Here is a 57,440-nt window from a genome sequence, read left to right as displayed (position 1 = left end):
TTCTAGTATTTAGATTTTAAGGGCAAAGACAATTGGCTTAAGACAATTAAAAAACTGTTCAGTTTCCGGAATTAGTTTCCTTCTGGTGGCAATAATTGTAAACTACAGAATAAACTGTTTAGGGTGTCTCCTCTCTAGATTACTTATGAGCAGCAAAAAGCCAAACCCATTTTTGTCATAATTCACATCAGTTCGGCTCTGTTAAAAATACAAATTATACCAAAAATATATTTGAGTTAATCAAACCAAAAGAGATACATTGAAAAACTGCTGGGTATTAGATACGACCTGTATGTTGCTATGTATGTGTATATGAACATGGTATTTAAGTCATTTCTCCCCCTTCAGTTTTAGGATTCAAGCGTCAGAAAATAGTGATTTGTAGATGAAAGCAAAAAGAGCGACAACAACGACTACTACTATGACAAACAACAACAGCTTCTAACTACAAAACAACAAAAAAGAAAAACCAAAGCTTAATGGAATATTTGTATAGAGGAGTTTAGTGTAACGCCTCTTGTTCACAGGGTATAAAGAAATACTTAAACCAAAAACAAAATGCACATGTTGTATTGTATGAACGCTTTTTTATTTGTAAGTAGGTATGTAGTACAAAAATATTCTATACATACGTATGTATATGTGTGATTTAATTACGGTGGTCCAAAAGCCAAAAACTTAAAATTTTCGAGGTTCAGTTCTAGTTCAGATCTAGTTCAGTTCTAGTTCAGTTCTAGTTCAGTTCTAGTTCAGTTCTAGTTCAGTTCTAGTTCAGTTCTAGTTCAGTTCTAGTTCAGTTCTAGTTCAGTTCAAGTTCAGTTCTAGTTCAGTTCTAGTTCAGTTCTAGTTCAGTTCTAGTTCAGTTCTAGTTCAGTTCTAGTTCAGTTCTAGTTCAGTTCTAGTTCAGTTCTAGTTCAGTTCTAGTTCAGTTCTAGTTCAGTTCTAGTTCAGTTCTAGTTCAGTTCTAGTTCAGTTCTAGTTCAGTTCTAGTTCAGTTCTAGTTCAGTTCTAGTTCAGTTCTAGTTCAGTTCTAGTTCAGTTCTAGTTCAGTTCTAGTTCAGTTCTAGTTCAGTTCTAGTTCAGTTCTAGTTCAGTTCTAGTTCAGTTCTAGTTCAGTTCTAGTTCAGTTCTAGTTCAGTTCTAGTTCAGTTCTAGTTCAGTTCTAGTTCAGTTCTAGTTCAGTTCTAGTTCAGTTCTAGTTCAGTTCTAGTTCAGTTCTAGTTCAGTTCTAGTTCAGTTCTAGTTCAGTTCTAGTTCAGTTCTAGTTCAGTTCTAGTTCAGTTCTAGTTCAGTTCTAGTTCAGTTCTAGTTCAGTTCTAGTTCAGTTCTAGTTCAGTTCTAGTTCAGTTCTAGTTCAGTTCTAGTTCAGTTCTAGTTCAGTTCTAGTTCAGTTCTAGTTCAGTTCTAGTTCAGTTCTAGTTCAGTTCTAGTTCAGTTCTAGTTCAGTTCTAGTTCAGTTCTAGTTCAGTTCTAGTTCAGTTCTAGTTCAGTTCTAGTTCAGTTCTAGTAGTTCAGTTCTTCTAGTTCAGTTCTAGTTCAGTTCTAGTTCAGTTCTAGTTCAGTTCTAGTTCAGTTCTAGTTCAGTTCTAGTTCAGTTCTAGTTCAGTTCTAGTTCAGTTCTAGTTCAGTTCTAGTTCAGTTCTAGTTCAGTTCTAGTTCAGTTCTAGTTCAGTTCTAGTTCAGTTCTAGTTCAGTTCTAGTTCAGTTCTAGTTCAGTTCTAGTTCTGTTCTAGTTCAGTTCTAGTTCAGTTCTAGTTCAGTTCTAGTTCAGTTCTAGTTCAGTTCTAGTTCAGTTCTAGTTCAGTCTAGTTCAGTTCTAGTTCAGTTCTAGTTCAGTTCTAGTTCAGTTCTAGTTCAGTTCTAGTTCAGTTCTAGTTCAGTTCTAGTTCAGTTCTAGTTCAGTTCTAGTTCAGTTCTAGTTCAGTTCTAGTTCAGTTCTAGTTCAGTTCTAGTTCAGTTCTAGTTCAGTTCTAGTTCAGTTCTAGTTCAGTTCTAGTTCAGTTCTAGTTCAGTTCTAGTTCAGTTCTAGTCCAGTTCTAGTTCAGTTCTAGTTCAGTTCTAGTTCAGTTCTAGTTCAGTTCTAGTTCAATTCTAGTTCAATTCTAGTTCAGTTAGTTCAGTTCAGTTCTAGTTTTAGTTCTGTTTTAGTAACGTCTTATTGAAAACAAACATCAATCGCAATAAACTACTCAAACTTTGGTATTTCTTTAAAAAAAATATATAATTTGTAAGGCCCTAATCTTCAACAGAACATGAGCATATCTACTTATTTGCAATGTATTTTATGGCGAGCGAAAAAATTGTGTGTCGGTACGTGTTTGTAAAACCCTGCGCGGATACAAAAATTACACATAATACGTTCAACAATAACATCAAAGTTAAGCCGGAAGTGTAAAATTGTACAAAAGTGTCGTTTACACTTTCTGAGCCAATGGTTACTTCAACTCTTTTTTGTTATTGCTACTATTCCTGTTATTATCCTGGTGTGTGTGTTTTGTTTTTTTTTTTTTTTTTGTATTGTTAATGTTGGTTGCTATTTAACTAGTTAGTAGTTAAATTTTTGTTATTCTTTTCTATTATTTAGTTTCTATTTTATCTTAGTTTTTCTTTTGGTATATGCTACAGCTCATTGCCGTTATTAGATGTTGTTAGAAAGTGATATGCATTATCCCTACGAGGCAAAAATTTGTGTCAATTGTTTTAAACATAATGAATGTTTCTGTAAAGAAACTATAGAAAGTGTTAAAAACTAGAATATATTCGCGGGAATGTTGATATGACACTAGTTGGGTATCTTTATACATATGTACGTATATATCTTATCTCAGGACCTACTTTCTGCTCGATATTTTGAAATCCTAGGTTAAAATACTTAAGAAAATTTTTAGCTGCTTTAGCTGGTAGTCTGTTGCAAATATACCTATTGTAGTGTAACTATTTAACTTTATTTTATTAATTTGGAATGTTTTTATTTCATTTCTATTCTTAAGTAACATGTTGGACATCAAAGTCCCACCGAAATAACAACCAATTAAGTTTTATGTTCGGCGAATGCTTCGTAAGATCATATGGTTTAATTACCAAATTATCTCAGATATCGGAAAGAAAGTTGTTCTAAAATTGGCCCAAAGTAAGGGAATTCGGAATTCGCCGAATTAATATCTGTAAACTTCAACTTATAACAAGAACTAGTTCTCGTACTCGTCTAATATCATTGTGTCAAAATTGTACTCAAGGATATCACAATACTAGATAACGATTTCAAGAAGCGCAATCTTGTCTGAATAATGATATAAAGTTCCTAACATTTTACACCAATTTATTGAAATCAAAAACTGATCTCAAACAAAAACTAATCGTAAAATAGAAATATAATCCTATTGCTACTAAATATTCGTTAGGGAACTGCTATGGAGCAGACTCTCATTCGATGTAGAACAAATATACATTTTTCAGTCTTGGATGTAACTTGGGAAGGATATTGGAAGGAACAAAAACTGATAAAAACAACAAAAGTTTATTTCATTGCAACAAGTGTATTCGAAATAATACCATCTACAGAGACCTTTTATCTGGGTCATTGCAAACAAATATAATTCCATGTTTAGTATATTTCTGAAAAGCTTAACATGATAACCTGTTTCCGGGTAAGATATCGGATGAAAGTCGTTAACTAATGAACTAGTTCCAGAAACTTTCTAAATAAGTTCAGAAATAGTTTTAGTGCCAACTACTACAAAAACACATTATTATGACTCCGATTTTAAGAAGCACAACTTCTACGGAATGAGTATACCAATTTCCACGTTTTAACGATTTATTGAAAACAGAAAAGGATCGCAAGTGAGGCATTGCAAACAAACAAGCCATCTACATTTGATGAACATGAATTCGGTTCTAGGAACTATGTGAGCCATTTTTCCAAAAAAGTAAATTTTACTTAAAAACTTCGGTTCAAATGTTAAAAAGTACGGCCTTAAGAAAATTGTTTAGAAAACAATAATAACAATATTATAGTGGCTAGAAGTTCAGCTTCATTTACTTAAACAAACACCTGGAGAAGCTAATAACACGTTTATACACATACTACACCTTTAAATTATGTTTGCATTTGATGTAATTGCTACCACCCATATTACAGCCTGAATTCAATCATAGACCAACAGCAGCAAACTATTCAGTTTTAAGTTGTTTATTCAACTCTTGCAAATTTGCACAAACACGTAAACATATAGTAAATACAAACATGTATAATATCATCATTATGGCAGGAACCGACCCATACCAATACAATTACAAAACTTTACCGGATGTTGTGGTATTTTAGTGTTGCATTTTTTATTCTTGTAGTTGTTTCGTTTTGCCATTTTTTTTTTTTTTTTTTGTATTTTGTTTCCTGTTCAACATGAGACCTGTCTACTATGAAGTCGTGTTGAGGTTGCAGCTCATTCTTGTTGTTTTTGCTGGGTTGTTTTTTTTTTTCATCACCTACAAACATTATAATTTTTTTCTACTTGCCGCTTTACTGGCTAATGACAACAATTGCAGCAACAATAACATTGTATACGCAAATAAAAATGTAAATGTTGCGTATTTTTACAATTTTATAAACTGAATGTGGAAAAAAACAGATACAGTCAGACGGACAAGCTTATAGTTGTATACAATGAGAGAAGTAGGTACTACTAGTTATTGTCAAAGGAAAAGAGCAGGGGGGGGAGGAAAGTGGTAGTCAGACAGACGTAAACAATATCATATTTTATAATGCAAAACTGTGGTGCTTGCGGTTTTCATATTACATCGTTGTGTAAATACAATTGCAGCGTGTAGAAGGTGGGATGCGGTGTAAATGTTAGTGGTAAGTGGCAATATCATTAATAACTCATTTAATTAACAACGCGCATTTAGAACAATAGAACGAGAGTGTTGTTAATTAAGATTTTTAATTTTAAAATTTATTTAAAACCAATTTATGTTAACATACAGACACACATGCAACAAACGAACTCATAATTTATTTCAAACCATGATGGTTGTTTGCGTTACAAATGCAAACAAAAAAACACTCGGAAATGTTAGTAATAAATTTAAATTGTTTAAATTAATTTAATATTTAAATATTGTATTGAAAATTTATGGACAATGTTTTTAAGTTAGAAAAAGTATAAAACTCGATCGGGAATTCCGATTGCCTATTGAATACTTTAATACTTCTAACAAAAGAATATTCGGCCATGCCAAAACTTCTATTCCTACCATCAAATTTTGTGCCGTAAAATAAAAGTAAATTTTTTAAGGTCTTTATTTGATATATACTGAATTTTACTATTCGAAATTAATATAGACATCAGAGTAATTTTGGAATAAGGCCTTAAGAGAGATTTTTGTAGCTATAAAACTTTTTTATGATAAATTTCTCCACTTTCACTGCTATTATTAATATAGATTTTCACCGCTATATATGATTTTTCTAGACAGTTATGAGCGTTAAAGTAATTTTCTGAAGGGGGCCTTATACGGGGGCGAAATCGTGGACCAATATTGCCCATTTTCAATAACCAAACAACCTGTTATTAACTAAAAATATATGTGCGAAATTTCAACTCTCTAGCTTCCCGTTTGGACTCTATCGTGTTTTCAACAGACGACAGACGGACGGATATGGCTAGATCGTCTTAGGATCTAATAAGGACCCAGAACTTTATGGGTCTTAGACGAATATTTCGGATGTGTTACAAAGTGATTTAGGTTCCTATAAAACATGTTTATGCCGAATTTCACGCCATATATGCTTCCTTTAGCCAGTTATGAGCGTTAAAAGTAATTTTCTGTAGGAGACCTTATATGGAGGGTAGGGTCAATTATGGACCTATCCATATAAAATGTTAAAAAGAGATTTACTTTCCTATAAAAAAAAATTTATATAGATTTTCACCGCTAGTATATGATTTTTCTAGACAGTTATGAGCGTTAAAGTAATTTTCTGAAGGGGACCTTATATGGGGGCGAAATCGTGGACCAATATTGCCCATTTTCAATACCAAACAACCTGTATTAACTAAAAATATATGTTCGAAATTTCAGCCCTCTAGCATCCCGTTTGGACTCTATCGTGTTTTTCAACAGACAGACGGACGGACATGGCTAGATCGTCTTAGAATCTAATAAGGACCCAGAACCAATATTGCCCATTTTCAATACCAAACAACCTGTATTGACTAAAAATATATGTGCGAAATTTCAGCTCTCTAGCTTCCCGTTTGGACTCTTTCGTGTTTTCATCGTCTAAGATCGTCTTAGAATCTAATAAGAACCCAGAACTTATGGGTCTTAGACGAATATTTCAATGTGTTACAAAGGGAATGACAAAAACAATATACATACTCCCCATCTCTATACAGATACACATATGTATAATGACTGATTTTTCAATTTCTAGGCTTTTTTTACAAAATTTAATATTTTGGAAACATTTTAATTTTCTTACCATGGATATGAAAGATCTTGGGCAAATTTGAGTATTTTAACTCTATAGTTTTCCAGATATGCAAATTTTTGTATTAATTGTGGCAGGTATCGCAACCCCCTATTACTAGTCCCGCCAATTTATTACCCAAATGTTCACCTGAATGTCATTTTATTGAAGATTTGGATCCCGAAGATATCTGGGGTCTTCAGAAATTGATTTCAAAAGACAGACGGACATAACTTAATCGCTTAACCGCTATCTATAAGGATCCAGATAATATTACTTTATATGGGTCGGAATTTATATTGTGGAAAATTACAAAGGGAATAACAAACTTATACATATATATTGTTCTCACGAAGATGGTAAATTTTTTAGTGGAACCGGTACATTTTTTTAGTATACCGGTGAATTTGGCATGTACAATCACGACTTATTGAAAACAAAAACTGATCGCAAATTATTAAATAACACAATAAAAAACGAGATATAATTTCACAGTACTTTTAGCAAATTATAACTCGAAATCAAGACTTTCAAATTTTAAACCCAGAGACGAAAGAACACTTTTCTACAGGATTCAGAGAAGAATGTGGCATTTTTGTTTTGCATTGACACGAAATCTCGAAAACCTGTTGTGATGGAGAAATTCGTATTAAACGCAAATCAATCCTTTAAATAAGTATAATATAGCCTTTTCCTGACTCTTATTATATACATACGAAGAATTTGAATAGATATCAATCAATATATAGATCAATATTTTTACTTGTCTTCTAATTTAGGTTCGCGATTATGCTCCAGTAGACAATTAAAGATATGTATTCATATTGGTCCAAAAAAATTTCGATGAGTATGAAACTTTCATGTCTTCATATATCCACTAAAAATCTTTGAAATCTCTGGATAACTTCTCACCACATCGATTAACTTTGTTTCTTACAGAAAGAAACCATTATATCGATGGATATAATCATGAACTTTTCAGGTTTCTCATCTGGCTATTCTACATATCCTTATTTTCCTCCATATAATGTATGTATGTTCTCCTCGCTGAGAAAGAAAATCGAATGAGACATCACACGAGGAACTTTCTAATGCTACCTGCTGTCAGCTTTTAATATTTTCCAATGGTTCCTAGTAGGAGCACAGGTCCTTAACAAATTCTATTCATTTTATTTTCTTTTATCTAGAGCAAGTATTAATTTCTCTTGCCTAGACTGCTTCTAGTGCTCGTGCTCCTACATGTCGCCTTTACGTATTAGACGGTCTACCTTTTCTACGACTACACTAAGGATTCAAATAGAATGTTTAAGATCTTGGGGCTTTCTTAGGGTATAAACAACCCACATTCTCTAGAAGCGTCCGATTTCTAATAATATTCCCTCCTGGTGAGTGGGTGACCATAAAGCTGCTTTGATGGTGATGTTCAGCCAAAAGATGCTCATGATTTTCGGCTTGTAAAGCCTGCAATTATTCGTTGGCTGTATTTCGCAGCAGTAAAAACTATAGATTCGGCATCTAATAACAAGAAAATGAATCCATATTATCAAAGGATTGTCACCTACGGAAAATCCTTGAGTGTTATTTGAGTTTATGCGCATTACTTTGGTTTTAGACATATTTATTGACAACCACACTAGCACAGCATACTGTTTAATATCGGTCTGTGAGGAGGCAGATGTCATCTCCAAAATTGCCTTATAATTCCTACGTAGTAAATGGAGAAGTCAATAAAGATAAGGAACCATACTCATTCCATTAAGCTACTTAGCAGACTGTTCAATCCACTATTATTAGAAGCAGGGATTGTTATAAACATTAATTAATTCGATCATCTTTGATGTAACACAAACGAACTGAACAAATTTTTCTAAGTAAGCCCAAGAATTTAGAAAATGTTCCATTACAAATTCTCAATATCTAGTTAATATTTAACACTTCTTATAGTAAATAAAAACCACCAGACACTAAAGAAATAAAAGCAAACTAGCAAACTTCTTAAACTTAAAGTAAAATTACAATAATTTTTGTATTAAATAAACGAACAAAAAGTGTTTTGTTTTTTACACAAAAAAGTCTTTATTACAAAAAAAATTCAATATGTTTCAATTTTCTTAAGGATGATTAAGTTGGACAAGTTATAATGATATTCATAATGAAAGAAATAAAAAAAGTAGAAAGCAAGAGGAGTATGAAAATGAATGGAAAGAAAATTACTCAAGCATACTAAAAATATTTTGTCTGTTTTTATCACTAACAACAATTCCATCCATACAAATTCAAACACACGCAGTCAGACACACACAGAAGTACACCCACACATGCGAACATATAAAAGCACATTCATACCATTAACATGAGCAACATCATCATCATCAACATCTTCGACATCGGTAGCATCAGTAGTAGACCAAGCAACAACTACTATGTCTCTATATCTACATACTCATTTTTACACAATCAGTCTTCTATGACACACATAATGTTAATACCACTCTTGCCAAGATTAACACCCTCCAAGCTACTCTCTTGATGGGAACGCATATAAATCAGGAATTGTATGATAACATAGAAAAGATTATTGCGGTCATAGGCACAATTGTGTATTTCTCCATCACTAATAAAATTGAATTTGGGCTTCAAAGGATTAGTACACAATATGGCACAATGAGCCTTGTTCTGTACCAAGGCCACTGTATCCTTTGCCGAACGTTTCTCTTCACCAATAATAACGTAGCGACTATAAAAAGGACGACCACCGCCTTGAGGTAAGGGCATTAGTTGAGTATCCAAATAAACACAAAACAAATGGAAAAGTATCTGGAGAATAGAAAAACAGGGATAGAAGGAAAATAAAAAAAATTATTTTCCCCAGAAGAAAAGGAACGATAAAAATAGTTGTTATTTATTTATTCATTTTTGTATACATACTGCAGAGTCAGTGGGCAAATGTTCGTCCCATTTAAGGCCATGATATTCCGAACCAGAATTCCAACGATAATCTGCTATACAAGAGCCTTTAGCCAAATCTGGTAGAAGGTGTAGTAAATACAAATATTTATTAATACACTGTAGTGTTATCAATTTATGTTTTTTTGGTATTTAAACAGCAGCAGCCGCCCATCACTTACCCTTGATGCGTTGCACCAAATATTCTTGATTACTTGACATTTCCAAAAATGGCACTATCATTGGCAGCATTGGCATATAGAGCGTAACAAATTGTTGGCTCTCTACCGTTTTCTTTAGTCTTTCCAAGCCAATACCACCAATTGCATGTCGTGAAAACCGCGTTGTTTAAATGATTCATCAATATTTCCAATTTCTTTTGTTAAACGTTGCAATACGGTGAAGGAAATCCACTGTTTGTTTAACAAAAAAAAAAATATAAACATTACCCGGGACAACAACGATAACCGAACCAAGGATGAGATGGAAAATTGTAAACAAAAAAATATGATTGTACAAGGAATTATTTTAATGATGATTTTAAATCATACCGTCCTTAAATTGCCCACATATTGTGCGAGTCTTTCCGATGAAATGCGTTTTATAACTTCAGAGTTACTATCAATTATATTTAAACCTCCCTCCTCTTTCGATGTTGTTTATTTTGTGTGGCCGGAGCTAAAGTAAAGCAAGAAATTATAGTGAAAAATATTTGCGTATAATTTATACAACAGTGATGACAAAATGACACCCAGTAAGCAGTAATAGGGATGCAATGGAATATTTTCTTAAGGTGAAAATTGTAGGTGGTACAAGTGGGGATCACTTGTTAAATGAAGTAAATGTTTATCGAAAAATAATAAATGACAAAATTAATGTTGAGAACTTTAAATCACATATTAAATTTAATGGTAAAATTTGTTAAGAATATAATGAATATGCTGTGTATTGACAATTTAGAAGCATAATTAGCATTTTACAAGTTCTAGTTTATTTCTAGCTCAGTTCCAGATCAGTTCTTGTTCTACTTCAGCTCTAGTTCTGTTCAAGTTCAGTTCTAGTTTAGTTCTAGTTCAGTTCTAGTTCAGTTCTAGTTCAGTTCTAGTTCAGTTCTAGTTCAGTTCTAGTTCAGTTCTAGTTCAGTTCTAGTTCAGTTCTAGTTCAGTTCTAGTTCAGTTCTAGTTCAGTTCTAGTTCAGTTCTAGTTCAGTTCTAGTTCAGTTCTAGTTCAGTTCTAGTTCAGTTCTAGTTCAGTTCTAGTTCAGTTCTAGTTCAGTTCTAGTTCAGTTCTAGTTCAGTTCTAGTTCAGTTCTAGTTCAGTTCTAGTTCAGTTCTAGTTCAGTTCTAGTTCAGTTCTAGTTCAGTTCTAGTTCAGTTCTAGTTCAGTTCTAGTTCAGTTCTAGTTCAGTTCTAGTTCAGTTCTAGTTCAGTTCTAGTTCAGTTCTAGTTCAGTTCTAGTTCAGTTCTAGTTCAGTTCTAGTTCAGTTCTAGTTCAGTTCTAGTTCAGTTCTAGTTCAGTTCTAGTTCATTCTATTCAGTTCTAGGTTCAGTTCTAGTTCAGTTCTAGTTCAGTTCTAGTTCAGTTCTAGTTCATTCAGTTCAGTTCTAGTTCAGTTTCTAGTTCAGTTCTAGTTCAGTTCTAGTTCAGTCTAGTTCAGTTCTAGTTCATTTCTAGTTCAGTTCTAGTTCAGTTCTAGTTTCAGTTCTAGTTCATTCTAGTTCAGTTCTAGTGCAGTTCTAGTTCAGTTCTAGTTTCAGTTCTAGTTCAGTTCTAGTTCAGTTCTAGTTCGTTAGTTCAGTTCTAGTTCAGTTCTAGTTCAAGTTAGTTCTAGTTCAGTTCTAGTTCAGTTCTATTCAGTTTCTAGTTCAGTTCTAGTTCAGTTCTAGTTCAGTTCTAGTTTCAGTTCCTAGTTCAGTTCTAGTTCATTCTAGTTCAGTTCTAGTTCAGTTCTAGTTCAGTTCTAGTTCATTCTAGTTCAGTTTCTAGTTCATTCTAGTTCAGTTTCTAGTTCAGTTCTAGTTCAGTTCTATTCAGTTCTATTCATTCTAGTTCAGTTCTAGTTCAGTTCTAGTTCAGTTCTAGTTCAGTTCTAGTTCAGTTCTAGTTCAGTTCTAGTTCAGTTCTAGTTCAGTTCTAGTTCAGTTCTAGTTCAGTTCTAGTTCAGTTCTAGTTCAGTTCTAGTTCAGTTCTAGTTCAGTTCTAGTTCAGTTCTAGTTCAGTTCTAGTTCAGTTCTAGTTCAGTTCTAGTTAGTTCAGTTCTAGTTCAGTTCTAGTTCAGTTTTAGTTCAGTTCTAGTTCAGTTCTAGTTCAGTTCTAGTTCAGTTCTAGTTCAGTTCTAGTTCAGTTCTAGTTCAGTTCTAGTTCAGTTCTAGTACAGTTCTAGTACAGTTCTAGTTCAGTTCTAGTTCAGGAACAAAATCCCCGATGAATGAACGAATCGCAACCCTAGTTTTCGAAGACGACTATGTATTTGATGAAAGAACTGTTTTCCACAACTGTTCTGTAAAACGAATATCGATTCCATATAACTTCAACGCACGCATTCTCTTACAATTTATATATAAGTTACCCTATATTAGAAACTTAAGTAAACAAATATTTTGATTGTCTTAAGTTTTTTTTACTTTATTATTAATCGAGGTTAAAAGTTGGTTTTATTAAAGACGTTGCATTCGTAGCCTGCGATTGCTATTCCTACGATGCCTTGCTACTCTTTGGCGGTGACTACGATTTGTTCTGTGCAACCGCATCCGCTGCATACGATTTATGTTGCTTTGGCGACGCAAATGTGATGCACGGCGATTAAATTTAACGTTATCATTGAAATTGTTAAAATTATTCCGGTTATATATTGGCCTGTTGTTGCGACCTAATGATCTGGGGACTGGTGTTGCAGTTGCTGTTCCTGTAGGAGTTGTTGGTGTTCCTGTTGGAGTTGTCGCCGTTCCTGTTGGAGTTGTTGCCGTTCCTGTTGGTGGTGTTGCCGTTCCTGTGGGTGCTGTTGTTATCGTTGGAGTTGTTCCCGTTGGTGTTGTACCAGTTCCCGTTGGTGTTGTTGTTGTTCCAGTTGGTGGTGGTGTTATCGGTGGCATTATTATGGGCTTAGGAGTAGTTGTTGTCGTTGTGGTTGTTTGTTTCCAATAAGCTGGAACAAATCTACTTTCTCTATTATCCGAACGCCCTCGTTGACGATACAATCTATATCTCATTCCATTTCCTCCACTAGAACGACCATCTACCAACAAATTGCAAACATTATCCCTCTAAATAAATTTAAATGCATTTATGAACTTACAAGCTGATTGAATTAAGATTGCGGTCAGCACCAGCATCCCCAGACTCCAGCGCATTATTCCAAATCTTTATTTACTCCGTATTCTAATATTCACAAAATCACGTTTATTCCCTTAACAAATCTTTGTTTGTGGATGTTAAACGCTAACAGATGACTGATAGTTCTTATTGCAAATTCACATAATATTTATACGCTTCTAGGTGTCTAGAGTTTTTAATTTCTAATTTAATTAATATCACTAACCCATATATATAAACTATGTTGCAAAAAAAAGAAAAGAAAAGCTGTTTTGAAGACTCTTGTTGTATTATTAAAAAAACGTGAACAATTTCTTTACTACAACACACACAGCGCTAAAACAGTTTTAATCCGAAAGTGAACTCTATTGACCTGGTCAAAATCTTTATTTTCTCATGTTTGTACACATGTATCTACTCATGTTGGTATTTAGAATAGAAGATTTAACAATAGCAGAAAAACGCCAAAAAAATAATAAAATTTTACATAAAACATAATAAAAAAAATCAATCACAATCAAAGTAATCAATCAATCTTGTTAACAGCATGTGAGAGTTTATGATAATTAATATTTAATGCTACCAGAGTTGCCATTTCGTTGCTTTTAGGTATTTTTGGGGGATTTTTAATAGATGTAAAATTTAATAATCATTACATTCTTTTGTTTTTATGATACGAAATTTACATAACAATCTATCTATGTCCGTACGTTTGTATATTCTGGGTCCTTGTAAAACTCTATGACGATCTGGACATATCCGTCCGTCTGTTGAAGGCACTATTGTGATCAGGGGAACGAAACCAAAATATTTGAATAAGTTAGTTTTAAGTAGACTAAAACTATTCTGTTAAGTATCTCTTATCTAATTTTATAAGAATCGGTCTATAATTAACCCTTATAAGGTCCACCTCCAAAAATTACTCTAAAGCTCATAACTAAAATTTATGTAACAGTATTGCAACAAAATTTTAAGGGAACATGTTTTATAGAACATTTCGCATAATTTTGCATCCCTTTAGAAAATACCATATCTTTATCAAATTTCTTGAGTCTTTTGCCATTAAAAACTTTAGATTAAGCGAAGTTCCTTAAATACAATTTACACTAGACCTCCTTTTATGCGATTTATATGTTTCGAAAGAATCGTTTAATCCACATTCGCATTCTCACTAGTTTGCATTTTATATAAAATCGCATAAATTCTAATTAAAGCCCCAAAAAAGGCAAACAAAATTATATATAAAAATCAAACCAACAACAAAATAATACGTATTCCAAATAAAGAAAAAATTTTCAAAAATAATATAAATAATTTAGTTACAAGCCTATCTAAATCAACTTTAAATTTATGAAAAAAAAAAAAACTTTTGTATCGGGTATATGTAAATGTATGATCGACATTGTGGAGGGTTAAAGGACGTAATAAGTTGTCGCTTTTAGTGTATATTTATATAATGATTAGTACCTATTACCGAACTTTCATATATGAAGTCATATTTAATAAGTCTTTCATAATTTTCACTTACCTGGTGATGGAGACAATTGATACAACGATGTTTTTAGTAGATTAGCTGCATTATTACATAAGACCAGAAGGAGTTAATAGAACCTCCTGTAGAGAAAGTTGGATTTATATCAGTGATTCAGTCATGCTGTATTCTTTACGAGAAACATCTCTAAAATAAGAAAATAAAGAAAATGATTGGTATATCATTTTTATTTGAAATTAAGTTGGTGTCTAAAAATCTAAATCGAATTGTAGACTCTATATTTTTCATTGTACGTATTTCTGTTTAATCATTATTATGTCTAAAGAAAAAGTGATTTAAACATTAGGAGGAAGTAGAATTGCTTAAGCAATCTTCTGTACACAATAACATTTATTCACAAGTCTCTAAAAAGTACACTGCTGCGAAAACTTCAGAACATTTCATCTAAAATGTTTTTGTTCAGCTCAAGTTCAATTCTAAGTAGTTCAGTTCCAGTTCTAGTTCAGTTCTAGTTCAGTTTCTAGTTCAGTTCTAGTTCAGTTCTAGTTCAGTTCTAGTTCAGTTCTAGTTCAGTTCTAGTTTCAGTTCTAGTTCAGTTCTAGTTCAGTTCTAGTTCAGTTCTAGTTCAGTTCTAGTTCAGTTCTAGTTCAGTCTAGTTCAGTTTAGTCAGTTCTAGTTCAGTTCTAGTTCAGTTCTAGTTCAGTTCTAGTTCAGTTCTAGTTCAGTTCTAGTTCAGTTCTAGTTCAGTTCTAGTTCAGTTCTAGTTCAGTTCTAGTTCAGTTCTAGTTCAGTTCTAGTTCAGTTCTAGTTCAGTTCTAGTTCAGTTCTAGTTCAGTTCTAGTTCAGTTCTAGTTCAGTTCTAGTTCAGTTCTAGTTCAGTTCTAGTTCAGTTCTAGTTCAGTTCTAGTTCAGTTCTAGTTCAGTTCTAGTTCAGTTCTAGTTCAGTTCTAGTTCAGTTCTAGTTCAGTTCTAGTTCAGTTCTAGTTCAGTTCTAGTTCAGTTCTAGTTCAGTTCTAGTTCAGTTCTAGTTCAGTTCTAGTTCAGTTCTAGTTCAGTTCTAGTTCAGTTCTAGTTCAGTTCTTTCAGTTCTAGTTCAGTTCTAGTTCAGTTCTAGTTCAGTTCTAGTTCAGTTCTAGTTCAGTTCTAGTTCAGTTCTAGTTCAGTTCTAGATCAGTTCTTTCAGTTCTAGTTCAGTTCTAGTTCAGTTCTAGTTCAGTTCTAGTTCAGTTCTAGTTCAGTTCTAGGTCAGTTCTAGTTCAGTTCTAGTTCAGTTCTAGTTCAGTTCTAGTTCAGTTCTAGTTCAGTTCTAGTTCAGTTCTAGTTCAGTTCTAGTTCAGTTCTAGTTCAGTTCTAGTTCAGTTCTAGTTCAGTTCTAGTTCAATTCTAGTTCAGTTCTAGTTCAGTTCTAGTTCAGTTCTAGTTCAGTTCTAGTTCAGTTCTAGTTCAGTTCTAGTTCAGTTCTAGTTAGTTCTAGTTCAGTTCTAGTTCAGTTCTAGTTCAGTTCTAGTTCAGTTCTAGTTCAGTTCTAGTTCAGTTCTAGTTCAGTTCTAGTTCAGTTCTAGTTCAGTTCTAGTTCAGTTCTAGTTCAGTTCTAGTTCAGTTCTAGTTCAGTTCTAGTTCAGTTCTAGTTCAGTTCTAGTTCAGTTCTAGTTCAGTTCTAGTTCAGTTCTAGTTCAGTTCTAGATCAGTTCTACTTCAGTTCTAGTTCAGTTCTAGTTCAGTTCTAGTTCAGTTCTAGTTCAGTTCTAGTTCAGTTCTAGTTCAGTTCTAGTTCAGTTCTAGTTCAGTTCTAGTTCAGTTCTAGTTCAGTTCTAGTTCAGTTCTAGTTCAGTTCTAGTTCAGTTCTAGATCAGTTCTAGTTCAGTTCTAGTTCAGTTCTAGTTCAGTTCTAGTTCAGTTCTAGTTCAGTTCTAGTTCAGTTCTAGTTCAGTTCTAGTTCAGTTCTAGTTCAGTAGTTCAGTTCTAGTTCAGTTCTAGTTCAGTTCTAGTTCAGTTCTAGTTCAGTTCTAGTTCAGTTCTAGTTCAGTTCTAGTTCAGTTCTTTCAGTTCTAGTTCAGTTCTAGTTCAGTTCTAGTTCAGTTCTAGTTCAGTTCTAGTTCAGTTCTAGTTCAGTTCTAGTTCAGTTCTAGTTCAGTTCTAGTTCAGTTCTAGTTCAGTTCTAGTTCAGTTCTAGTTCAGTTCTAGTTCAATTCTAGTTCAGTTCTAGTTCAGTTCTAGTTCAGTTCTAGTTCAGTTCTAGTTCAGTTCTAGTTCAGTTCAAGTTCAGTTCTTGTTCAGTTCTAGTTCAGTTCAGTTCTAGTTCAGTTCAGTTCTAGTTCAGTTCTAGTTCAGTTCTAGTTCAGTTCTAGTTCAGTTCTAGTTCAGTTCTAGTTCAGTTCTAGTTCAGTTCTAGTTCAGTTCTAGTTCAGTTCTAGTTCAGTTCTAGTTCAGTTCTAGTTCAGTTCTAGTTCAGTTCTAGTTCAGTTCTAGTTCAGTTCTAGTTCAGTTCTAGTTCAGTTCTAGTTCAGTTCTAGTTCAGTTCTAGTTCAGTTCTAGTTCAGTTCTAGTTCAGTTCTAGTTCAGTTCTAGTTCAGTTCTAGTTCAGTTCTAGTTCAGTTCTAGTTCAGTTCTAGTTCAGTTCTAGTTCAGTTCTAGTTCAGTTCTAGTTCAGTTCTAGTTCAGTTCTAGTTCAGTTCTAGTTCAGTTCTAGTTCAGTTCTAGTTCAGTTCTAGTTCAGTTCTAGTTCAGTTCTAGTTCAGTTCTAGTTCAGTTCTAGTTCAGTTCTAGTTCAGTTCTAGTTCAGTTCTAGTTCAGTTTCTAGTTCAGTTCTAGTTCAGTTCTAGTTCAGTTCTAGTTCAGTTCTAGTTCAGTTCTAGTTCAGTTCTAGTTCAGTTCTAGTTTCAGTTCTAGTTCAGTTCTAGTTCAGTTCTAGTTCAGTTCTAGTTCAGTTCTAGTTCAGTTCTAGTTCAGTTCTAGTTCAGTTCTAGTTCAGTTCTAGTTCAGTTCTAGTTCCGTTCTAGTTTCAGTTCTAGTTCAGTTCTAGTTCAGTTCTAGTTTCAGTTTCTAGTTCAGTTCTAGTTCAGTTCTAGTTCAGTTCTAGTTTCAGTTCTAGTTCAGTTCTAGTTCAGTTCTTAGTTCCGTTTCTAGTTCAGTCTAGTTCAGTTCTAGTTCAAGTTCTAGTTCAGTTCTAGTTCAGTTCTATTCAGTTCTAGTTCAGTTCTAGTTCAGTTCTAGTTCAGTTCTAGTTCAGTTTCCTAGTTCAGTTCTAGTTCAGTTTCTAGTTCAGTTCTAGTTCAGTTCTAGTTCAGTTCTAGTTCAGTTCTAGTTCAGTTCTAGTTCAGTCTATCGTAGTTCAGTTCTAGTTCAGTTCTAGTTCAGTTCTAGTTCAGTTCTAGGTTAGTTCTAGTGCAGTTCTAGTTCAGTTCTAGTTCAGTTCTAGTTCAGTTCTAGTTCAGTTCTAGTTCAGTTCTAGTTCAGTTCTAGTTCAGTTCTAGTTCAGTTCTAGTTCAGTCTAGTTCATCTAGTTCAGTCTAGTTCAGTTCTAGTTCAGTTCTAGTTCAGTTCTAGTTCAGTTCTAGTTCAGTTCTAGTTCTAGTTTAGTTCAGTTCTAGTTCAGTTCTAGTTCAGTTCTAGTTCAGTTCTAGTTCAGTTCTAGTTCAGTTCTAGTTCAGTTCTAGTTCAGTTCTAGTTCAGTTCTAGTTCAGTTCTAGTTCAGTTCTAGTTCAGTTCTAGTTCAGTTCTAGTTCTAGTTCAGTTCTAGTTCAGTTCTAGTTCAGTTCTAGTTCAGTTCTAGTTCAGTTCTAGTTCAGTTCTAGTTCAGTTCTAGTTCAGTTCTAGTTCAGTTCTAGTTCAGTTCTAGTTCAGTTCTAGTTCAGTTCTAGTTCAGTTCTAGTTCAGTTCTAGTTCAGTTCTAGTTCAGTTCTAGTTCAGTTCTAGTTCAGTTCTAGTTCAGTTCTAGTTCAGTTCTAGTTCAGTTCTAGTTCAGTTCTAGTTCAGTTCTAGTTCAGTTCTAGTTCAGTTCTAGTTCAGTTCTAGTTCAGTTCTAGTTCAGTTCTAGTTCAGTTGTAGTTCAGTTCTAGTTCAGTTCTAGTTCAGTTCTAGTTCAGTTCTAGTTCAGTTCTAGTTCAGTTCTAGTTCAGTTCTAGTTCAGTTCTAGTTCAGTTCTAGTTCAGTTCTAGTTCAGTTCTAGTTCATCTAGTTCAGTTCTAGTTCAGTTCTAGTTCAGTTCTAGTTCAGTTCTAGTTCATTCTAGTTCAGTTCTAGTTCAGTTCTAGTTCAGTTCTAGTTCAGTTCTAGTTCAGTTCTAGTTCAGTTCTAGTTCAGTTCTAGTTCAGTTCTAGTTCAGTTCTAGTTCAGTTCTAGTTCAGTTCTAGTTCAGTTCTAGTTCAGTTCTAGTTCAGTTCTAGTTCAGTTCTAGTTCAGTTCTAGTTCAGTTCTAGTTCAGTTCTAGTTCAGTTCTAGTTCAGTTCTAGTTCAGTTCTAGTTCAGTCTTAGTTCAGTTCTAGTTCAGTTCTAGGTTAGTTCTAGTGCAGTTCTAGTTCAGTTCTAGTTCAGTTCTAGTTCAGTTCTAGTTCAGTTCTAGTTCAGTTCTAGTTCAGTTCTAGTTCAGTTCTAGTTCAGTTCTAGTTCAGTTCTAGTTCAGTTCTAGTTCAGTTCTAGTTCAGTTCTAGTTCAGTTCTAGTTCAGTTCTAGTTCAGTTCTAGTTCAGTTCTAGTTCAGTTCTAGTTCAGTTCTAGTTCAGTTCTAGTTCAGTTCTAGTTCAGTTCTAGTTCAGTTCTAGTTCAGTTCTAGTTCAGTTCTAGTTCAGTTCTAGTTCAGTTCTAGTTCAGTTCTAGTTCAGTTCTAGTTCTAGTTCAGTTAGTTCAGTTCTAGTTCAGTTCTAGTTCAGTTCTAGTTCAGTTCTAGTTCAGTTCTGTCAGTTCTAGTTTCAGTTCTTCAGTTCAGTTCTATGTTCAGTTCTAGTTCAGTTCTAGTTAGTTCATTCAGTTCATAGTTTAGTTCTAGTTCATCAGTTAAGTCTAGTTCATCTCAAGTTCTGGTCTAGTTCATTTCTATTTAATTGTAGTTCAGTTCTGGTTCATTTCTAGTCCAGTTTAGTAGTTAATTTCTAATTATATTCCAGTTCAGTTCTACTTCAGTAGAATTGGTTACATTGGACTTGTTTCACTAAGACTTCATTCATCCAAAGAAGATGTCAAAAAGAAAGTGTTGACACATGCGACATTTTAGAATTTTATAAACTGTTACTTACTTAAATAACGCTGCAAACTAATATGATCGGTAATCTGTTCATCTCTTTCGTATTTTGATAAGGAGAAACAAACGGTGAGCTGGAATCCTCCATAGCGCTGGCATTGAAATTTGAATTATTCATCATGGAAGAATTCCAAGAAGCATTCTGCAATTGATGCTGCTGTTGTGGGCTAAGTACTTTGGCGGGGTGGTGTAGTGCGTGTATAACTCCAATTGGGAGAATTAGCGCCACGAGCTAGAAGTACAAAGCAATTAATAAAAATTTATGAAATAAAAAAACAAGAAATATTTACATTCATTGAAAGAAGAATGCCAACTGAGTATGGTATTATTGATATAGGGCTCCTGACGTTTATCACTAAACTGTTCCTTCTTTTTGGGGGTAGTAGTTATAAAGGAATTATCTATACAAAGAAAGTTGTATTACAAAATTGGTTGAAATTAGAAATATATTTATTAAACATACCATTATCATCAAATTTCATTAGATTTTTCTGCTGCCTGGTTCCCTGTACTGGTTGTGTGTAAAATATGTACAGAAAATACTTTAGAAAACTGGCCAACATACTAAGACCCACTATGGCGGCCACCCCATACTCAAGGTAATACCAGTTGGATTCGGCATAGGGACACTTGTTGCTGATGTCAAACAATAATATGGCCAATATGACCACATTAAAAGAACCCCATTTTAGGTAATATTTAGCTTTCGACGCTCTCATTTTTAAATCTAAACTTTGTTCCACCAAAACATTTTGTTTTAATGGCGTGCTATGAAGGAATTTCAATTCTTTTTCATATTTTTATAGTAAAAAAAATGTTTATATTACTTACCAATATGAATTCATACAATTCATTTTCTTTATTTACAATTTTAGACTAATTTTATTTAATTTGTTTGTATAATTAACTGCAAAAACTTATAAAAATATAAAAATTGTTTTCCCGGCGCCTTTTTTGCAATAAAATGCCGTCCAGCTGTTGTGTAGAGGTTATGTGTTACGCAGACCCCTGCGCCGACAAATATTAATGGCGACTGACACTAAACATGTTGGCGGGCGGCTTAAAATCGACTGTAAGTTTTAAACTACGATTAGTTTTTAAATTTTCAACGATTTTAAATAAAAACGGAATCCGAGAGATCAGAAAGTGGGATTTTGGAAGCAAATATATTGTTTTATAACCACAAAACAGAGCAAGTACAAAAGTTGTGTGAGAAATTATGCAGAGATGGATAAAAAATTCTTAAAAATTAAAACAAATCTTTTCTTCAAGTTTTACGAGGATCTGCCGATATTTAACCCTATCCTCCATATAAACCATCTTGCAGAAAATCAGTTTCTGAAAATTTTACATTTATTCAGTAATAAAAAGGCCAATTTGGGTAAAATAATATTACATAGTCCTGTCTGTTCTGTAAACCGAATCCGAGTAAATTTCTCGTTTAAAAACGAATTCGCATAATTTTTCTCATTTTAAAACCGAGTACACAAATCTAGTGGAAAGTAAATCGAATTTTATAATTAAATAATTATTTTTCTGCGTTTTTTAATACAATTGTAACTAAATATAAATGCTATGGGCATTTTACTTGTCATGTTTGCAGGTTTTTACCAGAACAAATCGAAATCCATTTTCCGCTTGAGAAATTGCTAATTTTGCCTGATTTTTTTTCACTAACAACTTTTGCCGAAAATATACAAATTTTTCACTTTGTATTGAAAGACCCTAGAAACGCCAAATTTTTTGCAAGTGACATCCCCGGATTTTGATAGAACTAGTTATTCACTGTTTCCGTTTTCAGAAACCGCTAATTTTGCCAAATTTTTTTTACTAACAATTTTTTGCCGAAAATCTACAAACAAATTTCAAAAATTCCAAATATGTATGAGTACTGTATCAAATTGTATGCACATTTCGAAATAATTTTTTCGTTTTCATATCAACGAGATATACATAATACAGCATCAGTTTCAAAAACAGACAAAAGTCATTTCCATTCCTTGTGGCGTCATTTCCATTATTCAAATGGAAATTTTTGCTGAGCCAACCAAGCTCAGCAAAAATTTACTGGGATGACACACGACACGTACATTTCTTATGGGACGATTTTGCTGAGATACCCCGCCTCTCAGTAGCTTTGCTGGAAATTTTTTGCTGAGCTCAGCAAAAATTGGAAAAATTAATGGAATGGGTTTTGAACAAACTAATGAAAGGCATTTTTACACGTAATGGTTGTTGTCTGTACTATAGTTTTGCTTCGGACTACGGGCGTGCTTACACTGGCAGTTTACAGAGCTGTATAATTAAAATAAAACGTTAATTTTGAATATGTCATTTGACTTTTTTTTAAATACATAAATGAAAAAGGTTGCTTTTGACATTAAATGTAAAATTATTAAATAATAATAAATGTAAAAATATGTTTAAAAAAAGTATGCCGGAAGACAAATATTAATTTCTTTCTTCAATTTTATGAAATCCTGATTTATCACTTAATTTATTTATAAAAATTCGTTGTAAGATTTTACAAAAATTAGTTAGTTACTTAGGTAGTTAGTTAGTTGGTCGGTTAGTTAGTTAGGTAGTTAGTGTAATTAGTTAGTTAGTCAGTTAGTTAGTTAGTTAGTTAGTTAGTTAGTCAGTTAGTTAGTTAGTTAGTTAGTTAGTTAGTTAGTTAGTCAGTTAGTTAGTTAGTTAGTTAGTAGTTAGTTAGTTAGTTAGTTAGTTAGTTAGTTAGCTAGTTAGTAGTTAGTTAGTTAGTTAGTTAGTTGTTAGTAGTTAGTTAGTTAGTTAGTTAGTTAGTTAGTTAGTTAGTTAGAGTAGTTAGTAGTTAGTTAGAAGTTAGTTAGTTAGTTAGTTAGTTAGTAGTTAGTTAGTTAGTTAGTTAGTTAGTTAGTTAGTTAGTTAGTTAGTTAGTTAGTTAGTTAGTTAGTTAGTTAGTTAGTTAGTTAGTTAGTTAGTTTAGTTAGTAGTTAGTTAGTTAGTTAGTTAGGTAGTTAGTTAGTTAGTTAGTTGTTAGTTAGTAGTTAGTTAGTTAGTTAGTTAGTTAGTTAGTTAGTTAGTTAGTTAGTTAGTAGTTAGTTAGTTAGTTAGTAGTTAGTTAGTTAGTAGTTAGTTAGTTAGTTAGTTAGTTAGTTAGTTAGTTAGTTAGTTAGTTAGTTAGTTAGTTAGTAGTTAGTTAGTTAGTTAGTTAGTTAGTTAGTTAGTTAGTTAGTGAGTTAGTTAGTTAGTTAGTTAGTTAGTTAGTAGTTTAGTTAGTTAGTTAGTTAGTGTAGTTAGTTAGTTAGTTAGTTAGTTAGTTAGTTAGTTAGTTAGTTAGTAGTTAGTTAGTTAGTTAGTTAGTTAGTTAGTTAGTTAGTTAGTTAGTTAGTTAGTTAGTTAGTAGTTAGTTAGTTAGTTAGTTAGTTAGTTAGTTAGTTAGTTAGTTAGTAGTTAGTTAGTTAGTTAGTTAGTTAGTTAGTTAGTTAGTAGTTAGTAGTTAGAGTTAGTAGTTAGTTAGTAGTAGTTAGTTAGTAGTTAGTTAGTTAGTAGTTAGTAGTTAGTTAGTTAGTTAGTTAGTTAGTTAGTTAGTTAGTTAGTTAGTAGTTAGTTAGTTAGTTAGTTAGTTCGTTAGTTAGTTAGTAGTTAGTAGTTAGTTAGTTAGTTAGTTAGTTAGTTAGTTAGTTAGTTAGTTAGTAGTTAGTTAGTAGTTAGTTAGTTAGTTAGTAGTTAGTAGTTAGTTAGTTAGTTAGTTAGTTAGTTAGTAGTTAGTAGTTAGTTAGTTTTAGTTAGTTAGTTAGTTAGTTAGTTAGTTAGTTATTTAGTTAGTTAGTTAGTTAGTTAGTTAGTTAGTTAGTTAGTTAGTTAGTTAGTTAGTTAGTTAGTAGTTAGTTAGTAGTTAGTTAGTTAGTTAGTTAGTTAGTTCGGTAGTTAGTTAGTTAGTTAGTTAGGTAGTTAGTTAGTTAGTTAGTTAGTAGGTAGTTAGTAGTTAGTAGTTAGTTAGTTAGTTAGTTAGTTAGTTAGTTAGTTAGTAGTTAGTTAGTTAGTTAGTTAGTTAGTTAGTTAGTTAGTTAGTAGTTCATTTAATAAAATAAAAAAATATATAATCGTTTTTTTTACTTTATTTATTGTTGCATTTTATAATTGAACATTATTAGTTTTATTTTTTATTTAATAATTAAAAATTGTTGCTTAAACATTTCCAGGTCTTGCGAACTCAGCCTCCATTCATCGTTACATAAACAGAATGTTGTCTAAATTTAATATATTATAGCTTTAAATATTTTTTACCATTTATTATTTTAAAAACTAATTGATTTATTCAATAATTTATTTATATAATTTGCCAGAGTTGTTTTCGATTTTTTTTTTACATTTTTTTCAATCATCAGAAGTTTCCCTATAATACAATAGCTTTTTTATTAAATTATAATTTTTGTAAAATTATAATCATTACAACTTTATTTGTAATTACATATAATACTGTTTTAAGTTTTTAAATATTTTACATTGTTTTGTTAAGGAAAATGTTTTAACTAAATACATGTAATAGGAAATAATTAAAGGCTTTCATGCAATTTTATTTAATACTTTCAAATACATAATTATAAAGTTTTAATAAATGTTAATAATATTGAATTATTTTATATATTATTTATTTATTGATATTAATATTTGAACTTATTACTAATATATTTAGTTATTTGTATAATAGTATATATATTTTTGGATTTAGTTTTTTATACATATTAATTCATATTTCATGTTGTTTTCTACTAAAGTTTAAAAAAGTGTTTTAAATTATTTTCAAATACCAGCAGCCACTATTAGTTTTTTAGTTTTAGGTTTTTTTTAATTACTTACATATAGAATCCTTGTTGTCTTATGGTTTTTCCGAATTTATTGGTTTTCAGCTAATTGTCCTGAGCGTTTACCCCCAGCTACCAGCTAATTTACGCCATTCCTTATTGCCGGCCCCGCTTGCCCACATTCCCTTCAAATTATTCAATTGGGTTCACGTTTACCCCAAGAACTGGCGCCTGCAGCAGAAGGTACAAAATCTATATATTAATAATTTTAACAATTACTTGCAGTTACTAAACTAACGAATCTCACCTCTATTCATGTAGGGTCCAGCATTACGTCTCTTACCCCAGGCAACATTCATTTTTCTTCCAACCTCTCTTTTCATTCAGAATATTCTCATTTTCGACATCATTGTTTTCATAGTTAGCGCGGGGCGGGATTTGCAAAAAATGCCAATACTGGCACCACTTCTCCATTTTCCATCATGGCGCTATCAAAATTGGCTTCCCTCTTACCCCATGGATGCATTAAATCACCCCATGTTTGTGCCTCTCTCTTATCCCATGAATGCACCATATCATCATCATTATCCATCATAAATCATTTTCATTGTCGCTAACTGTGGGAATTTCGGGAGTAACAGCATTAGCACAGACCGTTCCTAGATTTGTGCCTTAGTAGAGTCATAGCCAGTAAAATTTGTAGGGTGAACAAATAGGCCCAAGGCTGATTGAGGGAAATTGTCATATGCATTGTGTTTTAGTTGATTGATTTAAAGGGAAAACTGTAACGATAATGAAATAAATATTTATTTTAATTTTATTAATGGAAAAGAACTAAGTCCACTTTTTTGTGACAAATTGTTTATTATTACTTAAGAATAGAACCTGAATAATACATATAATATATATTAGACCTGTTTCACTGGAACTTTGGGATTGGTTTTGATTTGTTCGGTAAAGACTCAGTTTATGTAGAAAATTTTGATCTGATTCAGACAAATTTTTCATTCTCTTTAAGCTTTTTAAGCCTAAAGTAGGTATATAGAGTTGTAGTCTGTCAGACTGAAGGATCGTTTGATCGAGTTCCACTAGAGACATTGGTAAAGGTGTATTTCGATTTTGAGTGTCTCATACGTCCCACATACATTACATATTAGTCTATAGTCTAATTTATAGTCTAGTCTATAGACGGACACTCTAGTGTAGTCTATAGTCTAGTCTATAGTGTAGTTTATAGTGTAGTCTATAGTGTAGTCTATAGTCTAGTCTATAGTCTAGTCTATAGTCTAGTCTATAGTTATAGTCTCTAGTCTAGTCTATAGTCTAGTCTATAGTCTAGTCTAGTTATTAGTCTAGTCTATAGTCTAGTCTATAGTCTAGTATAGTCTAGTCTATAGTTCTAGTCTATAGTCTAGTCTATAGTCTAGTCTATAGTCTAGTCTATAGTCTAGTCTATAGTCTAGTCTATAGTCTAGTCTATAGTCTAGTCTATAGTCTAGTCTATAGTCTAGTCTATAGTCTAGTCTATAGTCTAGTCTATAGTCTAGTCTATAGTCTAGTCTATAGTCTAGTCTATAGTCTAGTCTATAGTCTAGTCTATAGTCTAGTCTATAGTCTAGTCTATAGTCTAGTCTATAGTCTAGTCTATAGTCTAGTCTATAGTCTAGTCTATAGTCTAGTCTATTAGTCTAGTCTATAGTCTATAGTCTAGTCTATAGTCTAGTCTATAGTCTAGTCTATAGTCTAGTCTATAGTCTAGTCTATAGTCTAGTCTATAGTCTAGTCTATAGTCTAGTCTATAGTCTAGTCTATAGTCTAGTCTATAGTCTAGTCTATAGTCTAGTCTATAGTCTAGTCTATAGTCTAGTCTATAGTCTAGTCTATAGTCTAGTCTATAGTCTAGTCTATAGTCTAGTCTATAGTCTAGTCTATAGTCTAGTCTATAGTCTAGTCTATAGTCTAGTCTATAGTCTAGTCTATAGTCTAGTCTATAGTCTAGTCTATAGTCTAGTCTATAGTCTAGTCTATAGTCTAGTCTATAGTCTAGTCTATAGTCTAGTCTATAGTCTAGTCTATAGTCTAGTCTATAGTCTAGTCTATAGTCTAGTCTATAGTCTAGTCTATAGTCTAGTCTATAGTCTAGTCTATAGTCTAGTCTATAGTCTAGTCTATAGTCTAGTCTATAGTCTAGTCTATAGTCTAGTCTATAGTCTAGTCTATAGTCTAGTCTATAGTCTAGTCTATAGTCTAGTCTATCTTCTAGTCTATAGTCTAGTCTATCTTCTAGTCTATAGTCTAGTCTATAGTCTAGTCTATAGTCTAGTCTATAGTCTAGTCTATAGTCTAGTCTATAGTCTAGTCTATAGTCTAGTCTATAGTCTAGTCTATAGTCTAGTCTATAGTCTAGTCTATAGTCTAGTCTATAGTCTAGTCTATAGTCTATCTAGTCTATAGTCTAGTTTATAGTCTAGTTTATAGTCTAGTTTATAGTCTAGTCTATAGTCTAGTCTATAGTCTAGTCTATAGTCTAGTCTATAGTCTAGTCTATAGTCTAGTCTATAGTCTAGTCTATAGTCTAGTCTATAGTCTAGTCTATAGTCTAGTCTATAGTCTAGTCTATAGTCTAGTCTATAGTCTAGTCTATAGTCTAGTCTATAGTCTAGTCTATAGTCTAGTCTATAGTCTAGTCTATAGTCGAGTCTATAGTCTAGTCTATAGTCTAGTCTATAGTCGAGTCTATAGTCTAGTCTATAGTCTAGTCTATAGTCTAGTCTATAGTCTAGTTTATAGTCTAGTCTATAGTCTAGTCTATAGTCTAGTTTATAGTCTAGTCTATAGTCTAGTCTATAGTCTAGTCTATAGTCTAGTCTATAGTCTAGTCTATAGTCTAGTCTTAGTCTAGTCTATAGTCTAGTCTATAGGTATAGTCTATAGTCTAGTCTATGTAGTCAATTCTAGTCTATAGTCTAGTCTATAGTCTAGTCTCTTGTTTAGTCTATAGTCTAGTTAGTTGGTATAAATGTATATTTAAGTTAAATCTCTGGTTATTTGTTCATACAAATTAAATGAATTTAAAATCATCGCTTAAGATTTATTTCTAATACTTTATGGACAAAACCACAACAATATTGTGTCAATAACAACCACATAACGTGATATATTCTCAAAACACTTACAATCAACTCCTTACATTTCACCTTAAACTCATGCTGCGAACATAATTAACCGTCAAAACACTTATAGCAACCATAATAATAGTTTGCGGACAAAAATGACACCTACGCCCAATGGGTGATGGTGTTGGCATTTAGCTGAATACTTGAGATGTAAATCTATACTTGAAAAGTTTAAATAACAATCAAAAGCAGGAAGTAATATGTAGAATTTTTACAAAGGGGTGTGGGATCCCATAGTAGAATTTCCCTTGTTATTACTTTTACCCACATACTAAAGTGTATGTACGTAGTATTACTTATTACGCACACTGAATTCCTGCGGATGTTCTGCGTTTTGTGTGCACATTAATTACCCCAAGTCAATGAGACATTTGACCGCAACTTTTTTTTTTTTGGTTTTTGAGAAATTATGACTTTTAACACACACTTTGTCCTAATTAAAGCCTAAAATTATGCTACAAATGTGACATTAAGTGCAATAACACTTTCTCATTACTTTCATTAGAGAATTTTTGTGAATGAACGGAAGCACCACATGAGTGTGTATGTGTTTTAGGAAACCAATTAAAAGTTGTTGTTTTTCAGTCTCAAGGGATAAATTTAAAATATTTCCAACGTTATGACAGTGCTTAGTTAACTTTAACCCCAACAAAAACAACAACAATAAAATGAACAACTTTTCACCTACAAAACAAACAACAAGTGTGTTGGTGTGCAATGAGTAACTGACGGAAAAATAATAAAGTAATTTACACATTTATACCTACAATCCTCTTTAATTGATTAAATGTCTACTGAAGAAGGAGTAGAGAATTACGTAAAAACTTAAATACACAAAACATTTACTCGAACACGCATTAGAACTGACATCTTTCGAAGGAAATTATATTATAAGGACAAAAGTTTTGAGGCCTTATTAGAGGCTAAATCATAACTTCGGAAAAATTTTAGACTTTTTGTTTCTAGTTTCTCTTTCTTAAGTTTTCTAGAAATTTCTTTGGAAAAAAGTGCCAAAATCCAATAGGAAATTAGTTTGAAGAAAGTCAGGAAAAGGTCTGCAAAATATGCCCCTTAGAAGGCCTTTTTACATTTAATTTTTCCTTAAATATTTTCTATATGAGGAACATATCGATACACGGTGGGTTGGAATAAATGTTATATTTAGCCTAGTCTGTAGTCTAATCTATGTCTAGTCTATAGTCTAGTCTATAGTCTAGTCTATAGTCTAGTCTATAGTCTAGTCTATAGTCTAGTCTATAGTCTAGTCTATAGTCTAGTCTATAGTCTAGTCTATAGTCTAGTCTATAGTCTAGTCTATAGTCTAGTCTATAGTCTAGTCTATAGTCTAGTCTATAGTCTAGTCTAGTCTAGATCTAGTCTATAGTCTAGTCTATAGTCTAGTCTATAGTCTAGTCTATAGTCTAGTCTATAGTCTAGTCTATAGTCTAGTCTATAGTCTAGTCTATAGTCTAGTCTATAGTCTAGTCTATAGTCTAGTCTATAGTCTAGTCTATAGTCTAGTCTATAGTCTAGTCTATATTCTAGTCTATATTCTAGTCTATAGTCTAGTCTATAGTCTAGTCTATAGTCTAGTCTATAGTCTAGTCTATAGTCTAGTCTATAGTCTAGTCTATAGTCTAGTCTATAGTCTAGTCTATAGTCTAGTCTATAGTCTAGTCTATAGTCTAGTCTATAGTCTATCTATATCTAGTCTATAGTCTAGTCTATAGTCTAGTCTATAGTCTAGTCTATAGTCTAGTCTATAGTCTAGTCTATAGTCTAGTCTATAGTCTAGTCTATAGTCTAGTATAGTCTAGTCTATAGTCTAGTCTATAGTCTAGTCTAGTCTAGTCTATAGTCTAGTCTATAGTCTAGTCTATAGTCTAGTCTATAGTCTAGTCTATAGTCTAGTCTATAGTCTAGTCTATAGTCTAGTCTATAGTCTAGTCTATAGTCTAGTCTATAGTCTAGTCTATAGTCTAGTCTATAGTCTAGTCTATAGTCTAGTCTATAGTCTAGTCTATAGTCTAGTCTATAGTCTAGTCTATAGTCTAGTCTATAGTCTAGTCTATAGTCTAGTCTATAGTCTAGTCTATAGTCTAGTCTATAGTCTAGTCTATAGTCTAGTCTATAGTCTAGTCTATAGTCTAGTCTATAGTCTAGTCTATAGTCTAGTCTATAGTCTAGTCTATAGTCTAGTCTATAGTCTAGTCTATAGTCTAGTCTATAGTCTAGTCTATAGTCTAGTCTATAGTCTAGTCTATAGTCTAGTCTATAGTCTAGTCTCTAGTCTATAGTCTAGTCTATAGTCTAGTCTATAGTCTAGTCTATAGTCTAGTCTATAGTCTAGTCTATAGTCGAGTCTATAGTCTAGTCTATAGTCTAGTCTATAGTCTAGTCTATAGTCTAGTCTATAGTCTAGTCTATAGTCTAGTCTAGTCTAGTCTATAGTCTAGTCTATAGTCTAGTCTATAGTCTAGTCTATAGTCTAGTCTATAGTCTAGTCTATAGTCTAGTCTATAGTCTAGTCTATAGTCTAGTCTATAGTCTAGTCTATAGTCTAGTCTATAGTCTAGTCTATAGTCTAGTCTATAGTCTAGTCTATAGTCTAGTCTATAGTCTAGTCTATAGTCTAGTCTATAGTCTAGTCTATAGTCTAGTCTATAGTCTAGTCTATAGTCTAGTCGTAGTCTAATCTATAGTCTAGTCTATAGCCTGGTCTATAGTTTGGTCTATAGTCTGGTCTATAGTTTGGTCTATAGTCTAGTCTATAGTATAGTCTATAGTCTAGTCTATAGTCTAGTGTATAGTCTAGTCTATAGTCTAGTCTATAGAATATTTTATTAAAATTTTTTTATTAGAAAAAACTGTTATTTAAAAGTTTCTGTAGAAAAAATTTTACTAAAATTTTTATAGAGAAAATTTTCTATGGGACAAAAATTTGCTAAAAATTCTCTCTAGAGAAAGACATTTTTTTGTTGAAAATTGTCTATAGAAGGAAATTTTTATATCAAATCGAAAGTTTTCTGTAGAATGAACTTTTTTTAATTCTATCTATTTTTTTTCATATCTCATCCCATTGTACCACAATTAGACTGACAATGGTAAGTGGGAAAAACACCACAAATTGTTGGTTATACATGTACAAGTTTGTTTGTCAAATGTGTGTGTGTAGGACTAACTGATTTTCCTGTACTTTGTTTTTGTTGTTGTTGATGTTTTTTTCGTAGTAATATTTCTTAATTGGTTATGAATGATAACAGAGGGAGAGAGGAAGAGTGAGACCTTGTAAAATATTTATGATGTTATGTGTCAGATTTTGTGAATTTCCTACTGTGGTTAAATGGATATAGACTTGTATTGGACGCCCCCTCACCCTTCTAAAAATTCAAGTTAAAAGGCATAATAATCATTAGAATTTATGGCGGTCTACTAATGTTTAATCAAAGTATTTAACTTGACTTTGAAGTAGACATAGAAAAGACAGACACACACAGACATTCAGTTGTTATTACAGTGAGGTACAAAAATATGGCAATACTTTTCCTTAGATTAGAAAAACTTGACTTCCACCGAAATTTATGAAGTCTTTTAAATATTTATGTTTTATGTTTTATGAAAGAGTTTTATTTTGTACATTGATATGTATTCAGCTCACATGCATAATAATTTTGTTATGGTAAGTGTATTATGAGAAAAATCTTTCTATTTTTATCTGCACATCTGTTGCTGCGTATAAATTTAATCTCACGTTCTTAATAATTCGCAAACATTTTAACACCCATTTCACTCCTCTTATATATGCCAATGTATATGAAAAAAGTGTGAAATGTTTTCTTTTAAATTAACATTTTAACGCTTTGATACTTGTGTGTTTGTTAGTTGAACGTTTCTTAAATACAAAGAAAATATTTATAAATATTTTATTTCTATGCCGTTATTAACCAAAGGAAGTGAAAGGTGTTTAACGCTCAATTATAGGTTAAGTAACACCTAGGGAATATTTTATGAGAAACTTGCAAATTACTTCCTATACAAAAGGAAAAAAAAAACAGGATGCAGCTAAATTAGTCGCTCTAGTGATTAGATAGTCTATAGTTTAGTCTATAGTCTAGTCTATAGTCTAGTCTATAGTTTAGTCTATAGTCTAGTCTATAGTCTAGTCTATAGTCTAGTCTATAGTCTAGTCTATAGTCTAGTCTATAGACTAGCCTATAGTCTAGTCTATAGTCTAGTCTATAGTCTAGTCTATAGTCTAGTCTATAGTCTAGCCTATAGTATAGTCTATAATCTAGTCTATAGTCTAGTCTATAGTCTAGTTTATAGTCTAGTCTATAGTCTAGTCTATAGTCTAGTCTATAGTCTAGTCTATAGTCTAGTCTATAGTCTAGTCTATAGTCTAGTCTATAGTCTAGTCTATAGTCTAGTCTATAGTCTAGTCTATAGTCTAGTCTATAGTCTAGTCTATAGTCTAGTCTATAGTCTAGTCTATAGTCTAGTCTATAGTCTAGTCTATAGTCTAGTCTATAGTCTAGTCTATAGTCTAGTCTATAGTCTAGTCTATAGTCTAGTCTATAGTCTAGTCTATAGTCTAGTCTATAGTCTAGTCTATAGTCTAGTCTATAGTCTAGTCTATAGTCTAGTCTATAGTCTAGTCTATAGTCTAGTCTATAGTCTAGTCTATAGTCTAGTCTATAGTCTAGTCTATAGTCTAGTCTTAGTCTAGTCTATAGTCTAGTCTATAGTCTAGTCTATAGTCTAGTCTATAGTCTAGTCTATAGTCTAGTCTATAGTCTAGTCTATAGTCTAGTCTATAGTCTAGTCTATAGTCTAGTCTATAGTCTAGTCTATAGTCTAGTCTATAGTCTAGTCTATAGTCTAGTCTATAGTCTAGTCTATAGTCTAGTCTATAGTCTAGTCTATAGTCTAGTCTATAGTCTAGTCTATAGTCTAGTCTATCTAGTCTATAGTCTAGTCTATAGTCTAGTCTATAGTCTAGTCTATAGTCTAGTCTATAGTCTAGTCTATAGTCTAGTCTATAGTCTAGTCTATAGTCTAGTCTATAGTCTAGTCTATAGTCTAGTCTATAGTCTAGTATACTATAGTGTAGTCTATAGTCTAGTCTAGATTATAGTCTAGTCTATAGTCTAGTCTATAGTCTAATCTATAGTCTAATCTGTAGTCTATAGTCTAGTCTATAGTCTAGTCTATAGTCTAGTCTATAGTCTAGTCTATAGTCTAGTCTATAGTCTAGTCTATAGTCTAGTCTATAGTCTAGTCTATAGTCTAGTCTATAGTCTAGTCTATAGTCTAGTCTATAGTCTAGTCTATAGTCTAGTCTATAGTCTAGTCTATAGTCTAGTCTATAGTCTAGTCTATAGTCTAGTCTATAGTCTAGTCTATAGTCTAGTCTATAGTCTAGTCTATAGTCTAGTCTATAGTCTAGTCTATAGTCTAGTCTATAGTCTAGTCTATAGTCTAGTCTATAGTCTAGTCTATAGTCTAGTCTATAGTCTAGTCTATAGTCTAGTCTATAGTCTAGTCTATAGTCTAGTCTATAGTCTAGTCTATAGTCTAGTCTATAGTCTAGTCTATAGTCTAGTCTATAGTCTAGTCTATAGTCTAGTCTATAGTCTAGTCTATAGTCTAGTCTATAGTCTAGTCTATAGTCTAGTCTATAGTCTAGTCTATAGTCTAGTCTATAGTCTAGTCTATAGTCTAGTCTATAGTCTAGTCTATAGTCTCTAGTCTAGTCTATAGTCTAGTCTATAGTCTAGTCTATAGTCTAGTCTATAGTCTAGTCTATAGTCTAGTCTATAGTCTAGTCTATACTATAGTGTAGTCTATAGTCTAGTCTAGATTATAGTCTAGTCTATAGTCTAATCTATAGTCTAATCTGTAGTCTATAGTCTAGTCTATAGTCTAGTCTATAGTCTAGTCTATAGTCTAGTCTATAGTCTAGTCTATAGTCTAGTCTGTAGTCTAGTCTATAGTCTAGTCTATAGTCTAGTCTATAGTCTAGTCTATAGTCTAGTCTATAGTCTAGTCTATAGTCTAGTCTATAGTCTAGTCTATAGTCTAGTCTATAGTCTAGTCTATAGTCTAGTCTATAGTCTAGTCTATAGTCTAGTCTATAGTCTAGTCTATAGTCTAGTCTATAGTCTAGTCTATAGTCTAGTCTATAGTCTAGTCTATAGTCTAGTCTATAGTCTAGTCTATAGTCTAGTCTATAGTCTAGTCTATAGTCTAGTCTATAGTCTAGTCTATAGTCTAGTCTATAGTCTAGTCTATAGTCTAGTCTATAGTCTAGTCTATAGTCTAGTCTATAGTCTAGTCTATAGTCTAGTCTATAGTCTAGTCTATAGTCTAGTCTATAGTCTAGTCTATAGTCTAGTCTATAGTCTAGTCTATAGTCTAGTCTATAGTCTAGTCTATAGTCTAGTCTATAGTCTAGTCTATAGTCTAGTCTATTTTCTAATCTATAGTTTAGTTTATAATCTAGGTCATATTTTTGTCTATAGTCTAGATAAAATAAATGTTCTAAGGTTGATTTTTATTTGAACAAAAAAACTTGAACAGTTTTTCGTTTATACGGTAGGGTACCTTAAGTTAACTATTACCACTTAATATCTTCTCATTATGCTGTACGTATTTAAGTTTTTAAGTAAATAGTATTTTTCAATAAAGTCTGTTCCTTATTTAAATGTATGTACGTTTGTATCAATATTCCTTTCTATTCTGATAACATTTGCGTATAGAACAATGAGCCTTTCATGTTTGTTATTATTTCTCAAGTCAAAGAATTGCAAATTTATGATTAAAGTTCATTGATTGTGAATTGTTGTCAGTTACTTATTGTTATATAAAAAGAATTTTATGCAAGAAATTGGTGATGGGAAAAAGCTAATATATCCTTTACTGAAGACAATTACTATAAAAGAGAAATAATGTATATTTTGCTTTCGTTTGGTAACGACTATTTTAATAGAAATAAGGCTACGGATCGAATCAAATAAGATAACTTGATCAGATACTGATAATAATGGGAATAATGATAGCTATAGATATAAACCAAGAAGTTTCAATGTATGTGTATAAATTATACAGCCCCTACTCTAAATACTTAGATCAATAAAATCACTCTACTGATAAAATTAATAGTATTTTTAGAACCATTTTTTAACACCAATGTCCCACTATGCGGAAGTATTTATTTTGCCAATAAATTTGCAAATCCTTTTAGACTTAAAAATGATTGAGCATACATAATTTGCTAGAAAAACTGTCTGATTTTATGTAAATATTTTCCAAAGAATACTCATCATATTAACGCTTTCGTTTAACAAACCACATCTTTAACAATTTCCCAAGGAAATTTACCAGTAGAAACCCACAAAAATTGTTCAGATTTGTAAATATTTTGCTTTTTTTTTATTCTTTAAGCTTCACCAATTCATAATGCTATTTCAATTATGCATGAAAAGATATATTTATATTAGAGCTTTTTCTTTGGCAACCTAACTAAACAATAAATTTAAATAAAATCGAAATATTTACACAAAAAAAAAAAAAAAAACGAAGTGTGAAAAAGTGTGTTGATAAAATAGAGCAAAAAAGAAGTAAGTAATAGTAACGAAAAAGAACAGGGTTTTATAAAAACATGTAAGTTAACAGAATGAATTAAAAACGTTACTATAGTATGAACCATAATGCTGTTAATTGTTTAGATTATAGTTTGATCAATAAACGAACTATTGTTTTATCTATACTATACTGTAGTATAATCTATAGTCCGGAATATAGTATGGATTATAGTTCGATCAGGTCTATAATTACAGAATGTACTATAGTTTGATCTTAATTCTGTACCATAATATGAATCATATTTATGACTATAGTGTGAGTTATACTGTTCGATCTATAGTCTGGACTATAGTCTGATCCATAGTATATACTACAGTCAGATCTGCAGCCTATACTCTGATCTATAGAATTGACTATAGTATATATAGCTATAGTCTGGACTATAGTCCGAGCTATTAACTAATGATAAGTCTGGATCATAGTCTGATAGCAAATCTGATCCTTACTCTAATTTAGTCATAGTCTAGCTTATAATCTAGTCTATAGTCGACTGTACTGTCTAGTTTATAGTATAGCCTATAATCTAGTATGTAGTATAGCCCTATAGTAAGTGTATAGTTTATTTAATAGTCTAGTCTATAGCCTAATCAATAGTCTAGTCTATAGTAGTCTATATAACTTGAACTGAACTAGAACTGAACTAGAACTGAACTAGAACTGAACTAGAACTAAAGTAGAACTGAACTAGAACTGAACTAGAACTACTTGAACTGACTAGAACTGAACTAGACTGAACTAGAACTGAACTAGAACTGAACTAGAACTGAACTAGAACTGAACTAGAACTGAACTAGAACTGAACTAGAACTGAACTAGAACTGAACTAGAACTGAACTAGAACTGAACTAGAACTGAACTAGAACTGAACTAGAACTGAACTAGACTGAACTAGAACTGAACTAGAACTGAACTAGAACTGAACTAGAACTGAACTAGAACTGTACTAGAACTGAACTAGAACTGAACTAGAACTGAACTAGAACGGAACTAGAACTGAACTAGAACTGAACTAGAACTGAACTAGAACTGAACTAGAACTGAACTAGAACTGAACTAGAACTGAACTAGAACTGAACTAGAACTGAACTAGAACTGAACTAGAACTGAACTAGAACTGAACTAGAACTGAACTAGAACTGAACTAGAACTGAACTAGAACTGAACTAGAACTGAACTAGAACTGAACTAGAACTGAACTAGAACTGAACTAGAACTGAACTAGAACTGAACTAGAACTGAACTAGAACTGAACTAGAACTGAACTAGAACTGAACTAGAACTGAACTAGAACTGAACTAGAACTGAACTAGAACTGAACTAGAACTGAACTAGAACTGAACTAGAACTGAACTAGAACTGAACTAGAACTGAACTAGAACTGAACTAGAACTGAACTAGAACTGAACTAGAACTGAACTAGAACTGAACTAGAACTGAACTAGAACTGAACTAGAACTGAACTAGAACTGAACTAGAACTGAACTAGAACTGAACTAGAACTGAACTAGAACTGAACTAGAACTGAACTAGAACTGAACTAGAACTGAACTAGAACTGAACTAGAACTGAACTAGAACTGAACTAGAACTGAACTAGAACTGAACTAGAACTGAACTAGAACTGAACTAGAACTGAACTAGAACTGAACTAGAACTGAACTAGAACTGAACTAGAACTGAACTAGAACTGAACTAGAACTGAACTAGAACTGAACTAGAACTGAACTAGAACTGAAGTAGAACTGAACTAGAACTAGTCTGTAGTCTAGTCTATAGTCTAATCTATAGTCTACTCTATAATATATAACCAAGTCTAAGTCTACATAGTCTAGTCTAAGTTTAGCCTATAATGTAGTCTATAGACTAGTTTATATTGAAGTCTTCATAACTATCTATAGGCTTGATTGTTGTGAAGTCTTATTGATCATACTAAAAATATACCTCTTATTTGTAAACTCTATTTGTTAAGAAATCTTTAAGAAAATGTCTTTTTATTAATTTATATCTTTAAAAATTTTCTAAATATTTATCAAATATTTTTGCATATAGAAATCATTCTAAGCACGATTTCAAAGCTTATTAGTTTATTTGTATAGGAACTTTTCAATATTTTTGCCTGTTTGCACCATATTATGAAGAAATTAATGCCGTTTAGTAAAAAAGTACCACGTAAATGTTTGGTCTAAGAAACATTTTCGCATATAATACAAAAAGAGAGGACCCCCCTTTTTTAACAACTCTATTCAGTACGTGGTTGAGGAAAAAACAAGTGTCGCTAGTATTAAAAATGCCTGGCACTTGCGGAAGTTGTCAAAGGTTATGATGCCATAAATGTTGTAGGCCCAAATAAAAAAAAATGAAAATAAAATGTAAGAAAAACATACTCTTAAGATTGTTAAGAAGGAGTGAACAATGTTAGAGCATAAATAAAATATTTTAAAAAATGTAAAATGAAATTAAAATACAAAAATATGAATAAAGGGCGTTAAATAAATATTGATATAACAAGCAGCGTTATATGTATCTCTAGCATCCGTAGACAACTAAACATTTCTTTATTTATTTATTCATTCATCGGTTCCCCACCATTCATACAGTCTGACAGTCGTCATTCATAAGTTGTTAACACGGTGCAGCGCCACTTTTCTTTTCTCGCAACGTGTTTTGTATTTTTAGATGAGCAAACAAACAACTTCGATTGAAATAGTCCTTATTTACCAATACACAAATATTTCGCTAAATTTATTTCGAAATTGAATTCAATTCCTTTCATTTGTGCGTGTGTTTTTTTTTATATATAATTTTTTTTTCACTTTTTCTACACAAATTGTAGGAAAATTTGTTTACTTTAACACTTACATATTTTATATTTGTGCTTCCCAACATTATTTTAGAATATTTACAGAGACCACATCATTTTCTCGCCGAAATTTGTTTGGTTAAGTTTAATTTAAATTCCTTTCTTATGAAGGGGCTATTAGAAATTAAATTTTGTTTGAATATGGTTGATTTATTATGCGGTGGATGTGGGTAGTAAGAGCTAATAAAAGTTTTTATTTGAAAACGTTTAAAATATTTCTAATGAATTCATTGGAAAAATTCTATCAGGTCAAATTTTATATACATTTGAGTAAATTTTTATTTAGTGGGTTTTAGCAAATAATAAATATTTGTAGAATTTTACAGGAGCTTCCAAGGTTAATATTATGGAACTAGAACTAGAACTGAACTAGAACTGAACTAGAACTGAACTAGAACTGAACTAGAATGAACTAGAACTGAACTAGACTGAACTAGAACTGAACTAGAACTGAACTAGAACTGAACTAGAACTGAACTAGAACTGAACTAGAACTGAACTAGAACTGAACTAGAACTGAACTAGAACTGAACTAGAACTGAACTAGAACTGAACTAGAACTGAACTAGAACTGAACTAGAACTGAACTAGAACTGAACTAGAACTGAACTAGAACTGAACTAGAACTGAACTAGAACTGAACTAGAAATGAACTAGAACTGAACTAGAACTGAACTAGAACTGAACTAGAACTGAACTAGAACTGAACTGGAACTGAACTGGAGCTGAACTAGAACTGAACTAGAACTGAACTAGAACTGAACTAGAACTGAACTAGAACTGAACTAGAACTGAACTAGAACTGAACTAGAACTGAACTAGAACTGAACTAGAACTGAACTAGAAACTGAACTAGAACTGAACTAGAACTGAACTAGAACTGAACTAGAACTGAACTAGAACTGAACTAGAACTGAACTAGAACTGAACTAGAACTGAACTAGAACTGAACTAGAACTGAACTAGAAACTGAACTAGAACTGAACTAGAACTAAACTAGAACTGAACTAGAACTGAACTAGAACTGAACTAGAACTGAACTAGAACTGAACTAGAACTGAACTAGAACTGAACTAGAACTGAACTAGAACTGAACTAGAACTGAACTAGAACTGAACTAGAACTGAACTAGAACTGAACTAGAACTACTAAACTAGAACTGAACTAGAACTGAAGTAGATCTGAACTAAAATTGATTTAAAACAGAACTAGAAATGTGTTTGTTCATAGAAAGTTTTTATAAATTCTCTTTAGAATGTCACAAACGAAAGGACCATATCAATATGTCCTTCAATTCTCTATGTACTTTGTTTCTTTAAAAATTTGAAAAATTATGTACCTAAACATAAAAATAACCAAAATGAAATTTAAAAATTTTTGTTTGCAAAAGTTACTCACGCATTCCCCTAAATAGACATTAACTCATATTTATTTTAAACCCTAATGAAGTAATTGTGGTATTTGGTTTACATACATATTTACGAGTATTAGCTTTATTATTAAAAAAAACTTTTTATTAGTTTATGTTTATCTAATCAACATAAAACTTTTTGGTAGTTACAATTTAAAATTGTGGTGAATATTGGGGAAAAAGTGAGTTGGTTATAGATGATTATTTGGTTGTTTAAAATGGTGGTTTAGTTTGGATTAGTAAAGAACACGTGTTTTAATGGAAAATAGTTGGTTTTATACAAATTTAACTTTGCTGATAGTTTGAGTTTATACAACCACTTCCTATTGGTGTTTAATTCAAGCAAAATATTATTAATTAAAATGACTTATTTACATTACTAAAATTTCCTATAACATAAATTTCATATTTCTTTAAGTGACTTTTTGATCGATGCATTCAAATAAATCCAGTAACCCTTATAAAATATCAAAAATTATGTTCCCATATTCCTGTATTCTATAGCCTAAATGATGTGTATTAATAATTTAAAATGTCTGTTACGAATAAAATACTTTTTTTGGGGGAAAATACTTTTATGCCAAAAATAATTCAACAAATTGATATAGACATTATACAAGAGTAAATATATATTTTATAGTCGTATAAATATGTATGTATTTTGTGTTTAAATATTTGATTTTGTTAAAAGCTTATGGAATGTCGACATTGAATACAGACAAAAACAACATGTTGCATTTTAGTGAATCTACAAGTGTTAGGGGTATGATCACATTGTATAAATATTTGATGAAATAGGTGAGACGAATAAATAATCGATATTTATATTTATGGGAAGTAACTAGGTTTTAAATTTATATTCCTTATTTTAGATTGCTCTTACAAATTCTTGTATAGTCTAATCCATAGTCCAGACAATAGTCTAGTTTATAGTCTAGTCTATAGTCTAGTCTATAGTCTAGTCTATAGTCTAGTCTAGTCTATAGTCTAGTCTATAGTCTAGTCTATAGTCTAGTCTATAGTCTAGTCTATAGTCTAGTCTATAGTCTAGTCTATAGTCTAGTCTATAGTCTAGTCTATAGTCTAGTCTATAGTCTAGTCTATAGTCTAGTCTATAGTCTAGTCTATAGTCTAGTCTATAGTCTAGTCTATAGTCTAGTCTAGTCTATAGTCTAGTCTATAGTCTAGTCTATAGTCTAGTCTATAGTCTAGTCTATAGTCTAGTCTATAGTCTAGTCTACCGTCTAGTCTACCGTCCAGTCTACAGTCTAGTCTACCGTCTAGTCTACAGTCTAGTCTATAGTCTAGTCTATAGTCTAGAATTATAGTTTAGTCTATAGTCTGGTCTATAGTATAGTCTATAGTCTAGTCCACAGTATAGTCTATAGTTTAGTCTATAGTCTAGTCTATAGTTCAGTCTATAGTCTAATCTATAGTCTAGTCTATAGCCTAGTCTATAGTCTAGTCTATAGTCTAGTCTTTAGTTCTAGTCTATAGTCTAGTCTATAGTCTAGTCTATAGTATAGTCTATAGTCTAGTCTATAGTCTAGTCTATAGTCTAGTCTATAGTCTAGTCTATCGTCTAGTCTATAGTCTAGTCTAGTCTAGTCTACAGTCTAGTCTAGTCTATCGTTCTAGTCTATAGTCTAGTCTATAGTCTAGTCTATAGTCTAGTCTCTGTATAGCTATAGTCTAGCTATAGTCTAGTCTATAGTCTAGTCTATAGTCTAGTCTATAGTCTAGTCTATAGTCTAGTCTATAGTCTAGTCTATAGTCTAGTCTATAGTCTAGTCTATAGTCTAGTCTATAGTCTAGTCTATAGTCTAGTCTATAGTCTAGTCTATAGTCTAGTCTATAGTCTAGTCTATAGTCTAGTCTATAGTCTAGTCTATAGTCTAGTCTATAGTCTAGTCTATAGTCTAGTCTATAGTCTAGTCTATAGTCTAGTCTATAGTCTAGTCTATAGTCTAGTCTATAGTCTAGTCTATAGTCTAGTCTAGTCTATAGTCTAGTCTAGTCTATAGTCTAGTCTATAGTCTAGTCTAGTCTATAGTCTAGTCTATAGTCTAGTCTATAGTCTAGTCTATAGTCTAGTCTATAGTCTAGTCTATAGTCTAGTCTATAGTCTAGTCTATAGTCTAGTCTATAGTCTAGTCTATAGTCTAGTCTATAGTCTAGTCTATAGTCTAGTCTATAGTCTAGTCTATAGTCTAGTCTATAGTCTAGTCTATAGTCTAGTCTATAGTCTAGTCTATAGTCTAGTCTATAGTCTAGTCTATAGTCTAGTCTATAGTCTATAGTCTAGTCTATAGTCTATAGTCTAGTCTATAGTCTAGTCTATAGTCTAGTCTATAGTCTAGTCTATAGTCTAGTCTATAGTCTAGTCTATAGTCTAGTCTATAGTCTAGTCTATAGTCTAGTCTAGTCTATAGTCTAGTCTATAGTCTAGTATATAGTCTAGTCTATAGTCTAGTCTATAGTCTAGTCTATAGTCTAGTCTATAGTCTAGTCTATAGTCTAGTCTATAGTCTAGTCTATAGTCTAGTCTATAGTCTAGTCTATAGTCTAGTCTATAGTCTAGTCTATAGTCTAGTCTATAGTCTAGTCTATAGTCTAGTCTATAGTCTAGTCTATAGTCTAGTCTATAGTCTAGTCTATAGTCTAGTCTATAGTCTAGTCTATAGTCTAGTCTATAATCTAGTCTATAGTCTAGTCTATAGTCTAGTCTATAGTCTAGTCTATAGTGTAGTCTATAGTCTAGTCTATAGTCTAGTCTATAGTCTAGTCTATAGTCTAGTCTATAGTCTAGTCTATAGTCTAGTCTATAGTCTAGTCTATAGTCTAGTCTAGTCTATAGTCTAGTCTATAGTCTAGTCTATAGTCTAGTCTATAGTCTAGTCTATAGTCTAGTCTATAGTCTAGTCTATAGTCTAGTCTATAGTCTAGTCTATAGTCTAGTCTATAGTCTAGTCTATAGTCTAGTCTATAGTCTAGTCTAAAGTCTAGTCTATAGTCTAGTCTATAGTCTAGTCTATAGTCTAGTCTATAGTCTAGTCTATAGTCTAGTCTATAGTCTAGTCTATAGTCTAGTCTATAGTCTAGTCTATAGTCTAGTCTATAGTCTAGTCTATAGTCTAGTCTATAGTCTAGTCTATAGTCTAGTCTATAGTCTAGTCTATAGTCTAGTCTATAGTCTAGTCTATAGTCTAGTCTATAGTCTAGTCTATAGTCTAGTCTATAGTCTAGTCTAGTCTATAGTCTAGTCTATAGTCTAGTCTATAGTCTAGTCTATAGTCTAGTCTATAGTCTAGTCTATAGTCTAGTCTATAGTCTAGTCTATAGTCTAGTCTATAGTCTAGTCTATAGTCTAGTCTAAAGTCTAGTCTATAGTCTAGTCTATAGTCTAGTCTATTATCTAGTCTATAGTCTAGTCTATAGTCTAGTCTATAGTCTAGTCTATAGTCTAGTCTATAGTCTAGTCTATAGTCTAGTCTATAGTCTATAGTCTAGTCTATAGTCTAGTCTATAGTCTAGTCTATAGTCTAGTCTATAGTCTATAGTCTAGTCTATAGTCTAGTCTATAGTCTAGTCTATAGTCTAGTCTATAGTCTAGTCTATAGTCTAGTCTATAGTCTAGTCTATAGTCTAGTCTATAGTCTAGTCTATAGTCTAGTCTATAGTCTAGTCTATAGTCTAGTCTATAGTCTAGTCTATAGTCTAGTCTATAGTCTAGTCTATAGTCTAGTCTATAGTCTAGTCTATAGTCTAGTCTATAGTCTAGTCTATAGTCTAGTCTATAGTCTAGTCTATAGTCTAGTCTATAGTCTAGTCTATAGTCTAGTCTATAGTCTAGTCTATAGTCTAGTCTATAGTCTAGTCTATAGTCTAGTCTATAGTCTAGTCTATAGTCTAGTCTATAGTCTAGTCTATAGTCTAGTCTATAGTCTAGTCTATAGTCGTCTATAGTCTAGTCTATAGTCTAGTCTATAGTCTAGTCTATAGTCTAGTCTATAGTCTAGTCTATAGTCTAGTCTATAGTCTAGTCTATAGTCTATAGTCTAGTCTATAGTCTATAGTCTAGTCTATAGTCTATAGTCTAGTCTATAGTCTAGTCTATAGTCTATAGTCTATAGTCTAGTCTATAGTCTAGTCTATAGTCTAGTCTATAGTCTAGTCTATAGTCTAGTCTATAGTCTAGTCTATAGTCTAGTCTATAGTCTAGTCTATAGTCTAGTCTATAGTCTAGTCTATAGTCTAGTCTATAGTCTAGTCTATAGTCTAGTCTATAGTCTAGTCTAGTCTAGTAGTCTAGTCTATAGTCTAGTCTATAGTCTAGTCTATAGTCTAGTCTATAGTCTAGTCTATAGTCTAGTCTATAGTCTAGTCTATAGTCTAGTCTATAGTCTAGTCTATAGTCTAGTCTATAGTCTAGTCTATAGTCTAGTCTAGTCTATAGTCTAGTCTATAGTCTAGTCTATAGTCTAGTCTATAGTCTAGTCTATAGTCTAGTCTATAGTCTAGTCTACCGTCTAGTCTACCGTCCAGTCTACAGTCTAGTCTACCGTCTAGTCTACAGTCTAGTCTATAGTCTAGTCTATAGTCTAGAATTATAGTTTAGTCTATAGTCTGGTCTATAGTATAGTCTATAGTCTAGTCCACAGTATAGTCTATAGTTTAGTCTATAGTCTAGTCTATAGTCTAGTCTATAGTCTAATCTATAGTCTAGTCTATAGCCTAGTCTATAGTCTAGTCTATAGTCTAGTCTTTAGTCTAGTCTATAGTCTAGTCTATAGTCTAGTCTATAGTATAGTCTATAGTCTAGTCTATAGTCTAGTCTATAGTCTAGTCTATAGTCTAGTCTATCGTCTAGTCTATAGTCTAGTCTAGTCTAGTCTACAGTCTAGTCTAGTCTATCGTCTAGTCTATAGTCTAGTCTATAGTCTAGTCTATAGTCTAGTCTATAGTCTAGTGTATAGTCTATCTATAGTCAGTCTATAGTCTAGTCTATAGTCTAGTCTATAGTCTAGTCTATAGTCTAGTCTATAGTCTAGTCTATAGTCTAGTCTATAGTCAGTCTATAGTCTAGTCTATAGTCTAGTCTATAGTCTAGTCTATAGTCTAGTCTATAGTCTAGTCTATAGTCTAGTCTATAGTCTAGTCTATAGTCTAGTCTATAGTCTAGTCTATAGTCTAGTCTATAGTCTAGTCTATAGTCTAGTCTATAGTCTAGTCTATAGTCTAGTCTATAGTCTAGTCTATAGTCTAGTCTCTAGTCTATAGTCTAGTCTAGTCTATAGTCTAGTCTATAGTCTAGTCTAGTCTCTAGTCTAGTCTATAGTCTAGTCTATAGTCTAGTCTATAGTCTAGTCTATAGTCTAGTCTATAGTCTAGTCTATAGTCTAGTCTATAGTCTAGTCTATAGTCTAGTCTATAGTCTAGTCTATAGTCTAGTCTATAGTCTAGTCTATAGTCTAGTCTATAGTCTAGTCTATAGTCTAGTCTATAGTCTAGTCTATAGTCTAGTCTATAGTCTAGTCTAGTCTAGTCTATAGTCTAGTCTATAGTCTATAGTCTAGTCTATAGTCTATAGTCTAGTCTATAGTCTAGTCTATAGTCTAGTCTATAGTCTAGTCTATAGTCTAGTCTATAGTCTAGTCTATAGTCTAGTCTATAGTCTAGTCTATAGTCTAGTCTAGTCTATAGTCTAGTCTATAGTCTAGTATATAGTCTAGTCTATAGTCTAGTCTATAGTCTAGTCTATAGTCTAGTCTATAGTCTAGTCTATAGTCTAGTCTATAGTCTAGTCTATAGTCTAGTCTATAGTCTAGTCTATAGTCTAGTCTATAGTCTAGTCTATAGTCTAGTCTATAGTCTAGTCTATAGTCTAGTCTATAGTCTAGTCTATAGTCTAGTCTATAGTCTAGTCTATAGTCTAGTCTATAGTCTAGTCTATAGTCTAGTCTATAATCTAGTCTATAGTCTAGTCTATAGTCTAGTCTATAGTCTAGTCTATAGTGTAGTCTATAGTCTAGTCTATAGTCTAGTCTATAGTCTAGTCTATAGTCTAGTCTATAGTCTAGTCTATAGTCTAGTCTATAGTCTAGTCTATAGTCTAGTCTAGTCTATAGTCTAGTCTATAGTCTAGTCTATAGTCTAGTCTATAGTCTAGTCTATAGTCTAGTCTATAGTCTAGTCTATAGTCTAGTCTATAGTCTAGTCTATAGTCTAGTCTATAGTCTAGTCTATAGTCTAGTCTAAAGTCTAGTCTATAGTCTAGTCTATAGTCTAGTCTATAGTCTAGTCTATAGTCTAGTCTATAGTCTAGTCTATAGTCTAGTCTATAGTCTAGTCTATAGTCTAGTCTATAGTCTAGTCTATAGTCTAGTCTATAGTCTAGTCTATAGTCTAGTCTATAGTCTAGTCTATAGTCTAGTCTATAGTCTAGTCTATAGTCTAGTCTATAGTCTAGTCTAGTCTATAGTCTAGTCTATAGTCTAGTCTATAGTCTAGTCTATAGTCTAGTCTATAGTCTAGTCTATAGTCTAGTCTATAGTCTAGTCTATAGTCTAGTCTATAGTCTAGTCTATAGTCTAGTCTAAAGTCTAGTCTATAGTCTAGTCTATAGTCTAGTCTATTATCTAGTCTATAGTCTAGTCTATAGTCTAGTCTATAGTCTAGTCTATAGTCTAGTCTATAGTCTAGTCTATAGTCTAGTCTATAGTCTAGTCTATAGTCTATAGTCTAGTCTATAGTCTAGTCTATAGTCTAGTCTATAGTCTAGTCTATAGTCTATAGTCTAGTCTATAGTCTAGTCTATAGTCTAGTCTATAGTCTAGTCTATAGTCTAGTCTATAGTCTAGTCTATAGTCTAGTCTATAGTCTAGTCTATAGTCTAGTCTATAGTCTAGTCTATAGTCTAGTCTATAGTCTAGTCTATAGTCTAGTCTATAGTCTAGTCTATAGTCTAGTCTATAGTCTAGTCTATAGTCTAGTCTATAGTCTAGTCTATAGTCTAGTCTATAGTCTAGTCTATAGTCTAGTCTATAGTCTAGTCTATAGTCTAGTCTATAGTCTAGTCTATAGTCTAGTCTATAGTCTAGTCTATAGTCTAGTCTATAGTCTAGTCTATAGTCTAGTCTATAGTCTAGTCTATAGTCTAGTCTATAGTCTAGTCTATAGTCTAGTCTATAGTCTAGTCTATAGTCTAGTCTATAGTCTAGTCTATAGTCTAGTCTATAGTCTAGTCTATAGTCTAGTCTATAGTCTAGTCTATAGTCTAGTCTATAGTCTATAGTCTAGTCTATAGTCTATAGTCTAGTCTATAGTCTATAGTCTAGTCTATAGTCTAGTCTATAGTCTATAGTCTATAGTCTAGTCTATAGTCTAGTCTATAGTCTAGTCTATAGTCTAGTCTATAGTCTAGTCTATAGTCTAGTCTGTAGTCTAGCCTATAGTCTAGTCTATAGTCTAGTCTATAGTCTAGTCTATAGTCTAGTCTATAGTCTAGTCTATAGTCTAGTCTATAGTCTAGTCTATAGTCTAGTCTATAGTCTAGTCTATAGTCTAGTCTATAGTCTAGTCTATAGTCTAGTCTATAGTCTAGTCTATAGTCTAGTCTATAGTCTAGTCTATAGTCTAGTCTATAGTCTAGTCTATAGTCTAGTCTATAGTCTAGTCTATAGTCTAGTCTATAGTCTAGTCTATAGTCTAGTCTATAGTCTAGTCTATAGTCTAGTCTATAGTCTAGTCTATAGTCTAGTCTATAGTCTAGTCTATAGTCTAGTCTATAGTCTTGTCTATAGTCTAGTCTATAGTCTAGTCTATAGTCTAGTCTATAGTCTAGTCTATAGTCTAGTCTATAGTCTAGTCTATAGTCTAGTCTATAGTCTAGTCTATAGTCTAGTCTATAGTCTAGTCTATAGTCTAGTCTATAGTCTAGTCTATAGTCTAGTCTATAGTCCAGTCTATAGTCTACTTTAGCCTATAGTCTATAGTCTACTCTAGTCTATAGTCTACTCTAGGATATAGTCTAGGGTATAGTCTAGTCTAGAGTCTATTCTAGGCTTATATTTTTTTCTTTACTATATTTAAATAGCAAAGAAACTTAAACAGGAATCTCAACCTACTAGATTGTTAGAACCCCCTGTTTTGAATATTCATATAACAAATAAATAGTCTACTAAAAAATAGAACATTTTCAATCATATCGATTTTGCAGATTGGTCATATATCATGTCTAACAAAATTTTCTACTCGTTTCCTGCTCAATTGCAAAAATTGCATATTTATGTACATACATTTAAATACAGTCTATCCATAGATAGTTAGTTACTTTTACATAGGCTGTTCGGTAGGTAAGTCCAATATCATTATGACCATAAAAATCATGTTGATGATGTTATCGTTGTCGATAGACACATTGAGAGAGATTGTAACTATGATGAGAAAATAAAACGTTTGTAAAGACTTGCCTTGCTTATCTTATCACAAATTCATACAAGTATTAACAATCTCTTAACTGTTTTATAAATGACAAGTGGGTAAGTGTATGGGTGTTTGATTGAACCCTACAGATCGGGTTGAGATTTCTAAATTAGAGATTTTTATCTATAACTCCGGATTATATCAGATTACAGTAATTTAACTATTTATTTTAATATGCCTTTGTCTTAGAAAGGACTTAATTGTTCATTTACATACTACATCTACTTATTTCTTCGATTACCCTATACATTACTTGGTGACACTTAAGTAATCATTTATGTTCTCTGCATCACAAACCGTATAATATACACTGTGGGTAATCAAAATTACGTAAAAGGGGATATTTTGTCTCTTAGTGAAGCTGCTGGGTATCTGGGTACGCTTCAGTTGATGTTAGGGGGGCTAGCACCAAAGTGTTATAGAAAAACCAGGAACAGAAAAAGTGAAAAGTTATTAGCATTAAACGTCAAGTTGTTATGACAGACTTAATATTTTCATTTTTATTGCTTTTGTTTTATTGACGAATGTTGAAAATGTTTCTAATTGAAATATAGGTACATTTATACAAGTATCTAGTACTAAATGTTCAAAGAGGAATATTTTTAAATACTTGTATTTTAATGTTAATACATAAATACAAAGTACATTAACATTAATTCGTATATATTTAATGTTAAAATATTTTTTTACTCTAAGAGTTTTTTTGAAGGAGAAACATCCACATCCTCAGTTTAGTCCCTAAAAAGGCGAAATTTCAAAAAAGTACCACACACGATAAGTATTAAAGTTTTGTTGTACCTTTTTTTAGTTTAGGAGATATGGAGTTACCGATATTTACCCCTAAATTTTCAAATTTCTAAAAATTTAGTCTTGAGTGAATCTATTTGTTGTGAGACCAATGATTTGCCCAAATTTCGATTTCTAGCTTCAACCCTTTGAACTGTGAAACGATGATTAAGTCTGTTTATGTGTATTGTTTATATGTATTAGTGTATGCTATTATAATTAATTAATTTATTTCATTTCCTGCTTTAGGCAATACTTATTTATAAATTGTCACAATAAAATGTCCACCAAATCATTAAACAAAAGATTTTTATAACCCTTTTTCACACCTCCATCTGTTTCCCACCAAAAAAAAAAGTAATTCATAAAATAATTGTCGTTTTAACTATTGTCTTAAACAACCTATAATAAAAAAGCACAAAATAGACAATGACTTTTTTTATAAAAAAAATAGAAAAAAATTCTATGAATATAATTTTTTTGTTCCAAGAATAATAACATTTAATACTGCATATAAAATCAATTAATACAGGTGTTAAATTGAAATTTCTCTTTTTAAAAAAAAGTTCTACTTTTATAGAATTTTAATTGAAAAAGTACAATATAATTAATCATTATTTTTATGCAAACACACGATGACTTAGATGGACATAATGGTGGAAGGAATAACAATATTAAACTATTTATGTGGGTAAACAATTTTAATAGTGCAACGGTAATAATTTATTAGTTTAAAATGCTTACTGGCTGCTTAAGAAATGTATTGCATACTTAAAGGCGAGGGTTTGTATTATATTGTATAGTATATATTTAGGAGAAATGTTTTTGAAATAAAACTTTTTCGAAATTAACAACATTTTTATGATGATTATTATTTAACATTTTGAGATAATTGCTTGAAAAAAGGACTTTTTCAAAAAGAAATAAGTAATTTATACTTTAGGGTTATAATATTTATACAATTTGTGAAAAATCGCTCTTAAATATTCCACATAGGTTATAAAAAGTACGTCGAAATAGTATATCACTTTTTCCGGAGTTTTATAAAAGTTAAATAATAGTTTATTTCTTGTTCAGTTCTAGTTCGGTTCTAGTTCAGTTCTAGTTCAGTTCTAGTTCAGTTCTAGTTCAGTTCTAGTTCAGTTCTAGTTCAGTTCTAGTTCAGTTCTAGTTCAGTTCTAGTTCAGTTCTAGTTCAGTTCTAGTTCAGTTCTAGTTCAGTTCTAGTTCAGTTCTAGTTCAGTTCTAGTTCAGTTCTAGTTCAGTTCTAGTTCAGTTCTAGTTCAGTTCTAGTTCAGTTCTAGTTCAGTTCTAGTTCAGTTCTAGTTCAGTTCTAGTTCAGTTCTAGTTCAGTTCTAGTTCAGTTCTAGTTCAGTTCTAGTTCAGTTCTAGTTCAGTTCTAGTTCAGTTCTAGTTCAGTTCTAGTTTAGTTCTAGTTCAGTTCTAGTTCAGTTCTAGTTCAGTTCTAGTTCAGTTCTTAGTTCAGTTCAGTTCAGTTCTAGTTCAGTTCTAGTTCAGTTCTAGTTCAGTTCTAGTTGAGTTCTAGTTCAGTTCTAGTTCAGTTCTAGTTCAGTTCTAGTTCAGTTCTAGTTCAGTTCTAGTCAGTTCTAGTTCAGTTCTAGTTTCAGTTTCTAGTTCAGTTCTAGTTCAGTTCTAGTTCAGTTCTAGTTCAGTTCTAGTTTCAGTTTCTAGTTCAGTTCTAGTTCAGTCTAGTTCAGTTCTAGTTCAGTTCTAGTTCAGTCTAGTTAGTTCAGTTCTAGTTCAGTTCTAGTTCAGTTCTAGTTTCAGTTCTAGTTCAGTTCTAGTTCAGTTCTAGTTCAGTCTAGTTCAGTTTTCTAGTTCAGTTCTAGTTCAGTTCTAGTTCAGTTCTAGTTCAGTTCTAGTTCAGTTCTAGTTCAGTTCTAGTTTCAGTTCTAGTTCAGTTCTAGTTCAGTTCTAGTTCAGTTCTAGTTCTAGTTCAGTTCTAGTTCAGTTCTAGTTCAGTTCTAGTTCAGTTCTAGTTCAGTTCTAGTTCAGTTCTAGTTCGTTCTAGTTCAGTTCTAGTTCAGTTCTAGTTCAGTTCAGTCAGTCTAGTCAGTTCTAGTTCAGTTCTAGTTCAGTTCTAGTTCAGTTCTAGTTCAGTTCTAGTTCAGTTCTAGTTCAGTTCTAGTTCAGTTCTAGTTCAGTTCTAGTTCAGTTTCTAGTTCAGTTCTAGTTCAGTTCTAGTTCAGTTCTAGTTCAGTTCTAGTTCAGTTCTAGTTCAGTTCTAGTTCAGTTCTAGTTCAGTTTCTAGTCAGTTCTAGTTCAGTTCTAGTTCAGTTATAGTTCAGTTCTAGTTCAGTTCTAGTTCAGTTCTAGTTCAGTTTCGTCAGTTCTAGTTCAGTTCTAGTTCAGTTCTAGTTCAGTTCTAGTTCAGTTCTAGTTCAGTTCTGTTCAGTTCTAGTTCAGTTCTAGTTCAGTTCTAGTTCAGTCTAGTTCAGTTCTAGTTCAGTTCTAGTTCAGTTCTAGTTCAGTTCTAGTCAGTTCTAGTTCAGTTCTAGTTCAGTTCTAGTTCAGTTCTAGTTCAGTAGTTCAGTTCTAGTTCAGTTCTAGTTCAGTTCTAGTTCAGTTCTAGTTCAGTTCTAGTTCAGTTCTAGTTCAGTTCTAGTTCAGTTCTAGTTCAGTTCTAGTTCAGTTCTAGTTCAGTTCTAGTTCAGTTCTAGTTCAGTTCTAGTTCAGTTCTAGTTCAGTTCTAGTTCAGTTCTAGTTCAGTTCTAGTTCAGTTCTAGTTCAGTTCTAGTTTAGTTCTACTTTAGTTCTACTTCAGTTCTACTTCAGTTCTACTTCAGTTCTAGTTTATTAAGTTAACTCTGATTTAGTATAGATAGTTCTACATTTGCATGAATTTCCCAAAACTATTTAAAACAACCCTCGTTACAAATGTGTAAAATACTATCCTTTAACACTCCTGTCTTTTCGATTGCCTTGATTAAGTTTTATCTACTTCCGGTTTACTAGATTTTTGTTGTTGTTTATTATGGGTTCAATTTTAGTTTATTTCTTAAAAAATTGTTTAAGCAAACTATTCATACTAAACAAGGTTTTTTAAGTTCCTCAATATGAACTAAAAATTCATATTTATTAAAATTTAAAGTTTACTAGGAGATTGGTGGTTACCTTCTAGAAAATTTAATATACAACATGGTATTGAAATAAATATACAAAAAACATATGTAGCATACAATTATAAATAAAATAAATATTTGCTTTTGTTTAAAATGAAAAATATTTTTCTATATACTGTAGGTGGAGAAGCTGTAATAAATTTGCAATGAACATTTTTCTAGTGTTAAATGTGAATAGAGGTTTTGTAAAAGGTAGAGAAAGAAATTATTCAGTTGCACATATTCTAATTTGTAATTTTAGAAAAAAAAGTTTGTTTGAAAATATGTTCGGTTATGCAATTTCATGGCTTTAGAAAATGGTGCCTACATTTAGGATTTAAAGTTTGAGAAAATATTTAACCTTTTTTGGGGTTTATATTTATGATTTAAATTAGCTTTGGCTTACTTTTTTTACTTTCTCTAGAGACGTTTTTTATTGCTTTATCGAACATTAAGAAACATTGCCTACTTCCAGGCTAATTCTTGGTTTATATTAAAGTTCATTTTTCGGACAAAAATTTGCAGAAATTTATTGAAAATCTGAAGCTTCTTAGGTGTAATTGGATTTTTTGTTTATAACAAAAAAATTAATCTTTTGAAAAATTTAAAACAAATTTTTCAAAAGATGTTCAAAGACGTATAAGTTATATATTAGAATATATAAAAACGTTAAAATGGAAATAATTGTATGATAAAGTTTGGCTCGACACTGGTCCATAATAGTAGGGTTTTATTTTGTTATTTTTTAAAATTTTTGTGTGAATTTCTTTAAACTTCTTGAAAATGAAAATTCATTTATTTCTGTTCGATTTGAAGTTAAAATACGCATTAAGAGTTTAATTGCCAAAAAAATAAATAACTTACTAACACTAATAAAAATTTGATTATTCAAGAATTTAAAAATTATTTCAAAGGATTATAAAAGTTAATTTTTTAAAAAAATCTTCATTTTAGGAATATTTTTAAAATTAATTAAATTTAATAAATCTTATATCACTTGAAACTGAAACTATTTTAAAAGCAACCATGACGACTAAAAATATGTATATTTTTTAAAACTTACATTTTACTCAATTATATTTTATTGATTGTAACCAACAAACAGATTTTTTTTGTTTAATAAAACCTGCCGTTTTTATTTAAGAAAAAAATTTCCTGTTTTTATCAACTTTAAACCTTTACTTTACAGCGACCAACTCTTAAGGGCACAACGATAAAAATGCAAATAAAATATAACAATAAAATGAAATTATTATTATGCATTTGATTTCTACTCCATAACATACAAACTGACCACAACTATACAAATATAAAAAGTTAAGGGATAAATATGTAAAAAAAATATATAATTAAATTTTCAAATAAAATTCAATTAACGCGCAGGTTTAAATTGCTACACTAAACGCACCACACAAATTATTGCAAACAACAGCAGCAACAAATAAAAAAATGCACTTGTTGCCACTTTGGAATACAAACACACTTAAACACTACTTCTACCAACACTATTACGTACTTTATTTTAATATTTATTAAACACTCTCTTGATACTTTGCTCTCTTTTAGTTGTGTTAAATGCACCACAGTATTTGTTAAAGTTTTTTTTTTTTTATTTCAAATTTTTCTTTTAAACTTAGACGACGTTGTGCATTAACCTGTTGATTGACTATAAATGCTTTCAAACTGTTTCAACATCATTTATTTATACCGTTTTAAACAGTTGTGACACAAACAAACGAACAATCATCACTCGTATGGAAATTCGAATCTCAACTCATAAATGAACGAACGTACGAACGAACAGAAATCAACACCCAACACTTGTCATACGTAGCGGATACGTAATGCACAAATACTCATACGTTCTGTTAAAAATTCACGAACATGATGAAATTGTATTTAGTTGTGTATAGAAAGGGGAGAGTGCAAAAAAAAAAAAAACGGAATAAAAATACGAAGTTATAAAAACGATTAATAACGAAAACATTTGAATGTTTAAACAACAAAAACAAGCGGAAATCTACTCATACATTAGCAATGTTATGTAGGAGACAGACCCCAATTACACATAAACTTATGAATACAAACTCATACTTTTGAAGATATGTAATGACAGTGGACTAGACTATTGACTAGAACGGTAAAGAACTAGACTATAGACTAGACTAATAACTAGACTATAGACTAGACTATAGACTAGACTATAGACTAGACTATAGACTAGACTATAGGACTAGACTATAGACTAGACTATAGACTAGACTATAGACTAGACTATAGACTAGACTATAGACTAGACTATAGGACTAGGACTATAGACTAGACTATAGACTAGACTATAGACTAGACTATAGACTAGACTATAGACTGACTATAGACTAGACTATAGACTAGACTATAGACTAGACTATAGATAGACTATAGACTAGAATTATTAGACTAGACTATAGACTAGACTATAGACTAGACTATAGACAACTATAGACTAGACTATAGCTAGACTATAGACTAGACTATAGACTAGACTATGACTAGACTATAGACTAGACTATAGACTAGACTATAGACTAGACTATATACTGGACTTAGACTAGACTATAGACTAGACTATAGACTAGACTATAGACTAGACTATAGACTAGACTATAGACTAGACTAGGACTAGACTATAGACTAGACTATATACTAGACTATAGACTAGACTATAGACTATAGACTAGACTAGAGACTAAGACTATAGACTAGACTATAGACTAGACTATAGACTAGACTATAGACTAGACTATAGACTAGGACTATAGACTGTAGACTAATAGACTAGACTATAGACTAGACTATAGACTAGACTATAGACTAGACTATAGACTCGACTATAGACTAGACTGTAGACTAGACTATAGACTAGACTATAGACTAGACTGTAGACTAGACTATAGACTAGACTATAGACTAGACTATAGACTAGACTAAAGACTAGACTATAGACTAGACTATAGACTAGACTATAGACTAGACTATAGACTAGACTATAGACTAGACTATAGACTAGACTATAGACTAGACTATAGACTAGACTATAGACTAGACTATAGACTAGACTATAGACTAGACTATAGACTAGACTATAGACTAGACTATAGACTAGACTATAGACTAGACTATAGACTAGACTATAGACTAGACTATAGACTAGACTATAGACTAGACTATAGACTAGACTATAGACTAGACTATAGACTAGACTATAGACTAGACTATAGACTAGACTATAGACTAGACTATAGACTAGACTATAGACTAGACTATAGACTAGACTATAGACTAGACTATAGACTAGACTATAGACTAGACTATAGACTAGACTATAGACTAGACTATAGACTAGACTATAGACTAGACTATAGACTAGACTATAGACTAGACTATAGACTAGACTATAGACTAGACTATAGACTAGACTATAGACTAGACTATAGACTAGACTATAGACTAGACTATAGACTAGACTAGACTATAGACTAGACTATAGACTAGACTATAGACTAGACTAGACTATAGACTAGACTATAGACTAGACTATAGACTAGACTATAGACTAGACTATAGACTAGACTATAGACTAGACTATAGACTAGACTATAGACTAGACTATAGACTATACTATAGACTATACTATAGACTAGACTATAGACTAGACTATAGACTAGACCATAGACTAGACTATAGACTAGACCATAGACTAGACCATAGACTAGACTATAGACTAGACTATAGACTAGACTATAGACTAGACCATAGACTAGACCATAGACTAGACTATAGACTAGACTATAGACTAGACTATAGACTAGACTATAGACTAGACTATAGACTAGACTATAGACTAGACTATAGACTAGACTATAGACTATAGACTAGGACTATAGACTAGACTATAGACTAGACTATAGACTAGACTATAGACTAGACTATAGACTAGACTATAGACTAGACTATAGACTAGACTATAGACTAGACTATAGACTAGACTATAGACTAGACTATAGACTAGCTATAGACTAGACTATAGACTAGACTATAGACTAGACTATAGACTAGACTATAGACTAGACTATAGACTAGACTATAGACTAGACTATAGACTAGACTATAGACTAGACTATAGACTAGACTATAGACTAGACTATAGACTAGACTATAGACTAGACTATAGACTAGACTATAGACTAGACTATAGACTAGACTATAGACTAGACTATAGACTAGACTATAGACTAGACTATAGACTAGACTATAGACTAGACTATAGACTAGACTATAGACTAGACTATAGACTAGACTATAGACTAGACTATAGACTAGACTATAGACTAGACTATAAGACTAGACTATATGACTAGACTATAGACTAGACTATAGACTAGACTATAGACTAGACTATAGACTAGACTATAGACTAGACTATAGACTAGACTATAGACTAGGACTATAGACTAGACTATAGACTAGACTATAGACTAGACTATAGACTAGACTATAGACTAGACTATAGACTACTATAGACTAGACTATACTATAGACTAGACATAGACTAGACTATAGACTAGACTATAGACTAGACTAGACTAGACTAAACTAGACTATAGACTAGACTATAGACTAGATTATAGACTAGACTATAGACTAGACTATAGACTAGATTGTAGACTAGATTATAGACTAGACTATAGACTAGACTATTGGCTAGACTATAGACTAGACTATAGACTAGACTATAGACTAGACTATAGACTAGACTATAGACTAGACTATAGACTAGACTATAGACTAGACTATAGGAGGCGAAACTATTTCGGGACTATAATGTGGCGGGTATAAGTACTTTTTGCAAATAATATTATTTTAAATTTTATCCGTTTGTCCCACTGTACCTGCGCAGGAAATAGCTAAAACAGTGTTGCCTACACATTATTGTCGTTTTTATCAAAAGGTATGAATGCACGTTCACATTGAAATATGTTTTTGCTATTTTGTTTTATTTATTCACATGAACATGTTTATTTAACACCCAAAAAAGTACAAAAACAAACATTTTATGTTTTCATACTTACATATTTCTTGTTGTTTTTGTTGTTACTCATACATGAGTGAAAATAACTTTAAAAATTAATGGGATTAAGAAAATTCCTCATACGTATGCGTTTAAAATGACATTTTCAAAAAACATAAAAAACTATTTGTTCTCTTTGTCTTACACGTATGTGGTACATTTACGTTCAGAACACTTGTAATATACAAATGTTTAAACATACTTACATATGTATGTATGAAAGCATGTATTAAGTTTTTAATTCAAAAAAACCAAAATGGAATTTTAACGGTTATTATAGTTTTCATTTTTGTATTGCCTTGTTTTATTCCTGTCGTGTTATTATTCATATTATTAAAAATAATAATATGTAGTTGTAGTAGTGTTAATAATCATTGGATTTTAGTACAATTTAATAATTGAAAACATTTTATTTTTAAATATTTTTTTAACCATATTGTTGATGGTGTGGTATAATTGGGCGTTATATTTATATTTTTAAAATTTAACATGAAGTAATTGAATTATTTTCGGTTGTTAGTAGAAAAAATGTTTTTGAATTGTTATTTTTTAAAGATTTTTTTTCTTAGGAAATTATAGACAATTTAGTGTGACTGTGAAAA

At 31.8% G+C, this 57,440-nt stretch overlaps 1 protein-coding gene and 1 long non-coding RNA gene across 3 annotated transcripts; both read right to left on the bottom strand.

Annotated features, from left to right (window-relative positions):
- Positions 1-8,526: 8,526 nt before the first annotated feature.
- LOC119611268 (transmembrane protein 209) lies at positions 8,527-20,471 on the bottom strand. The gene is given in 15 exon segments (XM_037966794.1): positions 8,527-9,292; positions 9,404-9,501; positions 9,604-9,744; positions 9,747-9,834; positions 9,973-10,079; positions 10,082-10,099; positions 14,262-14,321; positions 14,324-14,377; positions 14,380-14,411; positions 19,452-19,512; positions 19,515-19,632; positions 19,634-19,692; positions 19,751-19,861; positions 19,924-20,228; positions 20,292-20,471. Coding segments are annotated over 15 exon segments (1,635 nt in total). The 5' UTR covers positions 20,315-20,471; the 3' UTR covers positions 8,527-8,932.
- Positions 20,472-24,292: 3,821 nt separating this feature from the next.
- On the bottom strand, positions 24,293-53,399 carry LOC119611266. Of its 2 annotated transcripts, none has more exons than XR_005232056.1 (3): positions 53,245-53,399; positions 24,555-25,029; positions 24,293-24,499 (listed from the first exon to the last, which is right to left on the bottom strand). It is a non-coding gene; the product is annotated as an uncharacterized LOC119611266 (long non-coding RNA). The 2 variants fall into 2 exon arrangements; XR_005232057.1 differs by having other exon boundaries at positions 24,293-24,478.
- Positions 53,400-57,440: the final 4,041 nt, after the last annotated feature.

The sequence above is a fragment of the Lucilia sericata genome, unplaced genomic scaffold, assembly GCF_015586225.1.
Source record: "Lucilia sericata isolate MDLA Ls3-8-SP2 unplaced genomic scaffold, ASM1558622v1 Contig001400F_arrow, whole genome shotgun sequence".
Classification (NCBI taxonomy): domain Eukaryota; kingdom Metazoa; phylum Arthropoda; class Insecta; order Diptera; family Calliphoridae; genus Lucilia; species Lucilia sericata.
The sequence above is the reverse complement of the archived record's forward strand: the minus strand, read 5'-3'. Positions and strand labels throughout refer to the sequence as shown.